Source organism: Cupressus sempervirens, chromosome 9 (genome assembly GCF_028749045.1).
Source record: "Cupressus sempervirens isolate cs-2001-9-10 chromosome 9, ASM2874904v1, whole genome shotgun sequence".
NCBI classification, from domain to species: Eukaryota; Viridiplantae; Streptophyta; class Pinopsida; order Cupressales; family Cupressaceae; genus Cupressus; species Cupressus sempervirens.
This window is the reverse complement of record NC_143126.1, coordinates 257,678,671-257,750,759: the sequence shown is the minus strand read 5'-3', so window position 1 is coordinate 257,750,759 and position 72,089 is coordinate 257,678,671. Positions and strand designations below refer to the sequence as shown.

The 72,089-nt window shown below is 33.1% G+C and overlaps 2 pseudogenes; both read right to left on the bottom strand.

Annotated features, from left to right (window-relative positions):
* Positions 1-26,263: 26,263 nt before the first annotated feature.
* On the bottom strand, positions 26,264-37,766 carry LOC149538424 (protein argonaute PNH1-like; annotated as a pseudogene).
* Positions 37,767-37,808: 42 nt separating this feature from the next.
* On the bottom strand, positions 37,809-49,001 carry LOC149538423 (heterogeneous nuclear ribonucleoprotein 1-like; annotated as a pseudogene).
* Between the last annotated feature and the right edge of the window lie 23,088 nt (positions 49,002-72,089).

Sequence of the window (72,089 nt, the reverse complement as noted above, 5' to 3'; positions counted from 1 at the left end):
GAAAGAATGATAGTCCCAAAGAATGCTCCGACAACATTATAATAAGGGACACAGCAATTGATTCTAAAATTATGTATAGAACATCATATCATTAAACCTTTGAGTAGGTCATGAAATATTATCCTTATGAGATTTATCCATCACACACCTCCAAAAGCAAAAGAGAAAATAGAGTTTTTCCATCCTACAATTATACCAAGCTCTAGTTGAAAACTTTGGACATCTCAGGAGTCATCTCATCTTATCATATAAGGGTGTTTTATATTATTTAGATTAGTAATTGGTCTCGGTTCTTTTTTTTTTCTTCTTATAAGAGGCTTATTAGGTTAAGAATGGTATATCTAGCACCACATTGTATTATAATAGGAAAAATTGGAAAGAATTAGAAGTAAAAGGGTAGGTTGTTTCCACAACTCACAAATAATTCCTATCGTTCTTGTTGTAGCCTTGTCTACCCTTTAAAAGCAAATAAAAAGGGGAAATTCATTATTCACCTCTATAAGCATCACCTATATACAATGAGTGTTAAGTGTTCTATTCATTATCATGAGAGATGAGTTCATGTGATCTACTTCTAATAAAATATGGGTCAATGAGTGTAATTGAAAATACTACATAGATGAATCTAATAGAAGTGTTATAATATGAAAATCAATTAAATATAGTTAATGGTGATTTGGCCCAAGTATGGAGGTGTGGTTGAGGAAGATGAAAGTGATGCCATTGGGGATTTTCTCTGCCAAAAAATGATAGAAAAATGTGTACAAGGTATTCCAAAGGAAAGAAAAATAACCTTTTGATGTATGCATTGGGTGTGGGCCAATGCTTTTTTTCTTGGAATTTTCATAATTATAATATTATTGAAGTTTTTCATTATTGTGTGTCAAAACTAACAATTTTAATTTTTCATAGAAGTCGACTATACATTTATATAATTTTCCTATATATAATTTTTTGGTAAATATATAGTTGGTTAGGGAAAACTCCCTTTGTATTAATTCTGTCAAAATATGTACAATGCTACAATTTTTTCATTATAATTATTCTCCTATATTATATTTATCTTATTTAATTTAATATTCTATGTACTTCACCAATATTTTTCTCTTATTATTGTGTGGTCTAAGAGAAAGTTGCTAATATTTTATTTTGTTGGCGTGCACACCACAAAAAAAGTCACCTATATTTACCTTCTGCTATTATGCACACTAAAGAAAAGTAACCAATCAAAAATAGTAATTGGTACCAAAGAGTGAAATTTCACAATTAAAATTCATGCCAATTATTTCAAATGGCTATTTCACTTTTTTGCAATATCACCAAAAATTTCACACCAATTCTGGCCAATTGTCAATGATTCACAAACGTAGTATTTTTTCTTTGCATGGGAATTGAAATATTCACTTATATGAGTACATATGATTTCTATAAGTACTAAAAAATTTACTAGAGTAATGCTACTATTCCCAAGGGGGGTAAATTTTAAAGTTATCTTTTCCTACGACCCCAACAACCATCAAGAACAATCACCTAGCATACTATGCAAATAGAAGTGTATCCACACTAATCCACTCACTCTAAAATAGGTAAGTACAAAATTAATACACAATCATGAAGACCCACAATATAGATAGTCACTAATAGGTGGACTAAGTCACACCCAATTATCCAAATTAATCATTATTGAGAAAATAAATGCCCAAGGTCTCCAAGTCACATCATGGGAGAAACAAGAAGCTTAATATACATGAACCCACATAAAAAATCATGAGTTCTATCTCAATCAATTTTGTTGTCACAAAAGCTTTCACCCTTGTCCAAATTTTTTACCTAAGGACAACCTTGTGAAACATGGAAACAACCTCCAAGCTATGGGACTTCAACTATGAGGTTGAGTCTCCAGAGAAGGATGGCTTCCTCTACTATTAGGATGCACTTAAACTATTCTTGAAGATAAAAGGGAGAAGGAATACATGAAAGTAACTTCCTAATCTATTCTAAAGAGGTGATGCACCAAAATAGGATGTTCAGACCAATCTCTTCCCATACATGCATAGTATCATTATTGAGACAATCCAAAGATATACAGATTTAGACTTGCTTTAATCTATTAGCTACATACAGATCAGATAACCATGTGAGTTACACGAGGAAAAAATGCTTCACTTCTTATCATTCATAGGCCAATAGAGATACAAAAATTTAGATTAAAGATATCCATAGTACATTGAAGAGAGGTAGACAAGGCTTGCATAGTTATTGATGGTTGAAGGAGATAAGATAGGATGTCATATAATTCAAAGGCAAAGAGGAAATTTACAGTAGCATGCTAAGGCAATACTAGAGAAATAGAGAAATTTTGACCCTAAGAATTAGTACAACCTTTACTTTTATAGTGTAAGCAAAACTTAGATAGCTTCCACCCTAAGATAGAATTCAACCACTACAATCAACTTTACAGAGAATAATTATTGCAAAATTGGAAAAGATCTGATCACAGCACAAATTCAGATGCGAGAAGATCACTTATCCACCAAACAATCTATGAAAGGACAAGAAGGAAGTCATATACCATTTGACTAAGTAGATGGATCAATTGGTGGTGATGGAGTGTTCTATTTCTTTTATCAGGCCTGGTGAACAATGAAAGTGGTTGCATGAGATCTGAAAGATCAAATCTATCATCAAAGACTTATTTCCCCTATTATCAACCTGCCAAATTAGATGGAAAGAAAAGGTCAACCATATTCAACTATCACTCTATACCATTCCTAGTACCTAATTGGTTGGGAGATCCTCTTTGTCCAACTTGGCAGGTGAAATTATTATATGTTTTGGTCAATACCAAACTCGCAATCCTACGAACGTTAGCTATGGTCAAAACCCTTTAAATCACCTTTTGTTCATAACCCTAAATTCTATGATCTTATAATTGCCAATACCTTTTAGCATTGAGCCCATCCTTCACTCTCTTTATGATTCTTCAATACCAACAAGATCATATGATCTCATGATAGAATGAGGGCCCTTAACACCCTTGGCATAAAGTTGTAGTACCATTATGATGAGGGCACAATCCAAGACCAAATCACAACAGGAAAAGGGAAATATTATTATCAGTAGTGATCTACAATTACATTCAGTACACTGAAAATAGACTCAAAGAAATGCCCTATGGGCTTACAATGTTGTTTGAATCTGGAGAAAATCCTCCTCACAGTGTCCTTTCCCAAACTCCACCAAAAATTGCCTGTACAATGCCAAAAATATCCTTAAGTACCCAAATTAGGTTTAGGGTTAGGAATAAATTCTATAATATGCCATTTAACATCCACCACCAAAATAGAAGGTTCTAGAAAACACATCAAAAATTGGTGTAAAATTAGAAGAATCTAGAAATGGTAGTCCAACTTCTAGGAGGCATAACTTTTGATCTGGAACTCTGATTGATGAACCATTTGCATTTCTAGAAAGCTCTCCAAGTTCTCTATAGCCCTATAGAAAAGATTTTTTTTTTTTCCAATTTTTAGGCCCTTATGAGACTATTTAATGCCTCAAATCTGACTTTGAAGTGCTCTTAGGAGGTCTCTAGGCAAATTAAAACTACAGTAACTTTCAAACCATAAAGCCTTTTGACCTGATTCATTTTTTGGAGTGTTTTAAATTACTTTTTCAATCATCCCTCCAGCTTACACCCTCTAACTCATTATAATAATGGCTCAATTACAAAATAACATATTTTCTGCATTGGCACATGTTCCAAGGTGCTCAAAAAATCTAACCTAGAAAACCAATAGTGGGACTATGAGAGATGGACTTTTTATTTGACCCAAATGGGTATCTAGAAATGAAAACACTTTAAACAGAAACTAATACTAAGTATATTTTTGGGTGATATAGGATTTCCCTTACACCACTGGATGCTCCTACATCAAACACCTAGGGTAGATTGAAAAGTGATCCTGTCACTTTATAGATGGTAGAAGAAAACCCAAATGGGAAACCTTCGTTGTGGATATCCAAGTTGAGTCTTCTATAAGTCATCCTTTCCACTTCATCAAGTATTGTTCATACTGCCTTTTTCTGGTACTTTGGCCCACGCAACTATCCAAAATTTATTCAATCTCTTCCTTCATAGAAGTAGGAATTGGACATGGCTCTAGCATTAAACCCTCATCTGCACCATCATCATGATATTATGTCAAGTCTGCAATATTGAAAATAGGAGAAATGTGAATCCCATCTGGAAACTCCACCTCGTATGCATTGCCTAAATCATGTTTCTTCAACATTTTGTAGGGGCCAAATTTCTTTATCTTCATCTTGTTGTAGGTACCCATTGAAAATCGTTCCTTCCTTATATATACCATAACCTAATCTCTAACTTGGAACTCCTTATGTCTTATCTTTTGATTTTTCCTAGCCTTATAATGTAGGTTCATCTTGGTAATATGTGCTCGCACCTCCTCATGTAGGTTCTTGACATGTTCAACAAATTCTTCTACCTCAACACTTGTCCTCTCTCCTTGCTCCATTTTTCTCAGCTCTGGTGTAGTCCTTGGACTACTCCCATACACAATTTGGAATGGTGATCTACCAATACTCCTATTTACAGAATTATTATAAGAAAATTCTTCTTGTGGTAGAATCAAATTCCATCCCTTGGGTTTATCTCCTACTAAACACCTGAGTAATTGTCCAGACTTCTATTTACTACCTTTGTTTGTCCATCAGTTTGCAAATGATGTGTAGAAATGAACTTCAATTATATCTTCAACTTCTTCCACAAAGTCCTCCAGACATACCCCACAAATTTAGTATCTCTGTCAGAAAAAATACTCTTTGGGAGACCATGTAGCCTCACCACCTCTATGAAAAAAATCTACAATATGTACTACATCATGAGTCTTGTGGCATGGAATGAAATGTGCCATCTTGGAGAACTTATCAACCTCCACAAATATTGAGTTATTACCCCTTTGTTTCCTTCGCAATCCAAGAACAAAATCCATACTTATGTCCTCCCAAGGCTTCAATGGAATAGGCAATGGCTAATAGAGTCTAGTATTGTGACTAAATCCTTTGGATGTCTGACATACTTGACAACTCTAAACAAACTTCTTCACATCCTATGAAAATTGAGGCCAAAAATAATGTTCTCTAATAATGGAATTGGTATTATCCCAACCAAAGTGTCCTACCATCACTCCACTATGCTTCTCCTTGATAAAGTTCTCCCTCATAGAACTCCTTGGAATACACAATTGACTTCCCTTAAACAACATACCATCCTGAATCATATAATATAGCCACCTAGTCCTATCTAGAGTAACAAGTTCTTTACAAGCCTTCCAAGCCTCTACAAAGTCAGGATCCTTAGGGTACAAATTCTTGAGTTCATTGAACCCAACCACTTCAACCTGCATTACTGTTAGCAAAAATTATCTCCTACTTAATGCATCTGTAACCCTATTAGACCTTCCACTTCTATGAATCAATACAAATGTATATAATTGCATGAACTCTACCCATTTCAAATGTCTTTGATTCAATTTACCTTGGCTATTTAGGTATTGCAATGCCTAGTGATCAGTATACAAGACAAATTCTTTTGGCAACAAATAATGCCTCCATTTCTTTAAGGCCTAAACAATTGCATAGAACTCCTGATCATAAACAAAATACTTCTTCTTTTCATCATTCAATTTTTCACTAAAATAGGCAATAGGCTTACCTTCTTGGCTTAATATAGCCCCAATGACACTACCACTAGCATTGCAATCCACCTAGAACACTTTGTTGAAATTAGGAAGTGCCAACCTAGGTTTCTTTGTCACCTTCTTCTTTAGCAATTCAAAACTCCTTGCAGCTCCTATAGTCCACTTGAACTCTTTTCTATCCCCCCCTCATTGTTATAGTTAGGGGTGCACATATACTACTGAAATTCCTAATGAACTTTTTGTAAAAACTAGCCAGACCATGGAATGACCTCACCTCAATGGCAGACCTTAGAGTAGGCCATTCCAAGATGACCTTCACCTTCTTTGGGTCTATTTTGAGACCCTCAATAGATACAACAAACCCCAAATAGACTAACTCCTTTTTTATAAAGCTACACTTCTCCAAGTTAATCAACAATTTCTCTTCCCTCAACCTTTCAAGGACACTACAAATGTGCAATAAATGCTCATCCAAAGAATTATTGAAAATCAAAATATCATCCAGATAGACAATAACAAATTTTTCCAAAATTTTATTTAGTACCTCATTCATAAGCCACATGAAGGTGCTTTGTGCATTGGTCATTTTGAAGGGCATGACTAACCACTTATATAGACCCTGCTTTGTCTTGAATGTAGTCTTCCACTCATCTCCTTCTCGTATACATATCTAATGATAGCCACTCTTGAGATCTATCTTTGTGAAGTATTGTGCTCCACTCAAATAGTCCATAAGATTATCCATTCCTGGCAAAGGAAACTAATACTTGATGATTATTCTATCTATAGCCCGAGAGTCTATACACATTCTCCACTCTCCATCCTTCTTTGATGCTAGCACTATATGTACTACACATGGACTTAGGCTCTCTTGAATCAAACCTTTCCTCAACAGCTCTTGAACTTGTAGTCTCAATAGGAGTCATCCTATGAGTAGCCTTGTTAGGAAAACTAGCTCTAGGGACTAAATATATTTGATGACTAATTTTCCTAACTGGTGGCAACCTTGCTGGAACATTATCAAAGATAAAATCTCCATACTCACTTAATAGACCTGAAACTTTAAGTGGAATCTCATTACTACCTTCCTTATCTTCTCTAGGAATTAAAGCATAACACACATGTTGATGTTTCATGCTATCCAAAAAAATCATTCCATCAACAAGACATACCCTAGCACTAATGCATACCTTTTCACCCTCCTTTATCAAGGGCATCAATTTATGGTGAACTTCATCCTTTGTTAGAGAGTATGTATTTGCATGACCATCATGTATAGAATTCCTATCAAACTACCACGACCTTCCCAACAATAAATGACAGACATCCATTGGAACGATGTCATAGAAATCCTTGTCATGGTAACTCCCAATCTTGAACTTTACCAAATATTTCTCACTAACTAGGACCTTATGGTCATCCTGCACCCAAGTAGTCTAATATGGTTGGGGGTGTTTCTCTTTCTTGAGCTTTAGCTTTGAGACCATCTCATCTGACACCAAGTTGTTAGTGCTTCCACCATCAATAATCACATCACAACATTTACCCTCACACTTGCACTATGTATGGAACAAACTCCTCCTTTGTCCAGGTTTAGTCTCAATTCTTAGTAAAATAATTTCATTAACTAAAACCTCTCCTCTTTTTGCATCTTGTAAATGCAATGACTATGCATCATCATCCACATAAGCAACCCTTGCTTGACAACTAGCTTTCCAATCCATCCTTCCTTGGCATAGATGACATTCAAAGGCACGATGAACTTTTTCATTACAATGAAAATAGTTACCAAAAAAGCCTCCTCTTCCTAAAACTTGTCCACATCCTCTACTACTTCCTCTCTAATCTCCAAAGTTTTGATTACAGAAGTAGCTGAAACCCTCATTCCTTTGGTTTCAGCTAGTACCCACATCTTCATTTTTCTTTTGGTTTTCATTTTGACCTCCAAATGACCTGCCACCACCCCCTCCTCCTTGATTGTGCCCTCTTTACCTTCCATCAATTTTTTTTTTAAATTTCTCCTCAACTCGCAAGGAAAACTGGTATGCCTCTTCAATGCTAGTCATTCTAACCAGACTTAACTCCTCCTAATGCTAGGTCTTAACCCATTAAGGTAATGGGCACCTTCTCCTTGTTTTCTTCTGCATGCCCTACCCTAATAAGGACTTATTAAAAATCCTCTGTATATTTCTGGATAGATTTTCCTACTTGCTTTAACCCTTGCATCTTCTTGAACAAATCAATCTTGTAATCAACAGGAATGAACTACTTTTTTAGTTTGTCCACCATGTTATCCCATCTTGTGATTTTCTCCTTTCCTCTTCTAATTCTTTCCAACTGAATCTTTTGCCACTAAATTTTGGCATGGCCTTTGCAAACTTAACCCTATTAGGGTCCCTAATATCCTCATACTCAAAATATTCCTCCAGTTGATCAACTCATCTGGTTTAGATTTCCTAAAAACATGTTAACGTCAATTTTAGGTCTTTTTCCAAGATTGGCAATGGCCCTAAAAATCTTCTCCTCCACCTAGTTTAGGACTTCTCTTTCTCCTTCCCCTTCTTGCCTAATATTTCCTTCTTTTTCATTTTCTTCCTCACTTTCATCGCCTATGAGAACATTCATCCCTCTGGGGATCTCCTCTTGCAATGCTTGGACTTGTCTTTGGAGGGCTTTAACCTCAGGAGTAACAACTCCAGCTCTTCCACCATGCTCCCTTCATGGAGGCATATTCTTGTATCAAAAACCCATAACCACATAGTTGGTGCAAACTGCATCACAGTTAGCACTCTGTCTACACAGTCAGTAAAACCTGCTCTGATACCACTTGATGAGGGCACAATCCAAGACCAAAATGAATGCAATAGGAAAAGGGAAATATTATTATTAGTAGTGATCTACTATTACATTTATTACATTTAAAATAGACTCAAAGGCATGCCCTATGTGCTTACAATGTTGTCTGAATCTAGAGAAAATCCTCCTCATAGTGCCCTCTCCCAAACTCCACCAAAAATTACCTTCACAATACCAGAAATGTCCTTAAGTACCAAAATTAGGTTTAGGGTTAGGAATGAATTCTATAATATATCATTTGACATCCATCACCAAAATAGAATATTCTAGAAAACACGTTGAAAATTGGTATAAAATTAGAAGAATCCAGAAATGGTAGTCCAACTTCTGGGAGGCATAACTTTATATTCAAAACTCTGATTGATGAACTGTTTACATTTCTAGAAAGATCTCCAAGTTCTTTATAGCTCTATGGATAAGTTTTTCTCATCCCCCATTTTTTGGGCCTATACAAGACCATTTAGCACCTCAAATCTGACTTTAAAGTGCTCTTAGGAGGTCTTCAAGCAACTTAAAACTGTAATAACTTCCAAACCGTAAAGCCTTTTGATCTTATTCTTTTTCTTGAGTGCTTTAAATTACAAGTATAATCATCTCTCCAACTTAAACCCTTTAAATCATTGTAATTATGTCTCAATTAAAAAATAAACTATTTTCTACATTGGCACATATCCCAAGGTGCTCAAAAACTCTAACCTAGAAAATCAATAGTGGGACAATGAGAGTTGGAATCTTTATTTGACCCAAATGGGTAACCAAATAAAAAAAATTTAAACAAAAACTAATAGTAAGCATATTTTTGGGTGATACAGGATTGCCCTTACACCATTGGATGCTCCTACATCACATTATCTTTTCCTTGTGATGTCACAGCATGGTTGATTTGATCTTTATGATTGCAGTCCATCATGATATCAACAACCGTGGTAATAACCCTTGTGATCCTATGATCATGGTTTGACTATCCTTTGTCATGACCTCGGGAGGTGTCCTCACTTGTACCTACGATTTTATGGCTTTATGATCATATGATCAACCTTCCCCTTCGTAGCGTTGACAACCTAGGAAGTCAACTTCATGATCCTATAATCATTGACCCTCATAGCATTAGAACATATCCTCATGGCACTCACAATCTTCCAATCGCTTATTATCATAACATTAGGAAAGACCCTTCTTTGGCTTATGATCTCTCGATTATATGCGGTGTTATGACAACCTGACCACTTGACCAATAGGAGCCTTTTAGCATCTTATCACTACTTGATTCACCTGATGATCTTCTAATACATGAGCTATTGTAAGATTGGGATAATACCATCTTGTCGTGGCTCTAGGATTTAAAATGTAGAATTGAATCTTATGACCATTGGGTGTGTTTAAATATGTGAAATTAATCCTTAGTGGGAAGACATTTTTGGTCAACAAATACCACATAATATAAGCAAGAACATCGACAAGAAGAATCATTTTGACAAATATTCAAACTAATGCATAAAAGAGGTTTGCATGAAATAATTATTCACTCTTTATCATATCCATTTACTTTAGACACCACAATCTCAACTAAAATGGTTAACATTTACTCATCAATTACATAATGAAATCATGAACATCCACACCAAGAAGATTTACAATCCAATAAATTTTTAAATCAATTAACACTTAACAAGCACGTGCATCATTACCAACACACTTTTCTCTTCATGTACCACACAATATTTTCTCAAAAAATAAATAAAAGACATTATCATCTACATATACAACCACTCAAAAAATACATTGTAATATGTTCTTTGTGATGTCCTCCCTTACACATACTATCAAAGGTCTATATTGAACATGATAGAGTCACAAAACACTGTATTGAGCAGTGCAATAGAAAACATTCAAAATAGTCACTACAAAACATAATGTGAAAACCAAAATAGGGGAATCATCACTTACAATAGTATATCTTAAAAATGTACACATTTCAACAATGACTCAACATGACAGCTGGCACAAAGAGAAAGATAGGGAAATTTTGGTACCTAGACGAATCAAGGAGAATACCAAAATAATGCAATCCCAAGAATCACATGGAAAGATACACTAAGATAATAAAATAAAACACCAATCCAAATTATGTTTTTACTTTGTACTTAAGAAAAACCACACAAGAGGGATTAATTTCCACATAGTGCTGAGGAGTTCCTCATCCCAATAATGTTAGAGAGCATACCCACACACATAAAACATTGATCTCAATCATATGCATGTAACTATAAGATTTTTATGAATGCATGTGTTGTATTATTTTAATTAAATTTGTTTTATTCCTTTCCATGCAACACAACAATAATATTCAATGCAAGGTCACAAAGCACAATATTCTAGGTTCCTATGATACTATAGAACAGACAATTCTAACTAATGTCTCATAATCACATAGATTTTCTAAAAGGGTTAAGAAGTGGGCAATTTGGAGGCATGAGTCACTAACCCAAATTTTCTATTGAAACAAATAATTTCATGCATCATTTCTCAATTTACTATTTCATTTCAACAATTATCATAACACATAGTCATTTCTCTATAGAAGAAAACCTTTCCATGCTAAAATGAGATTCATTAAATAATAAATATTATCCATTTCTCTTATTTTCAATTGGGAGAAGACATAAGAATGAAGTGGACCACCACCAAAGGAGAAACACAATAATCACTCAAGGCCAAACATGGATACCAATAAATGACTCCTACTAAGGGGTTACACATGCAAACAAACCACACTAAGGAACATTGATTCCAACCACTCTTTGAGGGTTGACTAATATGCATCAAATATCATTCCATATCAAAAGACAACATAGTCATTTTTCTAAGGCATACACACACATGGATAACACAAGGGTCACTAAACACTCAAAATACAATAATAACACACCAACCACATGATCTAAGGTGCTCTAATGAGGTTCTCAGCCAGGGGTATCATCTGTCCTTGAGAGGTGCAAAAAACTAGGATATTTACTTCCTTCTCCTCGTGTTACTCATGTCAATTCCACCATATAAGAAATTTCATCATACGTGGGTCCCTAAGTAAGATGTTACAAGCTCAAAAAACTAAGAACACACACTCACACAACCACAACATCTATTATGCAGACAACATATATGTACGAAGATCTCAATGTTTGAACATGGGCTCTGATACTAGATGTAATGCCCCACCTAAGAATCCTCATAAGTAAGGATAAAATATATACTAACTTTTTTTTTGTTAATTAAATCACAAATACAAGAATACATCAATCATGATGATTGCAAGCAAAAGAGTTAATCAACTATCCAACAATGCCCAAGTTTCTCATTACTTACAAAATGCATACATTTACATCCACGTGATTAAGCATGAAAGGTTCATTCCATTAGCCATATTAACATTAGATGTTATATTCATTTTAATTTCCAATTAAAGATTACTAAACAATTAGACATACAAGTTCATTTCTAACTAAAACATAAAGATAATGTGATAACTTTTCTCACCATTTAAAAGTGTACAATAGTCAATATGTTTTGACTTGGGAAGATACAAATTATAATTTGGTATCCGAATAACCAAAGCACATACTTCAAAAAAGTATATAAATTCTCAATGGACAAGGTACGATGAAGTATAAGTAGTATCATATGATGAAACTCCTTGAGAGGTGCAATGAAATAGATTATTGTATGATACAATGCTAAAAAAGGTGTGAAACTTCATCAGAATATCATACCATGAAAGATTCAATTACATGTGATAAAAGACATTTGTGTGATGAAATATTATACTGGATGCCAAAAACCATTGTAATGGGAATGATGAAAGACTCAATTGGGCATGTAAAACACTGATAATGTGTGATATAAATGACCTTCACTCTAGAATCCATCAATTTTACATCAAGACTCTGATTAACTCCATTCAAAAAATAATGAAATGATCTTGATCATAATTACAACATGGAAAACCTAAACTAATCTAAGGAAAAACAATTTTTGTCACCATACCAAGGAATCAAACATATCCTAAAATAGGTTACTATAGTTGATAGAAGATGTAACTAGTAAGATGCCTTGAACAACAAAAAAAGGAACATGTTGAAACCAATATGTGATATAAAATGAAAGACAACTCCACACCAAGAAGTACCAAATAAATTAATATCAAGGAATCATCCACTCAAAAAAGAAAATACATAAATGTAAAACATGTCGGTTATCCATAAAGATGTAAGAATAATTTAAACCAAGAAGAGTTTGCACCAAAGTGAAAAGTACAAAAGTGAAGTCAAGAGGATAGGAGAAAAAGGGACAAGTCAACAAAATATTGTATTTGGGAGATATCCATCCCTATTCTCTAATTTCTAATAGTGATATAGGTAAAAATACCTCCTAACCATGTGGACCTATAGTCCTACCCTATTGTCCTCATGGAGATAATGGCTCGACCATAATCAAAAAAGACAAGGACATCCAAGACTAACACACACACACACACACACACACACACACCAATAAGTTCATGACAAAATAACTAAATGATCATGAATGTAATAAAAATCATCATGTCACTAGGCAGATGCAGTATAGGATAACTATGTAGGGACTTTAGTGGAGTGTTAATACTTGTCCCATGTAGCCCAAGTAGCATCAAGCCTTCATTTTGACTCCCTCGGGAGGCCAAAATAATAATTTATCTTCATTCCAATTCCCTTAACAAGTCATATACCATGTCTTTATTCCAAATACCTCAAGAGGCCAAACACCATACCTTTGTTCACCATGTTACCTTGTTAGCTACTTCTAGGTTGGCATGTGTAGGGGTAAAATGGAATCAATCACCCTAACACATTTAGAATGAGGAAGATCGAGACCCACCCCTCAGATTAGGTTTCATGGGTACAAAAGGAAGTGCTAATTCAAAACTTTTAAGCAAAAGGAATGAATAACTTGGATTTATTTCCCTCTCACCTCCACCTTAATGGTGTAGGAGCACCTAGGCTAACTCCTAGTCCTAGTCCTAGTTCCACACTTTGGTTTTTGGCTTGTACTAACCTTAGCCAAGTCATTTGGGTTTGTTTGGACCTTATGAGTTCATGTGTGTTTTTTCCTACATGGATTTGACCTGGCTCAATCCATTCTATTTGTTTTTCTTGCTTTATGTTTTAGGTTTTTAGGTAGCAAGATTAGGGTTATGGATCTTATGCCCTAGAATTTTAAGGAAAGGTTGGTGTTAAGTTTAATTTGTCTTCTATGGTATTTTTAATATTCTTGAATAGGTTGGAGGTCATACATTGTCACTTGATGCAAAGTTGCAAAAGATGTCAAAAAGATCTCAATCGTTAAAAAGTTGTAAATTGGAAAAAATTGGTCCAAATCATGTGAACTAGTGATCTAAAGGATAAATCATGCCTAGACATCCTAAAGAGATAATAATAGGCCTATTTGGGAGTTTCCAAGGGTCAGATGTGAAGGTTTCGCGAAGATGCAAAAGTTGTCAGCAACTTTGAAAAGTTGCATAACAAGATTTTGGTAAAAAGTTTCATATCATGAAAATGGAGGTGATAGTTGTGATAAATGTCTAAAACCTCCAAGAAAAAAAATAAAACCATGAAGGGGACCCATTCCAAGGGTTGGATGTTGTAGTAAGTCAATTTTGAAACTGAAAGCCACAAAAATATTATTATTGAATTGACAGTTTTGGTGTTTTCCATTGCATGAGTGTTTTAATAGATTGAATGACCTCTATATTCATTTGATCCTATTATTTTATGTAATTAAAGTGTAATTTTTTTTTAATTACAAGTTTGTAGGAGTTCATTTTCTTATAGTTTGAAAATTACTTGTAAATAGATAAACTAATGGTCTTGTTTTGGCATTTTTTGTGAAAATGGCTCCCCCATTAACCCTCACACTGGAATCATCATGGTCTTGAGGAATATGGAGGTGAAGTCTATGTACATTATATATAGAAAAGGAGATGTATGGACAAACTAGTTTTCCATTTTCCAAGTGCATGGTTAGGTGATCACAATGCTTTTAAGTTGGATTTCATGGATTAAATGTGTTGGATAGTTCAATCTGAGAGTTGCAAGAGGAGGAGGGATGTATGAGGAATCCATGTCTGAAAGAAGTAGTTCCCAAGGGAATATTTTCTATGCATTTCAATAGACCCTAGTCAATGTTGATTTGAAATGCTTAAAACCCTTGTATTTAGGCATAAAATTAGAAAGGGAGTATATGAACAAGTTGAGAAATTGAGACCCAAAAAATCTTAAGTACTTCCAAATTGGTATTCATATTGGTAGTTATTTTTCAACCTTGTTAAGGAAAATTTGGAGTTCAAGCCCAAAAACCAATTTTGGAGTCCTAATTCTACTAGGCCTAACATGACAGTTTTGCCAAGTTTGAAGGAATCGATAAGGCAACCTATAGATTTTGAGCCCAAGAGGGTAGGGGTAGACTAAAAACCCTCAAATTAAATCTATCACTCCATGTTGAAAGTAGAATGACTAAGTTTGATGAAATTAAGAGTCTGAAGGACAAGGGAAGATGTCCCTAGGAAGGGAGCAAGTTGTAAAAACATTAGTGTAACTAGATAGGCAATATGGGAGGATAGGATAGCAATCCTCTTGAGGTGAGGGTGACAAAAGTGAAAACCCTAGTAGGCTAGAAGAGAAGCCTAGGTGAGCCCTTAGTGAAGAAAAGGCTAGAGCAATCCACTTACATCACTTAAGAGGGTTTAAGAAAGAAGATATGCAATATAGAGCTGAGATATAAAGATGTGAAAAAATGATAAAGTATATAGAAATGAAAGATAGGAAGATTAAATACCTTGTGAGATAAAAACCTAAAAATTGGGCTGTCAAATGACTACTAAAAGGATTGATTCTCGACTCCTAGACTGAAAATTACACTACAAATTAAACCTAGAAATCACCTAGTAATCTGTTAGGGGTGAATTGGTGCTTTAGAGGTGCAGTTCACCCATAATGACAACGTTTGGCACTAATTTTGATTTTTCAATTTTGAAGAAAGCCAAAAAGGGTACTCCAATCTGTTAAATGTTCATCAATTAGGGATCAAAAATATACAAAACAAAGGGGTTTTTTGTTTGGTCTTGGGGAGTTTGCCTCAATAAAACACCAGTTTAGGATTTAACTTTGAATTGAAATAATTGAAACAGAATGTTAGCAAGTAGTAGTGATATATATATAACATGAAAGCAATGTAAATCTATAAATATGTGCTTGAATTTGGAACATAATCAAATATTTTGATGCAATAGATTTGACTCAACTTAAAAAACCCTAGAAAGGAAATTAAATTAACACCCAAACCCTCTTGAATGTACGTGCTCAAAATGTATATTTTTAGATCATGTAGAAGATGTAGCAAAGGAACTTGAATGTACAAAGAGAGATCTTGAATTTTGAAAGTGCAATATATTATCTAGCATAAACACCTTCAATGTCTTGAATGCATAAATCCTTGATCTTCAATGGAGGAAGCTTGAATTCCTTGAATGATTGAACAATAGTTGAGAACTTGAGTTCTAGAATGATTGGAGACCCAAATCATGGATGAGATATGGAGCCAATGGAAGGGTTTATATAGAGCTCAAAATAACTAACTCTTGCAGGATGACTAACCTAGAAGTTAACACCCAAACATCCCAGAACACAGGACCTAAAGAGGGGAGCCAGGGCTTCATCAGGGGAAAAATACACCCCTAATTGGCTCATTAGGGATTATTTTCACCCCTGATGATCAGGTGCACTAACCCCCAAGGTTGTCTCTGGTCTCCAAAATAGGTCTCAAAATCTCAAAATTAGGTCCAAATTCTGAGGAAATCATATTTTACTGTGAGGAGAAGATTCTAGGTGGATAGATGAATGAATGGAAGGATCTAGGGAAAATATATCCTACCTCAAGATTAGCACTATGAATTAGGAGCTTTTAAAGAGGATATATTAGGTTTTACCCCAATTCCACTTAAGGGGAAGGACAAAAAAGAGAAGAAGAGATGAAAGAGAGAAGGAGATTAATGATCTTGCATTAAATAGGTGTTAAACCTTAATTAAATTGGAGTGTTTCCAATTTAAGATGGTATATGGGGTAACTATGAAATCCACTCCAAACCTCTACCATACATACCCATGCTTGTCACACGATGAGTTCCTATAGGCAATGTAAGTCCATGTCAATCCCTAAATGAACAAACACTCAAGCATCCTGAATGCAAGAGTCTCATAAGATACCACCATACACATGTGCATACACTCATAGGTGGATACAACTATCTCCACATTATATCAAGACAAAACCTATGTAAGGGTTGGGTTCAGGAAATGAAATAAATGATACACGCATAAACATATTTGGGGAAAGCATCTAAATGGAAACCATAATGCATCTCAAAAATACATATCTTAATCAACCAATTTTCCAAGAGCATGGATTCCCATGGACCCTCTAATCATCTTGTTAGAACACAAGGATGATATACAATGCCCAAAATACACTAATACACCAAAATTCCATCAAAATTAGACAACAATCAAAATCCACAATTATAATAAAAGTTATTTTTTGGATAAGGATATAGTATACCTCAAAATTTCCTCCAATAATTATGAATTCATGATCCTACCCTTTGTAGAAAAAGCTACTAGTACATAAGCTAAGTCAAGCCAAACAAGGTGATAGACAAATACTAGGTGGCATGCAAAACAAGGTGACACCAAAATACCCAAAATTTAAATATCCTAGAATTTGATAAAATTGAAAACCTACTTATAAGATATTTTTTAAGTCCCCAAAATCCAATAAATTTCCCATTTTGGACATATACACAAAATTCAACAACATAACATTACCAAAACTTTTATTTTCAAAAACATGAAATAATGAATTGCCTATTCTCATTCAATCAAGTAATAGAATTACATGAAAATAGAGGGAACACTAGTTCTCAAGACCCTAACATTTAGAAATTGAAATATTTAATTGACATGAAGCAAAATTAGTTAAATGAGAAGGCCCCACCTCACACAAATAGTTAAAAAGAAGAATGGGAAGAAATAAATAAAGACTTCATTAAATCAGGTGAGACTTTCGGTGAAGTGGAGAAATCTTGACATGAATCCAACAAGCCACTCCAAGCATAAATTTGACAACCAAATTAAACTCAATGATCAACTAAGGATTTTATCCAAGAGGGTTTGGAGGAAAAAACCTCAATTCTCAAAACAAGAAAATAAGAATTGAGGATAAAACTCACATTTTGGCATAATATAAGTACTTTACAAAGAGACTTATAAAATAGATTAGTAACCTACTTAATAATCTATTTGAACCTTTCCTAATTAAATAGATTAATTCTAGATATTTTGAATTCAAGCACAACAAATTAGTAAGTAATTAAGATAAATTAAATCAAATAAAAAAATTCCCCCCAATGAAATAAGTCATCATTTAATTAATATATTATGTGACAACTATAGAACCCTAAATACACACACACACACTCATGGGTCTAAGCACATAATTCATTATGAATATGGATTTACAAATTACCAAAGGGTTAGTAATACTAGATATATAGATATACTGCCTGTACAAGGACAACATTTTCTTAACATGAGTAGGCAAGGTCATTATCTCTTGGTGCCTCTATTGGGGGTAGAGGTACACACTCATATCCTTAACTCAAGGTGAATCTACTTGGTACCTATTTAATAAACAAAAAAAAATCAACTACAAATGCTCAATCTATAATAGTCAAAGCACAAACATACACATACTTGTGTGAAAGAGAACAAGACACCATATAGATCTCGCAAGCAAGTGACTATGACATTGTTCCCACTTTGTGCTACAACCAATAGACAATCCATGAATAGAAATGGTGTAGTATAATATACAAACATATAATTATATGATATTTCATTTAAATTACAACATTTAAATACCCATTTCTAGCCCTCTAAACATATATAAAAACTAAAATTAAAGGACATATATCCACAACATAGGGACACAGTAATGATGAATCCAAATGAACATCTACCATATGTAAATATAATCGATATTCCTAAACTTGATTATAGATAAATAATTTCTCCATAATTCTAATATTATTAAAATGTAAATAATAACTAAATCAATCAACAAAATATATGTCCTAATACTTTACCAATCCCAGATAATCATCTTGAAGCAACATTAATAATCTCAAATGTAAAATACACTAGATGATATATGAGTTTCCTAGGGAAGTCAAAAATCCTATATGTAGGGGCTTTGTGCTTAATTTTGTGGATTTATGGTTTGAGAGGTCAGGGATGTGTTTGAGATGTGTTTTTGAACCTTTTCCTATGAGCACTTAAGGATCGGATGGATCATGTTGAAGTTAGAGTTATTTTACCTTGTTGTTGGAGCTATAATTTCTATTTTTCACATGCTATTTGTGTGTCATGTAGCTATTGATCCTTAATTAGTTATAATTTATGGTATTATGGGCTTAAAGAGGACCTAAAATAATACCTCCATCTAAGATCTCAGGTCTCAATTTATCCAAAGTTGGGAGATATTGTTGTTTTCCTCAGGTATCAATTTTCAGTCTGTTTTGTGTAAAACATGGAGTTTTTCATCTTGCACAATTTCATATGATGAAATGGGATCTTGATAAGTTAGCTAATGATCTTTGATTATTTTTGGATCTAAATTTCACTTATCATCTATTTTTGTTCATATTTTTGTATAGTTTTGGTTTACTCTTCCAAGGTTGGACCTATAATGTAATTAATTGCTTGACTAGTCGACTTGTGGATTGGTTGGCTATATAAGGAGCTTAATTTGATGTAGAAATAATTATTGAAGGATTCCACATCATCAGTAGAGGATTATCTTAGATATATATAAGTTTGAGAAGAGCTCGCAGCTACGGTTCAGAAACATGGAGGTTGCTTGGTGGCTTGCAAGCACAAGTGTAGATCTCGTTGGAGGTTTCTACCAAATTGTTATTATGTTATAGATCTAGGCTAGAAATGATTTGAGTTGGATCTTGAAAAATTACTATTGTAATTGCTTATGTATTTGGCCACAAATCGGAAGGCCTTACAACTGGGCATGTTGGATGTAAATATTATGATTTTATTATGAGATTAGTTTGCATTATTTTGGATCTAAATATCTGTGTTATTGTTTATTTTTTTGTTAGGTGGTTATTTTTTGGGGGATACAACATCTCCTTTGGGGATTCTTGTTCCTTTGACTACATCAAGTGGTATCAGAAATATTTTTTCCTAAGTGTCTAAACAAATTGCTGAAGTTGAGGTAGTTTGAATTAGGACATGGGGTGAAGATTATCAGAGCAAAGGTTTTCCTGACCATGTAGATAGATCATCAAAGTTAAGATAGTTTGCACCAGGACCTGGATTGAATATTATCAGAGTGAAGGTTGGATTCAATTGGAGATTTGTTGTAGAAGGTTTGCAAATATCTTGGAAGATGCTTCCAAGAAGATTGGACCTTAGAGTGATTGAAGATCTCTATGATTTTGTGGAAGTGAGGATCTCAAAGAAGGTTAAAACATATTTTTAATATGAGATGGAGCTAATGAAGAGTGATATGATCACTAAGATTATAAGTGCTATAGATGGTTTACCTCAGCATATGGGTACTAAATATGGTTATGAGGAATCTATTGAAGACTTTGAGGTTGTTGGATCAAGTGGTGAAGAAATAATTGATCATGTGGAGAGACCTATAGGAAATAGGGCTAGTTAGTTTGATAGATTTGGATCTCAGTTCAACATGTAGCATAAGATGGAGGTTTCTAATTTTTTAGGTACTTTTAATCCTAAAGACCTAATTGATTGGATTGGTGAATTGGAAGACTACTTTGAGTTAGAGGATATTGAAGATTCACTTAGAGTGAGGTTGGCATAGACTAAGTTGAAAGAACATGTTTTCCTTTGGTGGAATGAATTGTAGTGAGATCGAGAAGAAGAAGGTGAATTGAAATCACTAGATAGAGATTGATGGTGACTAAGTTGAAGGCTAAGTTCATTCTTACTAATTATTAACTTGAGTTGTTTAAGAAATTTTAGAATTTGAAGAAGAAGGATATGACTGTGAAAGATTATATAGAGGAGTTTTACAAGTTGACTATTTGGTCTTGCTACAGAGAATTGTCTAAGGAGAAGGTGGATAGATATATTAATGGTTTGAGATTTAATATTTAGGATCAACATAGAAAGAAAACCTATTGCACACAGAAGACAAATGTGAAGATGATAGTTGTAGAAAAGAAGTTGTACAAGAAGAATAAAGGCAAGAGTGTACAAGTTGATGTGGTGGAAGACATGTATGTGAAGAACCAGTTCAGGGTTTATGTGTTGAACCCTGAAATATGTTCTTCTAGCTATTAAGAACATATTTCCTTCTCAACTAGGGTGTCTTCTGCAATAGCATCCTAGGGAAGTTAGTAATCTTGTATGTAGGGGATTCATGCTTAAGTTTGTTGAGTTATGGTTTGCAAGGTTAGGGATGTGTTTGAGACATGTTTTTGAACCTTTTCCTATGAGCACTTAAAGATTGGATGGATCATATTGAAGTTAGAGTTGTTTTACTTTGTTGTTGGAGCTATATTTTTTATTTTTTGTGTGCTATTTGCACATCATGTAGTAATTTATCCTTAATGAATTAGCCTTTTTAGCCTTATGTGATTAAATAAGACCTAAAATAATACCTACATATAAGAGTGCAAGTCTTAATTCATATAGAGTTGGGAGATATCATCATTTTCCTCGTGTATCGATTTTCAGCCAATTTTGCATAAAACATGGAGATTATCATCTTGCATAATTCTATGTGATGAAATGGGATCTTGATGTAGGAGCATCTTGGGTTTCCTTACAAACCTAAACTTTTGTTCTTTTTGTCTATTGGTGCCGAGTGATCCTGGGTGTTGAGTTCCTGTTGGTGCCAAGTGATCCTTTGGGTGTCGGTTCCTATTGGTGTTGAGTGATCCTTTGGGTGTCAAGTTCCTATTGGTGCCAAGCAACCCTTTGGGTGCTGAGCTCATGTAAATGTCGAGTGCCAATTTTTTGCGTAGTCTTCATTTGTCGAGCTATCTGTGTCTAGTTCCACTTTGGGCCGACTTTGCTTGCATTTAATTTTGGTATAGGTATTTAATATCTATTATGGGCTGACTTGTGGCTTTCTTTTTTCTAGAATCTTCTATAAGCCATTTTGGAATGTATTTAAGGAGATCTTGGAAAAAAATTTAGGGAGATTTTAGAAGGAGATTGGTAGAACTTAGAGGATCAAGTAGAAGATGTGAACTTAAAGTTGGATCATGGATCTAGATGTGAATGTATTTGTAATTGGTCATAACCCAGAAGGCCTTATAGCTAGGCATCTATGAAGAAATTTTGATGAATCAATAAGAGTATTTGTTCCTCTTCCTCCTTTGGTGGTTGTCCTATGTGTTTTGTTCTATTGTGTTAACTCTTGTAGGGTGGTTTGGATAGTTGGGTGAGTCTTAGGCCCTAGTTGTTCTTTTTCTCCCTACATCAGGTGGTATCAGAGCTTGAGGTTCATCCTTGTGAAGATTGGATCATGTAGAAACCTGATTTGGATTCGGTTATAGGGTGGCAGATCTATGGATTTGACCTATAACTTGCAGAGGGTTATGATCTTGCATGAACCTAGTTTGTGAAGATGGTTCAAGGTAGAGGAAATGTTGATAATGCAATATTGGATACATTGAGACAAATTGTAGCTAGATTAGATATTGTGGAGATAGCCCAGAGGAGAGGAGCACATCTTGATGATGTAAGTGATGATGAAGCAGTAGCACCAAACCCTAATCAAGAACCTAAAGAAGACCAAGATGAAGCTAGATTCCTTGAGAGTATTGTCTAGGGAAAATTCAAAGCCTATTCTAGAAGTTTTTCTCTATGATAGGAGATTGGACACCAATGTTGTGTTGGATTGGATCTTTGATATGGAGAAGTTCTTTGAGTATGAAAACACTCCTGATAATAGAAAGGTTAATATTGCAGTCACTAGATTGAAAGGTCATGCCTCACTATGGTGGGAGCATTTGCAAACTTATAAACAAAGGAGAGGAAAGGAAAAGATCAAAACTTGGGTGAAAACGGTAAGCAAGGTAAAGAAAAAATTCCTCCCTATTGATTACCAAGTTAGCTTGTTGAGAAAGATGCAAAATCTGAGGTAAAAGGACATGACTATGAAAGAATATACCAAGGAATTCTATAGATTGGACATCAAATCTGGACATGTGGATGATGATGTTGAGAAAATTGCAAGGTACATTAATGGATTGAGATCTAGAATAAAATATGAGATAAGTTTTGTGAACTTGGAAAGTGTAGAAGAAGCATATCAATATGCCTTGAAAGTTGAGGAGATCTCACTAGTACATTTGAGGTCATTTTTTGACCAATATTGGTCAAAATGTTGACCCAGTTATTTGACCAAAGTTTGACCATATTCGACGAACCCATTGGTCAAAATTTTGACCAATAAGTTGGTCAAAAACTTTCAAATATGTTGGCCCAAGTTCTGCCAAGCATTAGTCAAAAATTTGACCAATGCTAATAGAAAACTACACAAAATTGGTCAAAATTTGCCAAACATTGGTCAAAATTTTCCAAGCATTGGTCAAAATTTTGACCAATGCTTGGTCAAAATTTTTTTGAGTCTCACACTTGTTGTGGTCCACTTCAGCAATGGCCCTTCCTATGAAATTGTTGTCTGAAACTTTTCTAATGAGATAATGTGTTATGAGCTCTTCATCAATGGGATGGAATGTGAATCTAGGAGGCAGTTGTGCATCACCCATATCATGATTGTAACTAAAGTTAAGAGCCTCTATTATTGAATTCTCTTCCCTATCACCCATATTCATTTCCTTTGCTATGGGAAATAAGGAAGACAATTCATACAGTCATGATATGGGTGATGCACAACTACCTCTTGGATTCACATTCCATCTTACTAATGAAGAGGTCATAACACATTATCTCATTAGAATGGTTTTAGACAACAATTTCATAGGAAGGGCCATTGCTGAAGTGGACCTCAACAAGTGTGAGCCTCAGGGAGGGTTCAATTCCCTCCTTTATTATTCACTATGCATATAATCCCACACACCCATTTGATCTCGAATGATGATATGTACTGAATGTTGAGTGTTTATGTTGAGTGTTCCAAAACCATCCATTTCATGCCTTCATCTATACACAATGTCTTTATAGTTTCTTTCTACTCACATGACCATTTCATTTCTTATGATCATCTGAAAATTGCGTCACTCTAAGATCTCAACTATTTCCTCTTGATTGATCATCTCATAACTATTGAATGAGAGCTTTGGATAAGCTATAGGCATCCATCAAAGCATAAAGTATTTTTTCAAACAGTGTAGATGAAGTAGTAGCATTTTCCTTGGGAGACATGCTTGCAAAATGGAAGCATAGATAAGTCATGTGAACTATTTGACAGGATGCATGAATGTAATGCGGTCATCAAAAGCCATGGTTGCTAGATATGCAAAAAATAGATATGTTGAGAGAATATATTTGTTTAAGTTGCAACTAACTTCGTAGACATGCATGAAAAATGTGGAATCCTAGATGAATAGTTTAATTGAATCCTCCTCTTGGAGGAAGGCTATAACAAACACATAGTTCAATTGAATTGTCTATAGATACCATCTAGATCAGCATTTTGAGCAATCCATTAGGATCTTGAATTTCCACTCGTAGATTAATGAGGCTTGGCTCAAGCACTTATTTTGGTGTTTGAACATAACCAATGCAGGTAATAAGCAGCAAATTCTCTATCAGAGTTCAGCTCTGGCAATTCAAATATTGTTTACTTCATGAAGAATTATCAAGACTTGTCCTTGAAAAGTTGATATCAATTTTAATTAAATGCAATGATCAATTCCATCAAAGCTAAGCCACAATGTCAAAAACCTCATGCCAAATAGATATTTAATGCCATTCATCATTGCATTGAAAGTGAGAAATGAAAATCTACTATTCCCTCAAAACATTTAGGTACTAAAACAACTCATCTAGTGATATCCAATTGATTAAATGGTTTCTAGCCAACAAAACATTTTTGAATCTGCATCACATAGTTCAAGTGAAAGAAAAATGGCTCTTTTACATTAAAGAATTTAATAGTTGAATTTCCATCAATGGACACAAATAGTGAAAGAATGAAATCTGATTTTTTCAATCCACAATATCTAAATTGTAAAATTAACTTGCTAACTAAAAAAATACCAAAGAGAATGTGGGACATCCATCATCATGTATCTTCAAGGCTCCCTAAATGAAGGATTTGGCTTCATAAACTTTAAAACATTTGAACTCAAGGATTGTAAGGTTCCAACACAATTTCAATACCCCAATACAACACTCTCTCAAATTGTTCCAACAATCCAATTCTTTTCCCTTTAGGCCTGCTGCATACTTGAAATGGGGATGACTTTGGATTTTCCCAAGACATGTGATAACGTAATGATGCTCACTAATGCCCTATTTGGTGTATTACAACATATCATGGATTTCTTTATGTTTGTTTTGGATTAGCACAACTACCCTTGACTGATACCCTATTTTTATGCATAAAAATGACTACTTTTTCAAAGGAAGTATCATCAAATGACATCCAATCAACCCCAACTCCTGGACAGTGACTTATTACCTCTTCAATTGCTTAATCCCAAAAGGAATTTCTCTCCAATACCTTGCAACATCAAAAACCCCAAACTAGCACTCTCAAACCCTTGAATAGTGGCTTGCCACCCACTCTTTGTTGGTTTTAATTTGTATTTTGTTTATCTTTGTATTATGGCTATTATATGTTATCAACCAATTCTCAATCTATATATAGGAATATTGGTATTGATCAAATAGCTAGAAAGAAAGAGAAAAGGCAACATCATGCCTTGTCAGGATGCCACTATTACTTTTCATTGATGATCTCAGAGGATCTATCAACAAAAAATGAACTCAACTTGCCTCTATTCAAAATGCTTTCAAGTTTAACAGCACAGAATTTGGGCACATGTAGACAAGGAGATGGAAGATATGGAGTGGTTGGGAACACAGGTTAAGTAGATGACTACAGCAAAACTAGCACGAAATGATAATCTCCACAAAGGCACTCTAAAGAACTAGGGAACATTTATCACATGAATAATCAATCCATCTTGACAAGTGGTTTCTAAACCACCTATCATTGGATCAAAGTCTATTTTTAGTTTTTGTTCTCCTTGTATTAGGGGTACTACTATTACATTTTTTTATCCAATTCTCAATTTGTGTGTATGACTGTAGATAGTTGGCATATTCTTTACAGGGCCTGTGGGAATATTGATAGGAAACCATTACCATTAAATAGATTACCAAACAATCTTTGATTTTATTTGTACTCAAAGTTTAACAATTTCACATCTATCCATTACTTAAAATGACAAAATAGTACTTTTAAGCCCAAGAGTAAAATCTATGAGAATGGAATGGTTTGAGTTATACCTGAGCATTGACCATGTACTACTTCTAGAGATGCCTAATATTGAATTTTGGGCATCCCCTGATCCTTTAGTCATGTTCCCAGTCTGGCAATTTGTTCTTATCCCAAAGCACATGATAATGTGTTGGTCTACTGGCTCCCTGTAAATGATAAAAACCAGATCAATTTTTGTTACAATACATAGAAAAGAAAGCATGACAAGTTGATCTAAGAAATAATTATTATACCTATATCTCAGCATGACTACAGAGATAAAAGTCAAATTTTGTGGGATGGAAAATTTTGGAATCAACCACAGTGCCTGACAAAATATAGGAAACACACATCAGCGTTACAAATTGACACCTTTGAATAGAGAAGAATAGTACTATATAGCCTTATAGGACCTTCCTACCTAGCAAGATGTTCCCACTTCTATCTATAGAATGCCTATCTGCATGGTTGTTTGCAAATAGTCTAGTATGGTGCCACTTTTGAACAACAACAAATGTCACTGGGGACTGGTAACTTGGCTCAAGAGATGCACAAGCCTATTCACACCATAGAACTCTTAGTTCATATAGCATTCAACTATCTTCTTTAACAAAATCCAAAGAGAATACAAACAAACTAATGAGCCGTGTCAATCTCAATTGAATAACAAGTACTATAGTGAGTATTAAGAAATTGACCCTGCGAATAGCATCTAGTTCATAAAGTAGAACTTGGTAAAATTGTCCTTCACTTACACCATCTCTGAATCAATACCAAAGCTATCACTAAGGAGACATAAGAAATGCAGAACTAAATCTCACCACAAAAACCAATCAAAATAAAATAAATTACCTATAAAATATGATTTGCAGAGGCTTTTGTCCTACTGCTTTGTAAAAAGAAATCAGTAGCTCCCTACAAAGAATCAAAGTGAAATAATCATTCAAATTTCCTAATATCATACTTTAAATTTTGAGTAGCAAGTGAATTTCCAAAAAACATATTTTTAATTTTGAGGAACTGTAACTTGTCTAAGAATTTTCAATTTCATTGGTTGGTTCAGTGTTAATAAAATGCATAATGATCAAGGCAGAAATTGTGCTCTAGAGGGTTTTCTCCTCTTTGTCATTTAGTAATTCAGAACACATCCCTAATCCATGGTGTGTGAAGTTGTAAAAGTTTTCCTCAAGTTAATTCTTTGTAAATTAAATCTCTTACATTCTAGATTTGCAAATTTTATTGGCTATGCATTGTCACTACATAATACAGGTAATCATCCTAGTCTAACACTGAATATAAATTGAGTACTATATGTTGGTGTAAAACGTGGCCACTTTTTCAAGTAGAACACATCCAAATCAAACATAAACTGAATCAACATCCTGACATTTACATCTCAAATAAAATTTACAAGGACATAACAACGCAGGCAGACATATGATATATACCAAAAGACTACTTTTAAAATGCAAAGTTACAGTCAAGCAAATCCCTAGCTTAAATACACACCCCTGAAATATATAACTTTTGAACCAAACATGTAACAATATTTTGCTAAGAAACATGATAACCCCATAGACTAAAAAAATGCCACATATGATGCCTACTTTATCATTCCTCTAGTACTAGTGCCTCGTACTGGATCTTGCCAGACTTTATACAAATCTTGAATGAGCTCTTACCAGTGTGCCTGAGCACAATTAGGCCTACATACATTGTGACTTCAGGCTAGTCTTGAGATACAACCACCTAACATTTGCACCAAACCCAAAATATTAACATAAGCATTTTTCATATGAATTGTGTGAACCAGAACTATAGCAAACAATGATCTATATTGAAAACCTACTACCGCTATTGATGGACTGGAATCTTCTCCAGGGTGTGGATGTGTAACATCTACCCCATAGGAGTCTAAAAGACATTGTGAATTTTTTAATCAAGTAATGTTTCTTATAGTGTTGATGTAGCTTCAGAAAGATCGTCTGAAGGACATGATATGCTTGGGCTAAAGGAGCTTTGAGATTCATTACTACACTCGAGAATGGGCTCATCTTCAATCTTCTGAAATATCACACACTTGATTTTTTTCCACATCTTGTTCAAACCATATAATGCAGTCTCATCTATGAAGCGTATTAAAAGCTAACAGAGAATCTTCACTAGCTGATCTCCCTTGCAAGCTCAACTAAAAGAGAATTCCTAAAGAAACTCAGTCTGCAAATCTATTCTTGCTGAAAGGAATTGAAGAGGAAAAAAATCCTTGTGCTAAATGAATAGACCAAAAACTCAAATGTAAAATTAAAGGCGAGTGCAACCTTTGTTGCCATCTTCCCTCCCATGCCAAAATGGGAGCTCTAGAGCAGATCATAGATATCCATCAAAGTATGATGAAAAGACTATTATCATCAAATAATTTTTATTGTTGGAAATGTAATGATAGATACATATGCAAAATATAGAAGAATAGACAAGGCACATTATTCTTCAAAGTGATGTCATCTCATGGAAATCCATGAGTGTGGGATATGTAGTAAATGGATACATTAAATATACATTGCTCAAACTTGAAAAATAATAGGATTGGTAATGGTAGCTATTAGATACATATGCAAAATACAGAAGAATAGACAAGGCACATTATTCTTGCTTTAAAGTGATGTCATTTCATGGAAATCCATGAATGTGGGATATGCAGTAAATGGATATATTAAATATCCATTGTTCAAACTTTTTTAAAAATGGAATTTGTAATGGTAGCTATAAGGAAACATTTCACTACTTCTTTAGCCTACTTCTAAGTTGTGGTAAAATGGCACCTTGGGAACACGATATGGACATCAAGAAAAGCATAGAGGTTAATGGTGGAAGTCTCCCTCTCCAATCAGTAGAATCCTATCAAATCTACAATTGTGCATCAAGATGGTCTAGAATGGGAAAATCTCTATAGAAATTTGGTACATAAATAACCTATAGTCAGCTCATATTTAAACCAATATCAAGATTCTAGAATGTCCCCACACAGGACAAAGCAATTCTCCACATATCAACAAAATTAACATCTAGAATAAATTTTAGGTTCAACATTCTCAAAACCTCCAAATATTTTGCAAAAAATTAAAGCTATTGATAGAAAAGATGACTTATTGGGATGAGAAGATGAGAGGTATATGGATTTGGGTTTTGTGATTCCTTTTTATGTTAGTTTGAGCTTCACTTGCTTTCAAGAATACTATAATATTCTCTATTTGACAATGCCAACCATGTGAAAATGGAAACTCATCTAGCCTCACCCCCCTCCCCCTAACATCAATCTAAATTCCCCATTAACATCTAATTGCATACTTCATTCATTTCATTCATCCATTTATGAACTATAACATTCAATCAATATAATCACATAACATTCATTAATATGATATAAATTCATTAATAGGAAATAGTAATCAAGACTTTATATTATATTATCAAAATATTTTACAAAAAAATTTCCTATTCAACTACAGGCACTAGGGGAAAAAGAATAGGGCAAAGAAAACCCTCGATATAGCCCAGGATCGGAGTCCTGTATACATTAGAGATGCCCTTTATAAGGGTCTTTAAGAAGGCATACCTCCTTTTATACAAGGGGAGGATTTCTGATAGAAGAACCTCCAAAAACAAATACAATGTTGGATCAAAATCTGTCTCAGCCAGATTCCCTTCCCAACATAGTGGGGATTACAAATAATAATAGCTGAGAGGGTTACAAATATTAATGTTGGAGGAAATTGGAGTGACAAAATTTTGAGGAGATCTATGGTTTGGTTAAATAAATAGTGGAGACTAGAGGTAAATGTTCCAATCCCTGAATAACCTGCAATTAAAAAACAATATTCCACAAGAGCCATAGGAGAATGCCAAAGATAGTCACGATGCTAATAGGAACATCATGACTATCTTTGACATTCTCCTATGGCTCTTGGGGTTCTAATATTATAACATGAGGCTTCTTCTTCTTCTTTTGAGCATAAGGCTAATGCGGCCCTGTAATAAGAAATAATTGAGTTTAATTCTAAACATTTTTTTTAATGTTATAAGTATTTCATTAATCTAGAGAACATAACAGGGATTTTTCTTTACTTGATAAAGCAGCTACAAGAGGCATCAAATATTTGGTAGAACACGTAAAAGTGGCCACTTTATAGAGTACAACATTAGAATAGTTAGCTGTGAAGTCAATGCCTGAGAGTATGTAGTGTTTGGGCACAAGATTAAGGAATGGTCCAAAAATCATAAACTTCATAAGTAAACAGATGGGAAAAATCAAAATCCTAACATATCAATGTGTTATTTAATAATGTGCTTGCAATATCTATGGTGGTGACTTCAACAATTGAGAATGTTGAATATCATCAGCAACTTGTCTTCCATCCCCATTCTTATAGATCATAATCAAATCATAGATATTTTATATAAAAGAAGCCCAAAAAAGAACATACAAAAAGGGCCATAGCATAGATAATCACTATCATCAAATGCAATTGGAATGGTTGGTACAGTAGAAAAGGAGAAACCCCTTACCAATCTAGACGATGCAAAGTGGCATAAGGGAGAGATAAGTTTAAAAAATTTAAAGCACTATCGTAGATGAATAAGTGAAGTTCAAGACAACATGGCTAATTTGGATTTTGTACAACACAAAGAAAACCAAAATGTAATAGCAATTTTTAATAGAAAAATGAACTATATAAACTTATAAAGCTCATAATAATAATAGGCCATAAACAAGACCTAAATTCTGAGTAGACAATGTCTCGACACATGAAGCGTACCTGATTGATCAAAACCAAATCACTACCAAGCCTTTTAACCACTCCTTAATAGCACTTTCTCTATCACCAAGTTTGCAGCAGGATTTCTATTTATTTTTGGATCTAACATTAATATGGCATCTCCATCCAAAAATTTCTTTAGAGCCTAAAAGATTTATACATGAAGTGATCAAAAACTCAAAATCTATCATGAGAAATAGAGCTCCAACACTGATAATTTATACATATGTATTTATAGGCAAGATAAATTCAACTAAATATTCAAGATCAAACAAGTTCATCAAAATATGAAATTTGAAATAAAACTATAATTTGAAAAATCTTCAACAATAAATTTAATGCAGCAAATATCTTCATTTCATGGTTTATATCTATGCAAGTTAAAGATTGTGCATTTAATATCTCTATTTCATAGTTTATAACCTTAATGCAAGTTGAATGGTGTTCAGTAATTTCTTTCTAGTTAATAATTTGCATGTTTGATCTTTGTGAGCTCCCAAATCTGCCTCTGAATGCACAAGATTTTTTTGCAAAATTTAGCTACTCTAGTTATTAACAAAAAGCTAGAACCACCAAAGATGTAAATCATAACTGATTGATTATTCTCACCAATACCTACCATATTACACATTGAAATCCTAATTATTCTGTTGCCACATTGCAATACTCTCTTAATTCCTTCACTAAAAATTCGTAGTGGAAAGTTAACAATGTATAAAATGATTAGAGCATATAACAAACCGTTCTTGATGCAATGGAAAGTAAAGATCATGGTAACTTACCCTTTTCCCCTCTCCATATCTCCTCATCGCTCCCTCATCCCCACTTCCCTACTCTTCCTCTCCCCCTCTCATCTCTCACCCTCCCCACTTCCTTCCTTCCCCTCCCATACCCTTCCTCCCTCTCTCACCATCCCTCCCTTATCCCTTGCTCCATGTCTTGTCTTCACTCTCTCTCCTCATCTCCCTCATCCCCACTTTCCCTCCCTTCCATCTCCCTCTCTCCTACTTCCCAAATATAAACAACAATAATAGATCAACAATAAAATCAAACATTACAAATATATTTTCCTCAACTAAAAGTTCCCCATGGTTTCCTTATTAATAAAAATTCCATTTCATTTTTGCTACCAACCTCATGATTAGGCTACCATTCCTAAGACTAGAGATACCTATAAAAAAAAATGAGAAAGAATAATACGCACTCATAGTCAAATAAAAGTATATTTTATTTTAGCTCCCAATAGAGTTTGCACTAAGTTGGTCTCTTTTCACTTTATTGACTCAAGAAATGTTGGGTGATTTTAGTATAAGAGATTATTAATTCACTCAAGTCATTTTCTTATCTTCCATAATTTATGGTTCCAAGAAACAACAATGAAATTTCCATTGCATTGTTGCAAAAAAATGTGCTATTAATTGTTCGTGAAGAATCAGTTAACAAATGAAGTTTTCTTGGAAGATGAACTTGATTCTAATTTCTTAGAGCATAAGGAAAGCTATGAAAAACTTAAATAATATATTCTTGGAGGTGCTTCTTTAGATTAAGCAGAAGGGGGAATGACTAAGAATACAGGATGATACAGAGACTAACTTGGTCAGTTTACTTGACAATCATGCCAACTGCTGATTTTGAGGAAGCTAGACATAAGTTGGTTGAGAGATGGAGGTATGCATCATGCTTATTAGCATGTTACAGTCAAGAGAGAACATACCATCATTATTTTGGCCTCTAGGGCAATAAAACACAAAGTGCTAGGAAAACATAAAGTGCAATAAAACACAAACAAGTACACAAAACATAGAGTCATGATCCTCAATTGTGTTGACATAAATTTTTTTGATCATCATATAGTGTTTTCTAACCAAGCTAGTACAAATAGCTAAACAAAATGTACAGCCATGTGAGAAGAGACAAGAAAGCTTGTATGAATCGATGGGCATTATTGAAGAGATCTCAAGCCTGATAGTTTTGCTACACCATCCCATAGAGAGTCAAGAGAATTGAGAATCTGAAATATGGATGCACCTTTTTATTATCATCATGATAATAAAAAATATGAGAGTCGAGAGACTTCAGAATTTGAAATATGGATGCAAGTGAGGGCTAAAGAAGACTATGAGATTGTTGATTGTAAACTTAACAAGGAAAGAATAGATGCATGTCAGTCATAAAATATGCATTTAAAGTGATGAAGCACAAGTTTTTTGAGATATTGTTTTAGAAAACTCTCTAGAATGTAGTGTGGGTCATTGTGGAAGTACAATGTGGCTAAGGTACCTAAGTGACTATCAAAATTGATCCACTATTAGTCCAAAACATGTTTAGTTCATGTGAATTGAAATAACATTAATAGAGTTGTGAATTATTTACCTACAAGAATGGTTGAATACATGCTAATAGAATGGTGAAGGCCAAAAAAATGGATGACTTGGCTAGGGAAACTTCATAGAAAAGATAAATAATTGGATAAAAATAAGGTTAGCATGGCTCCCAACTCATTAGCGAACAAACAAGGAATCACATAGGCATAGTATGGATAAAGCATTACGTATTCTATTGTTTCTTAGCTATATCTATTTATTGTTCATAAGAATCTTATTTGATCATGACAATTTCAAAAGCACATAAACTTTGCAAAAATAAATTATGTTAAAACTGACCTCTACCACTACTGTTGTGCTCTCTTTCATAGTGGGCTGCTTGGAAGCATCTACTATTATCATATAAATAAGTAAGACCAGTCAATAAAGAAGATGCAAATGGTGCGAGGATGGACCAAACTTTTCTTAAATTTAAGCATGTAAATATTGAGCCAATAATTAAATCCTTGTCAATCTTCTTGTTACAGACATCAAGAACATATAAAACATAAAGGAAGAAGATAACTATGAGAACAAAGCATAATTTAGATGCTTAACCGAAAAATTAATTAAAAATAATTGATTCAGCAGAATAATGATTACATTTCCAAACAAAGGAAAAGTGGAGAGGAGATATACTAGCAAAGATGAGCCCTCCTTACTCATACAACAAAATAAAATTTGGAACTTAAATAATAGATCCCAAACAATTCACAGGAGGTAGCATAGAAAGAGAAAATACAAACAACTTGTGGAAATAGCTTCAAACACTCAGAAAAACATAGCTTATTTGTGGGAGTAACAAAAAATATAGCTTATTTGTGTTTAAAGGATCAACTTTATACCTAGAGGTTTATTTTACTCCAGCAATGAGAATCCTCATCAACTAAACCTACTAACCAAAATTGATTCTTCTACATGGCAATTGGATTTACTGGAAAGAGAGTAATTTGATAGAATGGCCAGTGGTTGATATGGCACTCTTGTCAGTATTGTGTGTAATTTAATACCCAGAAATCGCTTATTTTAACTCACTTTAAATCATAATTTATATTCTAAATTAGCAATGTTAATTGGGAATGCCTGGAAAGCTACTAATTAGATATCAATAAGTATTAATCAATATGAAAATAATTATCAGAAAAATGGGATTGGTGTAGTATAATTGCATCTATAAATTGATAATGCACCATCATTTTTTGGTGATAGAATCTAGTACCTTATTGTCTTTGTAGATGATTAATTATTTGAATTTGAAATTTCATGGCATGTGTGCATTCTTATGCAATCTGCTATGCATTCGCAACAAGAGAAAAGGCTCAAGTGTAAAATGCACATGATTAACTCATTTTTAGAAATATTTTTTATAGATGGAATGTTCTGCCTACAGGTCCTTGAAGAAAAAACTTTGTGTGCAGTGTGTGTCCAATAGTGTACCATGTGACCATGTCTTTCTTCCCCTCTGAATGTGGATCCTAGATGCTTTGATGTGATTAACTATTTTGATGAATAGGCGAAATTTATTTTTAATAACATTTTATAAACACATAAAAGCCTATGCACCTAATTCCACCCTTCAGTGATAAAATTGTGAAGATGGCAAGCATCATGAAGGCTTGTGTGGCTCCAGAAGTCTTAATATGGACTCTATGGTAGGGCATCTATCCCTCAACCCTGTCTTGCATCATGAACCCCCCCGCACAGAATCCACTAGGGAACTGCCCCTCAACCCCATTAAGGTCTCTAGTACTAGACCCCCATTACTTTCAAGATCTCCTATCATGTATGAAACTTCATTATAATGAAGAGGTGACAAGGAATTGGGATCTAATATTTAAGTGTATTGACATAGATGTTATTGTTGCACAATTTTCTAGAGATCTCTTTACATGAGACAGCTTGTACAGCACATGGCTAGTGGAAGTGGAATTTTCACTCATTGTGGTTCAAGTAAAGTTGAACCAGATGTTGACTTGATGCTTTTGATGCAAAGCAATATGAAGATTATTAATTTTAAATATTGATTGCAATTTTTCATCATTTATTGGCATTTAAAAAATCCCTAGATTATGTTTTTCTTAGTATTGACATTTTTTTTCATATTAAGAGGTACTTAAATGTTTTTTTTATTGGCAATTATGAGTATCACTAGTTTATATTATATATTGTTATATTTTTTAAAATATATTATACATGTACATTGAAGTGTCTATTAATGTTGCTTCATTTTTTATTGGCTCTAAAAATAACAATGAAGCAGAGACTTTCATGGCTTTGAAGGGTTTAAGAGAAGTTGTAGCTTTTTGATGCAAGAAGTACAAACCAAGGGTGACTCCCTTGTTATTGTTACAGCCTTATGAGAAATTAGATTTAAGATTGGTGTTTAAGCAATGTGCCAACCCAAGATGTGCCAAGCCTTGCATTTTGTTAAAGCCATTATAGGTATGGATGTGTGGATACAATTCCAAATGTGACTTTTCAAATTGATGACCGTAATCATGTTCAAGAACATCTCCTCTATTATTATTTTATATAATCATGGATCTGACCCAAGATGGTAAATAGAAGAATACAAGGCTTGGGACTACTTTGAAGAAAGTGTAAATAAAGATAGGAAAAGGCAAAGTTTAGGTACTGCTCCCACTTTTAGGAGAAAATGTGTCATTTGCATGCTCATCATACATATTAAATAACATAATTAAAGTGAGTTAAGAAATAATGAGAAACCATGGTAAAGAATGTTGTATTTTAATCTCAAATTGAATTTAAAAAGTTATGGATATTTATATTGTTATATATGCCTAATAAACAACAATACATTATATATATGGCAAGAGCCTACAACACAACGATAAATTGTGAGCATCTTATATGAGAATTGATCACAACACATAATAATAATGATCTTGACTTCAGCCTTTTATTGATAAAATATGTATAATTAGTAAGAAATAAGACAATGGGGATTGTGAAAAAAAAGAGGTGAGCTGCAAAAGCCTCAAGGCTCATACTTAAGTAGTTTCTCTTTTATACTGTAAAGTATTAACAAAACCAAAAGGCATTACAAGGGAGAATTGAGCATGCACATCCTATTAGTACTGACCTCACTAAAACTTGGTAGATAGTGACCATTGTTCCCTTCATAGTGATCTCAACAACACTTCCTTACCGTGAAAAATAATAACCCAAATAATGCATTTTACAGATTTTGCTAGTGTGCCATACTGAAAATTGTAAAAAGGTACCAACATTAAATGTAGATATATTGTTAAAAGGAAAGGTAAAATTTAACAAACATCATTATACAAATTGTAATTTGATTTATTCAAAACCAGAATTCCTATGTTTCATTCAGCATCACATTCAAATTCTTAGTGGACATCCTTAAAAAAAGATATAATCCTTGCAACATTATCTCTATGATTAATGTCCATCCTACGTGTTGTTCTACATAATATGATAGAAGAATAATTGAAAAAAATATCAATTTCTTGATCATCTCAGGCATAAGAGATTCAATAAGATTCTATTATTCCCATGAGTCTATCATGGACACTTCAAAATAAAACTGAAAGAGGAATCACAAAAATACAACTAGAAGCTTGTTTGGACCAATATTTAATACAACTACCATTACAAAAGTTGTAGACACCCATTCAAAACTAGAGAATATACCTAATTGAATTAGATATACAGTTCAGGTCACATGTTGAGACACAGACCAAGTCACTCATAATGTGACTAAATATCTAAAGCCTAACCTGATCATTAAATCTGACTGTAACGTCAGCTAGAACTAAGATCCAAAACATGACCCAAACCAAAATACTTGTAATTAATTTCATACAGAAATTTCCATTCCTTGGTCAGTTTATGCATTGGATCATACTATCTAAAGTGCTAAAATACACAAACCATAAATATTACATTAGTGATATATTTAGTGTATCTCAACTACAGAAAAACTCCAAATAATTGTAGTATCAACCAGATCACCTCAACTTCAAAAGATTAGAGAGACCGTACTGTCCTCTCAACTACAAAAATAGATAGGCAAGCATAAATGTAATCTTACTCTAGTTAGCATTTAATATAGTATATGTATAGGCATGTCATATTATAATGGGATGCGGCTATTTTCCATATAAAAATGGGATGTGGCTATTCTCTATACTAAATATATTGTTGATCAAATTTTTAAAAATGAAAAATATAATAGATTTTCACAAAAAATTTAACATTTGTTCCTCGAGAAAACAACAAAACATTTGAAAAAAAGTATGAATAAGCATGAAGCTGAGACTAATCCTAATTGGTCCATGAAAAAGACCTAAAAGAAAAATTGCCTCTAAAAAATAACACTACAAAAGAAAATAGAAAATATTTCTGAATCGTATTGATTTTCTCACCTCTATATCCATCGACAGGCTTATCTCAATAGCCTAAATGTATGTTGTCAAGGTTTATTTATGCAACCCATCTCTAACTGTGCTTAGCCCATAGCCTACTGAATGTGCTCCAATAAGATTAGATGGTTTTGATCTCCAAGCTAAGTCTCCATAAGTAGAGTTGTTGTAACTATCAGTGTATGTACCTCCATAGGCCCTTGTTGTTGAGCTATATGTTTCCACTTCAGTTCCATACTCACTATTTTGTGTTGGATAATCACTGACACTTGAGCCATAGATATTTTAAGAGCTTCCATAGCCACTTGCATACCCAACAACACTTCCATTTTCTTGGTTATTACTACCTTGACCTAAGCCCCATGCTGCACCTCCACCATAACCACTTATGCTCCCATTTCCTCCAAAATATGGTATAGTTCCATTACCCCACATATTTCTCACTGGAGCTAGATTGTTGTTATAAGCTCTAGTTGCCAGATTGTTGTAGCCAATGGGAGCTCCTCCATAAGTTCCAACTATGCTAGTAGAATAGGTTGGGTTGGTTCGAAAAGAAGAACTATCATAGTTGCCTCCATTCATTGTAGCTCCATATCCTACACCATTTCCATGGCTAGCCCTAGGTGCATTATATCCACTTCTAGTAGGTCCATATGAAGTGAACCCACCTCTACCTCCTGGAGCAACAAAATGCTTAGTATTCATTCTAGGCCCATAGGGTCTTACCACACTCAAATTGAAGCCATGTCCAAAATTCCCTCCTCGACCTCCTCCTATAGTATACCTAGCATTCCCAGTAGATTGTTCCTTGGGGATCGATCGCTTGACCTCTACCATCTTTCCATTGAACTCATGAAAGGGCTTTTGCACAAAAACCTCCACATCTTTTGAGTCATAAGTGATGAAGCCAAGTCATTGAGGTCTCTGAGTATTGTGATCATACATTACAACCACATGAAATGCCTATGTAGCTCCCGCACTCCAAATGAAATGCCTATGTAACTCTCACGCGCGCTCATCACAATAAACCCTAACTTGCCCCTTTTTTATTTTAACATGTTATGCTCGTGTTGGTCAAAATTTTGACCAACATGGGCATGGATTTTTTATTAAAAAAAGACACTTTTCCTTGCCTAATCTGACCAATTTGACCCCATTTTAATAGATGGTCAAATGTACTAGTGTCTTGACAAAGAAGCATGAACAAAGGCAAAGAGGTAGAGGTGGTAGATTCTAGAGAGGTAGAGGTAGATCTTATGGAGGAAGCAACAAATCTAATAGTTCTATGTAGGATAAAGGAAAATTTGAATGGAAGAATGATGAAAAAGGCAAGACCGAATGAAAAAGTGGTAATTCTCATCGAGGAGGCACTAATTCTTACTGAGGAAGAGGTAATTCTTATTCTAGAGGTGGATTTCATGGTAATTATTTTAGATGTGATAAAGAGGGACATAGATCTTTAGAATGTAGATCTTTTGAAAGTGGGCAAAATAATAGAAATGTTGTGATTCAAGAAGACATTGAGAGTTCACCAAGTGGACCTGAGGCTGGAGATAATCTACTGGTAAGAAGAACCTTATGTGATAAAAGAAGTGATGAGGAATCTGTTATAAGGAGAAGTCTTTTCAAGACAAGATGTAAGATGGCTAGAAAATGCTGCAAAGTGATCATTGACAGTGGAAGTTCTACAAATTTGGCATCAAAGGAGCTGGTTTCAAAGTTGCATTTGCAGAGGTTGAAGCATCCTAAACCCTACCATGTTTCATGGATCAAATATGAGCATAAAATATTGGTAAGTGAGCAATGCCTTGTGAAATTCAAGATTGGACATTACTTTGATGAATTTTTGTGTGATATTATGCCTATGGATTGTTGTCATATTCTATTAGGTAGACCTTGGCAATATGATATATATGTTGTACATGATGGAAGATTGAATCAATACCCTTTGGGTAAACGAAAAGAAAAAAATATTGTTGCCTTTAATTGAAAGTCTAGATGAGGTGAATTGTACTACTATAAAAATTTGCATGGCTAATGAAAAGCAATTTGAAAAGGAAATGAAAAAGAATTGAGTTTGTTTTGCTATAATTCCAACGAGACTGGGTTGTGTCGATAATAGCTGAGTGATAGAAAATAGTGTTAGCTAAGTACCAGTCAGTGGTGATTGAGTGACAATAGAAACTAATGGAAATTGAGTACCAAAAGAAATTGTTGAATTGTTGAATGAGTATAAAGAAATTGTTGTAGAGGATATTCCTAATGGTTTACCTCCAATGAGAAGTATAAGTCATTGTATGGGCCTGATTCCTGGAGCTAGTTTACCAAACAAAGCACCATATAGATTGACACCTATAGAGAATGAAGAACTTAATAGACAAGTGCATGAATTATTGGAGAAAGGTTTTATTAGAGAAATTTTGAGTCCATGTGCATGTGTTGTACCTATTGTATTAGCACCTAAAAAGAATGGGGAATTGAGAATGCATACTGATTCTAGAGTGATTAACAAGATAACAGTGAAATATAGGTTTCTTATGTCGAGGATGGATGACATAATGAATTTTTTGAGTGGAGTAAAGTATTTTAACAAGATTGATTTGAAGAGTGGCTATCATCAAATAAAAATTAGAGAAGGTGATGAATGGAAGACTTCTTTCAAGACAAAAGATGGTTTGTATGAATGGTTGGTTATACCTTTTGGTTTGACTAATGCACCTAGTACTTTCATGAGGTTGATGAATGAAGTTCTAAAAAGATTTTTGGGTAAGTTTTTGATTGTTTATTTGGATGATATTCTAATATTTAGTAAGACTATGGAAGAACATCTTGAGCATATTAGACAAGTATTGTAGAGGTTGAAAGAGGAAAAGTTGTTGATTAATCTGAAAAAGTGTTCTTTTATGCAAGAGAAGATTGTGTATTTGGGATTTGTGATTTTAGCTAATGGATTGAAGATGGATACTGAGAAGGTCAAAGAAATTTTGGAATGGCCTACACCTAAGAACGTGGGTGAGGTAAGATCATTTCATGGTTTGGCTAGTTTTTACAAAAAAATCATAAAGAATTCCAGTGTTGTTTGTAATGCTCTGAGTGAGACAATGAGAGGAGACAAAAAGGAATTCAAGTGGACACATGGAGCTAATAATAGTTTTGATACTTTCAAACAAAAGGTTGTTGAGTTGCTTGTATTGGCCTTACTTGATCTCAATAGGAGTTGTATTAAGTCAAGAAGTTAAGCCTATTCCTTTCTTTAATGAAAAGTGGAATGATGCTAAAAGGAAGTATTTTGTGTATGATCAAGAGATTTATGCTATTTTTCAAGTATTGAAGAAGTGGAGACACTATTTTATTCCTAAGGAGTTTGTGTTGTATACTGATCATTAAGCTTTACAATACTCGGGAAGTCAACATAAATTGAATCAAAGACATATGAAGTGGGTTGAGTACTTATAGAGTTTCACATTTTTTATTAAGCATAAGAGTGGAGTTACTAATAGAGTTTCTGATGCATTGAGTAGAAGACATTCTTTGTTGACTGAAATGAAGGTTGAAGTTCTTGGTTTTGATGAAATGAAAGAGTTGTATGATGCTAATCCTGATTTTTCTGAGGCATGGAGAGAGTACAGAGCACCAAATTTGACAAATCACATAAGTAAGTATGATGAATATTTCATTCAAAAAGGTATGTTGTTCAAAGGTATTCAGTTGTGTATTCCTAAAAGTTCTATGAGGTTGAATCTAATTAAGGAAAAGCATAGTGGTGGATTGGCTAGACATTTTGGAAGTGATAAGACAATGAGTTTACTGGAAAAAAAGTATTGTTGGCCACAAATGTATAAGGATGTTCAAAAATTTGTGAAGAGTTGTGGAATTTTTCAAGTTGCAAAAGGAGTAAGCCAGAATATTGGTTTGTATACACCTATTGTTGTTCTTGAGAAACCTTGGAATGACATCAGTATGGATTTTGTTCTTGGATTTCCTAAGACAGTCAAGGGGTATGATTCTATATTTGTTGTGGTGGACAGATTTTCTAAAATGGCTCATTTCATACCATGTAAGAAGACATTAGATGTTGAGCATGTTGCTTAACTTTTCTTTAAAGAGATTGTGAGATTGCATAGATTACCAAGAAGCATTATTTCTGATAGAGATAGTAAGTTTGTTGGTTATTTCTGGAAGACTTTGTGGAAGAAGATGGGTACTGAATTGAAGTTTAGTTCTACATTCCATCCATAGACTTATGGATAGACAAAATTTGTGAATAGAAGCTTGGGTAATTTTCTGAGATGTTTAGTTGCAGACAAGCCTAGTAATTGGGAGATGGTATTGGCACAAGCTGAGTTTGCATATAATAATTCTATGAATAGGAGTATAGGGAAGACACCTTTTGAGATTGTTATTGGAATGCATCCTAGAGGTATATCAGATTTGAGAGATGTTGTGGGTGAAGAAAAGAGAAGCATTGCAGGAGAAGCATTTGCTGATTTTATTGAGTCTTTGAATAAGGAAGTGAAGTTGAGGTTGGAACAAAGTAATCAAAAGTATAAGGAGAATGTTGATAAATCTAGAAGACATCATGTTTTTGAAGTTGGTGATGAGGTAATGGTTCATTTGAAGAAAGGAAGATTTTTTGTTGGAACATACAATAAGCTAAGGATGAAGAAGTTTGGACCTTGTAAGATCTTGAAAATTTTTGACAATGGTAATGCTTATGAAATTGAGTTACCTGATGACATGGATATATCTCCTATATTCAATGTTTCTGATTTATATAAGTATCATGAGTCAGATGATGAAGTGGTTGTACCTGATGATTATCCTAAGAAGTAGATTGAAGAAGTTGAATAGATTTTGGATCAGAGAATTGGCAAGAGTACAAGAGGAAAAGATTGCTCTGAGTATTTGGTGAAATGGAAGAATAGACCAATTGAAGATGCTACATGGATTTCTCAATCTAAGTTGGATTCAACTCAGGTTGTGACACTTGCATGATTCAAGAGAATCATTTCTCCAACCCTGGTTGTCTAATGCAGGAGCATCCTAGGTTTCCTTGCAAACCTGCACTTTTTTTCTTTCTACCTATTAGTACCAAGTGATCCTTTGGGTGTCGAGTTCCTATTGGTGCTGAGTGATCCTATTGGTGTTGAGTGATCCTTTGGGTGTCGAGTTCCTATTGGTATTGAGTGATCCTTTGGGTGCCAAGATCTTGTTGGTGCTGAGTGACCCTTTGGGTGCCAAGCTCATGTAGATGTCGAGTGCTAGTTTTTGTGTAGTCTTCATTCACTGAGTTATCTATGTCTAGTTCCAATTTGGATTGACTTTGCTTGCATTTAATTTTGGTATAGGTATTTAATATCTATTATGGACTAACTTGTGGCTTTCTTTGTTCTACAATCTTTTGTAAGCCATTTTGGCAAGTATTTAAGGAGGTCGTGGACCAATCTTTAGGGAGATTTTAGGAGGAGATTGGTAGAACTTAGAGGATCAAGTAGAAGATGCACACTTAAAATTGGATTGTGGATCTAGATTTGAATGTATTTGTAATTGGTCATAACCTAGAAGGCCTTACAGTTGGGCATGTATGAAGATATTTTGATGAATCTGTTAGGAATAAGGTGTCTCAACCTTGTATAATTCCTATTCTTATTATTATTTGTTTTGTAAAATGTATTTTTGCAAATAATATGTAATGTGAGTGTTCATGTCTAGCTGGCATGTTGATCACTTACATGTGTCGGCATCTTGAAGTGTGTGAAGGAGATCATGGCTGAAATGGTTATGACGGATTCCTATGACGCGTAAGAGCTATTTAAGGAATATGCTATGACAGGTGTAAGAGCATCTTATGACATGAGGCCTATTTGGGCACCCAAGAAAGAGTGGTTGGTGTGTGTAAGAGAATATGCCAAAAATAGGTTGGTATGAGGGATTCCCTTACACTTCTCTTGTGACTGCTATTTTTGGCGGATTCTATGACAAGCTGTCATTGCCTATTCAAGGGATGGACGCCCTTTTCTTGGTATGGGATGTACATGTGGCAGTGTGCATGTTTCTTGGTGGTTGAGCCATGAAAAATGCCCAATTTCTTTGTGGGTAATTTATTGGGTCTTAAGATGTTCATTGCATGTTGTAATGCAATAGAGTGATAGATGAAAGTTTGCAGGTACTGAGGTGCTGCTGGAATTTTCTATCATTGATGTTGAACTTGCATTGCAAGTGTATTGTAATCTTGTGTTGAAGATAATACATTGTGCAGGTTCTTGAGGGGTGGGGTTGTTTTACCGAAAGGTTTTTCCCCACCGGCAAATCTTTATGTTATGTGTTTCTTTCTCTATCTATTTTCTGTATGCATGGCTGGTTGCTATAATGTTGTTTACATGATATTGAATCTGTAAGTGTAGAAGAATTTAAAAAGGATTTGCACCATACTTTCCTTATGAGATTAGTGTAGGAAGTTGTTTTCGCACCTGAGTTTCCTTACAGAATCAATAAGAGTATTTGTTCCTCTTCCTCCTTTGGTGGTTGTCCTATGTGTTTGCTTTTGTCGTGTTAACTCTTGCAGGGTGGTTTGGATAGCTGGGTGAGCCTTAGGCCCTGGTTGTTCTTTTTCTCCCTACGTCATATCTTTATAAGTTAGGTACATGTTCTTGGGTCATGTGTGGACCTAAATTTAACTTAGCATCTATTTTTGTTTATATTTGTTATAGTTTTGGTTTACTCTTCTAAGGTCGGACCTATAATGTAATTAATTGCATGACTAGCTGACTTGTGGCTTAGCTGGCTATATAAGGAGCTTGGGTTGATGTAGAAATAATTATTGGAAGAATCCACATCATCGGTAGAGGAGTAGCTAAGATAGTGAAGTTTGAGAAGAGCTAGTGGTTGTAGTTTAGAAACAAGGAGGTTTCTTGGTTGCTTATGAGCATAAGTTTAGATCTTGTTGGAGGTTTCTACTAGATTATTGTTATGTTACAAATCTAGGCTAGCTAGGATTTGAGTTGGATCTTGAGGGATCTCATAGAATTACTATTGTAATTTCTTATATATTTGGCAGCAACTCAAAAGGCCTTACAATCGAGCATGTTGGATGTAAATATAATGAGTTTATTATGAGTTGGCATTATTTTGGATCTAAATATCTATATTATTGTTTTTTTTTTTTGTGGTTATTTTCTAGGGGCTAGGATATCTCCTTTCGAGATTCTCCTTCCTTTTACTACATCGCTAGATAACATTACAAGGAAACATCATATAGATATGGTCAAAACATCACTAATAACTTAATCAAACATATAAGTCAACACTATTGCAAGAACCCAAATCATGTGCAGTACTCTAATGTGTCACATAGTGCAACCATTATTCATATCTCAAGGGTACTCATGGAGTAACATCATGATACCATACCAATCTAGGTAACCACTAGATCATACCTCAATGAAACCATCAAATAGATCATGAGTCTCATAAGTCTAACATAAAGAATAATCATTCTATTAACATAAACACATAAATCAAATCACCCCAAGGGTGTAGACCACTCATCAATCCCAACATGATCACTCATAAAACATGAACATCATGGTCACATTCATCATGGAATAAAAAATACAAATGGGAGAGGCACTACAAGATGGCTTCATAAATACATAGATCTATGCACTACAACATTTGAGGTCAAATTGCGACGACAATCTAATTAGTGGTGATTTTCATTTTTTTTGCAATTTCTCTCGACGTTGTCGCAATACTGATGTAAGCTTCATAATTGTGATGCCTATGTAAGTATAAACAAATAATAAAATAAAAAACATGACATAAATCATTCCTCATTTTTTTTTATTGTGGAGAGTTGCATGAGAAAGAAGGTGGAGAGCTCTAAACAAGGGTGGAGAGCTCTTAACATCTTTGTGCCCTTGTGCTTGGTGCATTTTGTTCCTATGATATATCTATGCATTTTTTTGAAATTCCCTTACTCTATGATTTCGTTGTTGTGATCTCTGCATTTTGTTGTCATGTCTTTGCTTTGCAATTTGGTTTTTGTGCTCTTGTGATCTTTGTATTTCATCATCGTACCCTTGCTCTGTGATTTGGTTGTCATACCCTTGTCATCTCTTTATTTCATTTCCATGCCCTTGTTTTATGATTTCAGTGTTGTGCCCTTGCTCTATAATTTTGTTGCCATGTCGTGTCCTTGCTCTGCAATTTCATTGTCGTATTGTGCCCTTGCTCTACGATTTCATTGCCATGCCCTAGCTCTATGATTTTCTTCAAGGGTATGTAAATGTTAGTTTCTTTTACTTCTAAATAGGTATATCTTATATTTCCTTATGAACATGTATATTTAGGAAAAAAAATTAAGGTGCATATTACATCTTAGCTACACAATAGAAAAAATGATCCATCTACATACATATTCTAGAATCCAAATAATAAATAAATAAAACTCACTCAATCCATGCTAAGTGGCTTACCTCAAGATCCTCCAAAAAAATAATGTACACTAGGAAAAATGGGTAGAGTTTGCAAGAAATTTTACAAAAACATATCATAGTAGATATTTTTAGAAAGAAACTAGCCATAACTAGTTAAATGGATCTAGTTGTTGATTAGTTGGGTTGATTATAAATTCTTGTAGAACTTTCATCAGATTAGGTACAATAAAATGAACAATCAACTTTTCCCAACTAGCAAGATCAAATATAGTTTTCCAAGGTGATAAAACTACATATGCAAGGAATTGAAGAATAACTTCAGCAAAGAGTTGAGTGTAAGGAGTTGAAGAAGCAAGTTCTTCTTTTTTATAAATGCCATAATCATGAGGCTCATTCCCTTGTATAAGCCTTTGCCACAATGATATTACCTCTAAACCATCCAAAGGATGTTGAAGTGGCTCCCAACCTTGAAACACTCTTATAAGCATTTGATACTTGGGATCATTACAGGGAGACTATGCCAATACTTGAAACACTCTTACAAGCATTTGATATTTGGACTGTAAATTCTCAAAGACACTTGCAAGTGATTCTAATGTCATAGTACCTACCGCAACACTTCCTAGATTCTAACCAGTGACTCCCATAATATCCTCTCCTTTTTTTGTCATGCACTCTCTTTCTAAAGTTGATCCTTCTCCTTCTCTTTCTAAAGTTCTTTCTCCTTCGCTCTTGTTCCTTAAATTTTGATTATCAAACTTCTAAATATCTACCTCTACCTTATCTAAAATCAACTTCACATTTTGTTGTAACCTTGGCATAGGTTTTTGATCATTGATAGCTTTCATTTTAGCATTCCAATTTTTAAGATTGGTCAACACCCTCACTTGCGGACCTCTCATGTCAAGTACTTTTTGTACTATTTCTACACCATTTTCTTTCCTCTAAGCTAATAGTTCTTTAGGTGCATTTTCTTGTAAAACATTAATTATGTTGAACAACTATAAACTCTTAGAAAGTGCATTGTTGTTTTCATGTATGTATGTATATATAATAATGAAAAATAATAATGTTTTCATGTATGTCAAAATAAAAAGTAACATTACCATTGGATCATATAATAATGAAGTAATCAACCCAATTAATCAGCAACTACACCAATTTAACTGTTGTTTCCAATGTCATAGTACCTACCACAACACTTTCCTAGATTCTAACCAGTGGCTCCCATAACCTCCTTTATGTTGTCTAGTTACTATTTTTGTCATGCAGTCTCTTTCTAAAGCCACTCTGTCTCCTTCTCTTTCTAAAGCCGCTCCTTCTCCTTCGCTCTCGTGCCTTAAATTTTGATTATCAAAATTTTGAATATCTACCTCTACCTTATCTAAAATCAACTTTATAGTGTGTTGTAACTCTGGCATAGGCATTGGATCATCGATTCCTTTCATTTTAGCATTCAAGTTTTCAAGATAGGTCAACACCCTCACTTTTGGACCTCTCATGTCTAACACTTTTTGTACTATTTCAACACCATGTTCTTGCTTCTAAGCTAACAGTTCTTTAGATGCATTTTCTTGTAAAACAATTGTAAACTCTTAGAAAGTGCATTGTTGTTTTCATGTATGTATGTACATATGTATTTATGTATTTATATATGTATGTATATGTATGTATGTTTGTATGTATATATACAGAGAGATCTTGTGGATTGTGGATTATGGATTATAAACAAAAAAGAAAAGAAAACATGATATTAATCATTCCTCATTTGTCTTAGTTGATTGTGGAGAGTTGCACGCGAAAGAGATGGAAAGCTCCAAATGAGGGTGGAGAGCTCTGAACGTTGGTTGAGATCAGTGGAGATCTAGAATTATGTTGTCATTCTCTTGTGATCTCCATGCCCTTGCTCTACAATTTTCTTGAAGGGGAGAAGAGGTATCTATGTAAGTGTTATTTTATTTTCCTTCTAAACATCTATCTCTTGTTCATATATAATAGCTTTGGTCAGATTCAAGGATAATTGATTATGATGATTGTATGCATATGTGCATGTATGTGTGTAAATTAGTTCACTATGTGAACTGCTTTACATGCATACATACACACTTGCATAGTAGTTGTGCTAAATTAAATTAATCATTCATGTCTTGAATTAATACAAGTAATTATCCTTGTATTGAATCAAATTTATTCATACCAAACTAAGTATGTAGAAATTTGTACTTACATATTATATTGTCTCTTGGTGATTGAGTAAAGATCTCCTGCATAATATTGTCCAAGTAATGATCAAATGCATTTACATTAAGTCATAATAGGATCAAGCCAATGATCCATTTATGTTACTTCATACTTATTTTATTAAACATTTTTTTTAACATAATCAATAACACTAGAATTATACAGCTACAACTAGTACTCTTATTTATTTCATTTAATCATATACATTTAAGACTATTATTTTTCTTAAAATTAGACTGTAGATTTTTCATCACTAAAATAAAAATATAGATCTCTGATAGTTATCATTTTTAATTTAATAATCTTCATATTTAACATTAAGAGTTTTCACGACTGGATAGTGGAATGTTCTTTTGAATATTATAGGTGAATGTTCTTTTGATTTTCCATATATTTCATAATTTGCCGCTTGTCGTTTGAGGTAATTTTCTATTGTGAGATAAAGACATCTATCATAAGGACAGACATGTCAATTTTGATTATCTCACTTTCAAATTTGATTCCCTTATCAAATTAATGAAACTACTTGCAGTTGACACACTAATTTTTTGCAACTTACCCAATTAGCCATTCACACAACCATCTTCCTCCTACCCCACCATAGCACGCAACCCTTGTTTGAGGTTTATATCTTAGTACTACAATTTTAGAACACAAAGTCCAATTATTTATATCTAGCAATTTGATTGTATAGAAATTCAATATGGAGGAGGATATATTGCCATCACAAATGAATCATCCCATATCCATAAACAACATCTAATCTTTTGTAAGTCTCTCTCCTCTAAAGACCCAATACATGGAGCTAGTATCATCATGAGTAGACTCACTCTCCTTAGACAAATTCAATAGAAACTATTCATACCAAACTAAGTATGCATAAATTTGTACTTACAAATTATATTTCTCTTGGTGATTGAGTAAAGATCAAATACAGTTTTTCAAGGTAATAAAATTGCATATGCAGATGTATGTATGTACATATGTGTATATGTATGTATGTATTTATGTATATATATGTATGTATATATGTGTCTCCACATCTTTTTTTCATGCCTTTGGGATCTCTATGTATGTATGTCTATATGTATGTACATACATATATATACATGTGTATGTATGTATATTTGTGTGTGTCTATGTATGTATATAAACATAGATATCTTTGTATATAAACATACACACATGCATAGACACACATGTGTGTGTATGTATGTATATATAGACATACATATACATAAAGAGAAACTTCTCTATATATATACATACATACATACAGAGACACACATGTGTGTGTATGTATGTATGTATGTATATACATATACATAAAGAGAAGCTTCTCTAATCACCTACTAGGGGAAATATAAAGAGATACATATTTAGAAGGAAAAGAAAAAAATATTTACATAGGTACCTCTTCTCCCCTTGAAGCAAACTGTAGAGAAAGCACTACTACATTTGGGCCCAAACACCACAAATTACACTGCTATCGTAAATTGTCATCACAAATTGACCCCAATTGTTGTAATGTTGCAAAGGGCATAAAGATCGCAAGGGAAAAACATGGAAAAAAAATTATAGATCAAGGGCACAGAGATCACAAGGGCATGACATTGAAATGTAGAGATCACAAGTGCATGACAACAAAATCCTAGATCTTCAATGATCTCCACCAAGGGCATGACAATGAAATGTAGAGATCATAAGGGCACAAAAATGAAATGCAGAAATCACAAGGGCACAAAAATGATATCTCCACCAACATTTAGAGCTCTCCACCCTCATTCGGATCTCTCCACCCTCTTTCACACGCAACTCTCCACAATCAAAACAAATACGAAATGATTTATGTCATTTTTTTATTTTTTTTAATATCTAAAATCAACTTCACATTGTGTTGTAAATTTTCCATAGGTGTTTGATCCTTGATAACTTTCATTTCAACATTCAACTTTTCAAGTTTCATCTTCATTATATTCTCCTTTCCACCCTAAAAACCACTTTGTTACTTCATTAAAATTAGGACTTGAATAAAGCCAATGATAAAACAAAGCCCGTATTCTAGAATCCAAATAATAAAACAATAAAACTCACTCAACCCATGCTAAGTGACTTAGCTTAAGATCCTACATAAAAATGATGCAGATGAGGAAAATGGGCAAGAAATTTTAGAAAAACATATCATAGCAGATTTTTTAGAAAGAAACAAGCCATAACCTAGTTAAATTGGTCTAGTTTCTCATTAGCTGGGTGGATTATGAATTCCTATGGAATTGTCATCAGATTAGGTACAATAAAATGAACAATCAATTGTTCCCAGCTAGCAAGATCAAATAAAGTTTTCCAAGGTGATAAAATTACATGTATAGATGTATATATGTGTGTGTATATATATGTATGTATGTATATATATATATATATATATATATATATATATATATATATATATATGTATGTATATATATATATATATATGTATGTATATATATATATATATATATGTATGTATATATATATATATATATGTATGTATATATAGAGAGAGATCTTGTGGATTGTGGAGATCAGTGGAGATCTAGGATTTCATTATCTTGCACTTGTGATTGTTACATTTTTTTGTCATGCCCTTGTGATCTCTATATATGTATGTACATAAATAGAGAGATCTTGGAATAACATAACAATAATAAAACTCACTCAATATTTAGCATAGCCATAGGTATTATCACAATTAGATTTTAAACATAACTATATAAGGAGTGAATTAGGACATATACATTAATTGTAAACTACAACACAAAGGTTGCACTAGGGTATTATAGTATTGTAATTATAGAAAATTGCCTGATTCACCCAAGTGGGTGTATGATGGTGAAGAGTTGTATTAGGTGAGTAAAATCTCACCAATGGTTATAGGAATACAACTATATCAAAACAATTATAAACCAAAACTACATATTCATTAGAGTGAGCAGTTCAACGGTCTTGATCTCATGGATACGGGTATGTAGGAAGCCTGGTAGGTAGAGTATGCCTCTAGTGTGTAGACATCTTGGACACAGTTAGGGAGCACTTAACTATTTTAAGACATTATATGCTAACTCACGAGGATTATATTTTAAGATATTATATGTACCTATTGTAATTGACTTTTGAAAATAGAAGGGTAAACTTTGCATTTCAACATTAATGTGACGGGTATATTTAGACCCACTGATAATTGTCACAAGCTTTTAAAAATAGCTATAAGGAGTGAGTTAGGACATATATAGGTTAACCTTACATTAACTGTAAACTACAACACAAAAGTTGCACCAGGGTATTACAGAATTGTAATTATAGAAAACTACTTGATTCGCCCAAGTGGGTGTATAATGGGGAAGAGCTATATTAGGTGAGTAAAGCTCATCAGTGGTTATAGGAATACAACTACATTAAAACAATTAGAAACTAGAACTACATATTTGTTAGAGTGAGTAGTTCAAGGGTCTTGATCCTATGGATATAGGTACATAGGCATCCTGGTATGCAAAGTATGCCTCTAGTGTGCAGACGCCTTGGACATAGTTCGGTAGCACTTAACCATATATGTATGTATGTGTGGATGTAACTATTCTCTACTTAGCAATGCCATCCACACGGATGTTCATAATTTTTTTTTACTTCATGTGATAATGACTGAATGATATATTTTATTAATGAATGAATGTGAGATCCATCTCTTCTTAGGTACTCTTTCTAGGTTGTTGTACCTGTTCTTAAGCCCAAAATAGATAAATCGTGATTTAAAATACAAACTTGGGTGCTTAACTTAATGAATGAGCACACCAAGTGAAAGACCTTGTGTGATAGGGATTATATGATTTTCTACATACTTCACCACATAGCAGTGCATTGCAAGTTCCAATACATTCTTAAGTAGACATTTGTGAGCATTAGGTGTGTGAAGGCTCCATATCCATAAACAACATCTAATCTTTTGTAAGTCTCTCTCCTCTAAAGACCCAATACATGGAGCTAGTATCATCATGAGTAGACTCACTCTCCTTAGACAAATTCAATCAAAACTATTCATACCAAACTAAGTATGCATAAATTTGTACTTATAAATTATATTATCTCTTGGTGATTGAGTAAAGATCAAATATACTTCTCCAAGGTGATAAAATTGCATATGCAGATGTATGTATGTATGTGTATGTATAAATGTGTCTTTGCATCTCATTGTCATGCCCTTGTCATCTCTGTATATGTATGTTTGTATGTATGTATATACATATGTATGTGTGTATATATGTGTGTGTGTGTGTCTATGTATGTATATAAATATAGAGATCTCTGTATATATACATACATACATACATACATACATAGACACACATATGTGTGTGTATGTATGTATATATAGACATACATATACATAAAGAGAAGCTTCTCTATATATACATACATACATACATACATAGACACACACACATATGTGTGTGTGTGTATAAACATACATATACATAAAGAGAAGCTTCTCTAATTACCTACTGGGGAGAATATAAAGAGATACATATTTAGAAGGAAAAGAAAAGAACATTTACATAGGTACCTCTTCTCCCCTTGAAGAAAATCATAGAAAAAGCACTACTACATTTAGGCCCAAACACCACAAATTACTCTGCCATCGCAAATTATTGTCACAAATTGACTCCAAATGTTGTAGTGTTGCAAAGGGCATAGATATCACAAGGGCACAATATGGAAACAAAATTGTAGAGCAAGGGCACAGAGATCACAAGGCATGATAATGAAATGCAAAGATTACAAGGGTACGACAATGAAATCTTAGATCTCCACCGATCTCCACTAAGGGCACGACAATGAAATGCAGAGGTCATAAGGGCACGACAATGAAATGTAGCAATCACAAGAGAACAAAAATGATATCTCCACCAAAATTCAGATCTCTCCACCCTAATTTGGATCTCTTCACCCTCTTTTGCATGCAGCTCTCCACAATCAAAACAAATAAGGAATGATTTATGTCATGTTTTCTTCTTTTTTTGTTTATATCTAAAATCAACTTCACATTGTGTTGTAACTCTGCCATAGGTGTTTGGTCTTCGATAACTTTCATTTCAAGATTCAACTTTTCAAGTTTTCTCTTCATTATATTGTCCTTTCCACCCTAAAAACCACTTTGTTACTTCATTAAAATCAAGACTTCAATAAAGCCAATGATAAAACAAAGACCATATTCCAAAATCCAAATAATAAAACAATAAAACTCACTCAACCTGTGCTAAGTGACTTAGCTCAAGATCTTGCACAAAGGAAAAATGGGCAAGAAATTTTATAAAAGCATATCATAGCAGATATTTTTAGAAAGAAACAAGCCATAACCTAGTTAAATTGGTCTAGTTTCTAATTAGTTGGGTTGATTACAAGTTCCTATGGAATTGTCATCAAATTAGGTACAATAAAATGAACAATTAGTTGTTCCCAGCTAGCAGGATCAAATAAAGTTTTCCAAGGTGATAAAATTGCAGATGTAGATGTACGTACGTATGTATGTATGTATGTGTATATATATGTATGTATGTATATATATGTATGTATATATGTATGTATGTATGTATATATGTATGTATGTATATATATGCATATATATATATATATAGAGAGAGAGAGAGAGAGAGATCTTGTAGATTGTGGAGATTAGTGGAGATCTAGGATTTCATTGTCATGCCCTTGTGATCTCTATATATGTATGTATGTATATACATATGTATATGTATGTATGTATGTATGTATATAAATAGAGAGATCTTGGCACAAAAAAAAAAAAAAAAAAACTCACTCAATAGGTAGCATGGTCATAGGTATTGTCACAATTAGATTTTAAACATAAATATATAAGAAGTGAGTTAGGATGTATACATTAATTGTAAACTAAAACACAAAGGTTGCACTAGGGTATTACAATATTGTAATTATAGAACACTTCCTAATTCGCCCAAGTGGTGTATGATGGTGAAGAGTTTTATTAGGTGAGTAAAAGTTCACCAGTGGTTATAGGAATACAGCTACATCAAAACAATTAGAAACCAAAACTACATATTCATTAGAGTGAGTAGTTCAAGGGTCTTGATCTCATAGATACGGGTATGTAGGAATCCTAGTAGGTGGAGTATGCCTCTAGTGTGTAGACACCTTGGACATAGTTAGGGAGCACTTAACTATTTTAAGACATTATATGTTAACTTGTGAGGCTTATATTTTAAGACATTATATGTACCTAGTGTACTTGGCTTTTGAAAATAGAAGGCTAAACTTTGTGTTTCAACATTAACTTGACTGGTCTATTTAGACCCATTGATAATTGTCACAAGCTTTTAAAAATAACTATATAAGGAGTGAGTTAGGACATATATAGGTTAACCTTACATTAACTATAAACCACAACACAAAGGTTGCACTGGGGTATTACAGTATTGTAATTATAGAAAATTGCCTAATTCACCCAAGTGCATGTATGATGGCAAAGAGCTATATTAGGTGAGTAAAGCTCACCAATGGTTATAGAAATAAAACTACATTAAAACAATTAGAAACCAGAACTACATATTTGTTAGAGTGAGTAGTTCAAGGGTCTTGATCCCGTGGATATAGGTATGTAGGCAGCCTAGTAGGCATAGTATGCCTCTAGTGTGCAAACAACTTGGACATAGTTAGGTAGAGCTTAACCATGTATATATGTATGTATGGATGTAACTATTCTCTACTTAACAATGCCATCCACATGGGTGCTCATAATTATTTTTTTACCTCATGTGATAATGAATGAATGATATTTTATTAATGAATGAATGTGAGATCCATCTCTTCTTAGGTACTCTATCTAGGTTGTTGTACCAATTCTTAAGCCCAAAAAAGATAAATCATGATTTTAAATTCAAACTTGGGTGCTTAACTTAATGAATGAGCATACCAAGTGAAAGACCTTGTGTGATAAGGGATTATATGATTTTCTACATATTTCACCACATAACAATGCATTGCAAGTTCACATACATTCTTAAGTAGACGTTTGTGAGCACTAGGTGTGTGAAGGCTCCATGAAAAAACTTGTAGCAGAAAAAAAGGTCATGATGAACATTTTCAATGACATATTTGCCAAGAGCATACAAAATTTCCTCAAGGTGACTTCACATTATTAAATCTTCATGATTGCCAACACCACTGCTCTTCCTCTATATCTTGCACAAATAAAAAATGTTTCCTCCAACATTGCAACCATATGATAAATGGGAATAGCACATGCCTGAGCCATGACTTAGTTAAATTGGTCTAGTTGCTAATTAGCTGGATTGATTAAAGAATCTTGTAGAACTGTCATCATATTAGGTACAATAAAATGAAAAATCAGTTGTTCCTAGCTAGTAGGATCAAATACAAATATCCAAGGTGATAAAATTGCATATGCAGATGCATCATTTGAATGTCAGGCATGAAGCACATTGCCCAATTTATAATGAATGGTTTGATATAAAAGCTCCATACATTGGCCCAACAATGGAAGCCAAGAATGTAATCATGCATGTATTTGCACATTCTCCCTGTGAGGATCCCAAGTATCTACTATCATTGTTAATTTGGGCATCACTATATGATCCAAAATGTAATGAAGTATAGAAGCTGGTAGTAACTTCTCCCATGTCTCCATAAAATGTAGCATAGGTTCAGGGTCCTTTGGCTCCTAGGAATTTGTAGTAGCTCTTCTCATTATTAGAAGAATAACTTCAGTTAAGAATTGAGTGTAAGGAGTTGAAGAAACAAGTTTTGCTTCTATGTAAATGCCATAATCACGAGGCTCATTCCCTTGCAGAAGCCATAACCCAATTAAATGGGTCTAGTTGCTAATTAGCTGGGTTGATTACAAATTCCTATAGAATTGTCATCAGATTAGGTACAATAAAAGGAATATTCAACTATTCCCAGCTAGCAAGATCAAATATAGTTTTCCAAGGTCATAAAATTGCATATGAAAATGCATCACTTGAATGTCAAGCATGAAGTGCATTCCCCAATTTATAATGAATGGTTGGATATAAAGGCTCCATACACTGGCCAACAATGGAAGCCAAGGATGTAACCATGCATGTATTGGCACGCTCTCCCTGTGAGGATCCCAAATATCTACTTCCATTGTTAATTTGAGCATCACTTTATGATCTAGAATGTAATAAAGTACTAAAGTCGATAGTAACTTTTCCCATATCTCCAGAAAACATAGCATAGGTTCTGGGTCCCTTGGCTCCTAGGAATTTTTACAGCTATTCGCACTACTAGAAGAATAACTTCAATTAAGAGTTCAGTATAAGGAGTTAAAGAAGCAAGTTATGCTTCTGTGTAAATGCTATAATCATGTGGCTCATTCCCTTGCAAAAGCCATAACCCAATTAAATGGGTCTAGTTTTTTATTAGTTGGGTTGATTACAAATTCCTATAGAACTATCATCATATTAGGCACAATAAAAGGAACAATCAGTTGTTCCCAGCTAGTAGGATCAAATATAGTTTTCCAAGGTGATAAAATTGCATATGTAGATGCATCACTTGAATGCAAGGCATGAAGCACATTACCCTATTTATAATGAATGGTTTGATATAAAGGCTTCATACACAAGCCCAATAATGGAAGCCAAGGATGTAACCATGCATGTATTGACACACTCTTCCTGCAAGGATCCCAAGTATCTACTGTTGCTGCTACAATGGAAAAGAAAATGCAGATGCAATACATATTTTACTATAGGCCATATGGAAGAACACGTAAAATAAACAAAAAAGAAAAGAAAACACAACATTAATCATTCCCCATTTATTTTGTGTAAATTCCATAATCACAAGGATCATTCCCTTGCAAAAGCCTCTACAACAATGACATTACCCCAAAACCATACAAAGGATGCAGATGTATGTATGCATGCATGCATGTAGGTATATACATATACACCTACATAGATGCATAGTAGAGTTAATGTCATTTTTAATGGGCACTATATTTCCCCTACATACATTATATATATATATATATATATATATATATATATATATAGCCCATTAACTCTAAATTATTTTTGTATCGGATCTTGAGCTAAGTCACTTAGCACGGGTTGAGTGAGTTTTATTGTTTAATTATTTGAATTCTTGAATATGTAGAGAATATTAAACTATTCTCAAAACCAAGTGAAGCTCAATATTAACCTATGATTGCATGATAATATAAACATATGATTGTATCATAGCTATTCAATGTTTGCCACCAATTTTTTTGGTATTAATACAACACACTGTCGATCCTGCAACATTCTTGCCACATGCTTGTCTCAATTGTGACAGACATTTTCAATGGCTTTCCATGGGGCCCATAGAATTTATGTCACATAGACATCGCAATTGTGACAATGTCTTTGATAGATTTCCATCACAATTGTGACAACAAAAATGAATGGTTTACCAATACATTAGCTCAATTTATGAAACATGTGATCATTGCAATTATGCCATCTAGCCATCAATCCCACCACATTCCTACCACATGCCCATCTCAATTGTGATAGACATTTATGATGGCTTTCCATGGGGCCCATAGCATTTATGTTGTACAAATGTCACAATTGCGACAGTGTCTTCAATATATTTCCATTGCAATTATGATAGTGAAAATGAACAATTTGCTAGTATGTTAGCTCAATTTATGACACCTATGGTAGTCACAATTGCAATGGTTTCCCTTGTCATTGCAACTTGTGATAGAAAAAGTTTTACACCCTTATGATGAGAGACAATTCCTCTTGATGTCGGTTGGGCGACGGGTTATCGTCGTGATTGTGATGGCCTACTATCACAATTTGGGCCCAAATATAGCAATGATGATTGTTACTCCTAGATCTAGAATGTAGATATACTTGATAAAAAAATGGAGACAAAGGTGGATGTATGGATCTTCTTTCTTGATTGAAAATTCCTCTACTTGGCCATCAAGGGAGAGAAACTTGCATCAATTGGAGAAGATTTCCTTTGCTTAGATGGAACTTAAATAAATGGAGACTTGGAGATCTTGAATTGGACGACCTCCAAATCTTGAATCCAAATTTTTAATTGCACAACTTGAATGCTTGATGATAGCTAGCATATGAACAACTTGCATTTTTTGTGATTTCTTTATTGATTTATTATCTTATCAAATGAGGGGAAAGGATGCCATTTTATACTAATATCTCTCCATTTTGAGGTTTAATTTCATCATGGCCAACCATAAATTTAAATCACCTGTAAACTATGCCATAATGCTTAGGGAAAAATTTAGGCCCAAAACCAGAGGGACAAGTTAGCTGGGCAATGTGTCCTAGGCAAAATAAGCTCAAATTTCATAGGGTGTTAGAGAAGGTGAAAACAAGCAAGGGAGAAAGTCAAAGTTGTAGTGATCAATCATAATAGCATTCAAACCTTGAATTCACCAAAATGGAGTCTAATATGTCCTAGAACATCTAATTATGGGTTCTTATAACCTTTTAGGATGATACACTTATAAGGACACTTTAGCTCTCACTTATATAAGAAGGACAAGGTCACTATATTTAAAAATACATATTTTATTGTAAAGAGACAATTTCTTCATGGGTACCAAAGAAAAAAGTTGTTCTCCAATGAATAAAAATTCGTTTATAAACCCACATTCAAAGTACTAAGAAAAATAAGTGATGAAAGATTTGGTTGTGTTTATCTATTTTTTTAAAAAAAATTAAGTACCTAGTAAACTTTTTAATGTGCTTGGTGACACAGGTATGGAATGCCCTCCAACTCCACGTAAACAACTTTTGACCTAGAGCTCTGAACTAATGATCAAGCAACAAATTGGGAGACCTCATACCCTTATTACAAAGTTAAGGCTTGTACCTAATAGCACATTGGATAAGTGAAGGCATAAGCCTATGATCACAATGAAGCAACAAAGGTTTGAACTTGAATGGGGACAACAATAATACCACCACTTAATTAACATGCTAAGTTGTGAACCCTCATTACTATTGTTGTGCTTTTTTTTCACATGGAGGCCTCTTCAAATATTTCTTTTATTCCTATTTTTCCTTTCCTTGTGTATATGTTTAGCTCTTATGATTTCTTATGTTTCTTGATTAGTTTATATGTTGATATACTCTATGTTTTACCACTTTGGCCTCTGCATGCTCATTTTTTATGGACATGTGATTTATGATTTTATTATTTTATTATGTTCTCTATCTATCTATTTGTGATGAAATGTACATACGATGCTTACCTTTTTCATGATTTCAATGTTTCATATACTTAAAACTAATGATTTCATGTTTACCATCTATATTATGCTTATGATTCCAAACTTATGATCCTTACCATCTTAGATCCTATATTTTGCATTTCATACCACATATTATGTTACTCTCTTATCATTTGTCTATATTCTGGGTAAACACTTAAGGGGTACCTTGCCTTTGAAGGACTTGAGCAATACAAATCCACAAAGCCTGATGAATACTTGCATGTAAAAACCTATTAGAGAGAAGAAAAAGACAAGAGGAGGCAAGGGTTTGCTCTAAAAATTATGCAAATGTATTCTCAAAAAAAGGAAAGATGTAAGATAATTACAAAAATATTTCCTTATAGTAGGAGATCGAAACCAAAAAATGGTAACCTAAAAGGTAAATGTTATTTAATAATTACTAATAAATTATTAAATGAGAATGCATAAGTGCATAAGGTGAAATCTTAAGAAGGGAGAAAAGGTAATTTAATTAACAAAATTAAATTAACCTGTTTTCTCTAACACCCCCCCTAAGATGAGCAACAATGCAACTACAAACAATGCATAAAGAGCAAGGAAACTAGAATGTAATAAAGAAAGAAAACTTGGGTCCAGACAAAAAGGCCTAATGAGGTACCCAATCATAATCAAATCTCTATGAAACAAAGAAATAGAGAAAACCCAGTGGAAAAAACTCTACTCCAAAAAGAGATAGAAAGAATGCACAAATGAAACATCTCAAGACAATCTCTCAAGACAATAAGTACAATGAAAGCCTCCATGGTAGAAGCTCGAGACTCCATAGTCCCCCCAAAATGGCAGAACTCTTGTGTCGATAAACATACCAATGTGGCTCCAATCTGAAGGAAATAAAGGTAGTGGACAATGATGATAAAACTCATGTGTGTAAGGTATAGCTGGAAGTCATTGCTAATGCTCAAAGAAGAAAGAATGAGAATCCTAAAATGGAATCTCCAATGGAGGTGGGATAACAGGTGTGTTGAATCTATCATTTGAGAGGAGATGTGTGTCCTCTAATATATCCTCAACAATTGTAGTAGGTCACTCGATGACTAGAGCTGCAATAGTAGGCAATGATGAAGAGTAATCATGTGCAAGAGATGGAATCTAAATAGGAGGTGGAGGTGTAGAAGTTGCAATACTGGTATCAGGAACAACACATAAGTTCAAGTGACTTGAATTCACCTTATTAGACTCTCATGCAAAAGAGATTGATTCTTTGATAGTGGAGATGGTGGACCAAAATGTTAGAAGTAATATAGGTGGGAAGCATGAACAACAATCCTTAATAATATTACCTATCTCACTGTCTCTGATGTGCACTGAGTCTTGTGCAAACTCAACTGTCCTACCTATTCCACTGTATGTAATTTGATAAATAGAGAGAAGGTTAGAGGACAAAGATGGAACATAAATTACATCATGAAATGTACCATCATCAATGTCAATAGAACCTTTCCCACATACAATCATAACAATTTTATTCCCCATCAAAATGTGTGGAGTAGGAGAAGCCTTAAAAGAAGAGAACAAATCCTAAGAAGATGTCATATGGTGTGAAGTACCTGAATCCAAGAACCAACCAAAAGAATGAGGGACAATAGTTGTACATAGTGCATGACCCTTTCCCATATCTTTACCATCTAACTAAAATGATGATGATGAAGAAGGTCTGTGAGAAATAGAAGGAATATCAATGTTGATCTTCTGAAGGAGATCTATCAAATATGAAACCTGTTTGGCATAGCCATCTAACTTCTTCTCATAGCAATGTGACTCATCATGATTAGGCTTATTACAATAAGCACATTTCAATCTTTCTGGCTTTGATTTACCCCTTTAGGTGGAGGTGGCCTAGATGAACTATGAGTGCTAGAATCAATTTGAGACTTTGTAGAATGAGATTTATGAGTCTTCTCCTTCATCCCTAAAGATGGTCAAGCTACAAATGCATGGCTCTATGAGCCTATGAGAAAATCCAACTGAGAGAGCTTAGCTTGCTCTCGGGTCAACCAATCACAAAAAACCTCAAATGATGGCATCATAAATCTATTACCCAGAGCATCTTTGGTGAAATAGAAGGTAGAAGAAAAAATTTGAAAGTTTCCACAAAGCTTAGAAAGAATCAAGTAGATACACTTAGTGTTAGTCTTCATTTTCCCACAAACCTGCAATAAAGATCTTAGTTGCTTGAATTGCATCAAGAAGTCCTCAATGGAGGGAAAATAATTTGGTATAAATAAGGTAAGTTTTGCCTCAATTGAAAGTGCCCTAAACTCATTCACTCTACCAAACAAGCCTTCAAGTTTAGTCCACATAGCTAGAGGGATATTGAACCCATCAAGATGAAACTGTAGACTGTCAAAGACCTGTAAAGTAATCAATCCTATTGCCTCATCCATCTTGTTCCTATGTTGCATGAACTCAAAAGGCCTTTGTAAAATTGGTTGTACTGCATCTAAATAAGACCACTATCCTTTTGACTAGAGAAGCCGTGTCATCAAGGTTTTCCATGTGTGATAATTATGAGGGGTCAGAAGTTCTAGACAAGAAGAGGTCTCGGCCATTATTTTAGAAGGTGTTGAATTATTTTTTAATGTAGCTCTAGTTTACATAAGTAAATAATAGAAAGAATATGACAAAACACTCCCACAATGTAAAACATTGAACCTCAACTGCTAGAAGGAGTGCATAAATGAGAGAAGATAAAAAAAGATTCATATATGAATCACAAATACCTTGTTTTTGTAAGCCAAAAAATGACCAAATGCTGAAAGTACTATGCCCACTCAATATTTTTCCAAACTAATACTAGATTTGGAAAGTAGACAATAAATCATGCACTTTTAAAAAAATAGCACCTAAATATGTGTCCATATGAGCTCGAACGAAGCTTTTGAAGTTGTAAAAAAATGGGATTTGAATTTTTTGAAAACTTCAGAAACAAAGATCACAAACAACCTACACCAATGTGTAGATCATGAAATTCTACCCCAAAACTTTAAAAAATTGCTTGGAAAAAGGAGTTCATATGAGTGAGATATCGTTGTTTGAAAATCACCTCTGTAATTATATTTTCTAAATCACCACCATCACACCTCCAAATATCAAAGAAAAATGCTCGAAAAGTGTCAGATATGTTCTATCAATCCATCTTTCTCATTTTTCTCCAAATACTGAATAAGCTAAAACAGATCTGGCTCTGATACCATGAAGGATTTGAGCAATACAAATCCACAAAGCTTGACAAATACCTACATGTAAAAATATGTCACCAAGAAGAAAAAGGCAAGAGGAGGCAAGGGTTTTCCCTAAAAATTATGCATATGTATTCTTAGAAAAAGAAAAGATGCAAGATAATTACAAACAATCTATCCTTATAGTAGGAGATCGAAACCTGAAAAGGGTAACCTAAAAGGTAAATGCTATTTAATAATTACTAATTAATTATTAAATGAGAATGCATAAGTGCATAAAGTGAAATATTAAGAAGGAAGAAAAGGTAATTTAATTAACAAAATTAAATTAACCTTTTTCTGTAACAACCTTTCCCTTTTTATATGTGTCTACATTATCATCACCCAACACATGCTTAAAAATGATTTATTATATGATGATATATTTTATCACAATTACATGTTGAGATGGTTATAAATAGGGATCACTAGACTAAATAAAATAACTAGGGATCAAACCAACTCCCATCAACAATTTTATTGTTGAATAATTCAATTAGTCTAACTTCAAAGCATTTGAGGTAGGTAAGATCTAGGCATAGATTATTAATATAATAGACTTATCCCCTTTATGTATTGATAAATGTGGTTGGATAAGGTGCAACAAGACATAGATGAAAATATGTAGAAGTGCATAATAATCAACATAAAATGATAAGATACATGTTCAATATGCTAATTTTGAATACATATATGGAAAGAGGAATTGAAGGAGGACGTTCTAGAGAATTTTGAGCTCAAAATGGGAACACACTATCAATAGGTGAAACATTCCCAATGTTGTTTGAAGCTAATATTATGATTGAATTCAAACTTAGGATATCACTAATCCATCCTTTGAATTTTTGTAGATATGCCATATTATTTTACTAACCGTGACTGTCAATAATTGATAGCATCCATACTACTTTTTTAGGACTTGATTCTTCTTGTCCCAATCCACACATTCTAGATCTATAAATTCTTTCTCTTAAAACTAGAAACTTTCAAATAATAAGATGAAATATGGTGTTTGTGTTTTACAAAGGCTTGCCTTAATAATTCTTTAGGGGAATTCAACCTTCCCTAGAACAAAATATCTAAAATAAACCTTAAATATGAAATAAAGAATATGTTACTAGTAGCAACTTTCATTGTACCAAAGGATCAACCTATCAATTCCCAATACAACCACTAGACTTATAAAAGACACATGAGGCTATTAAACCATGTCATGAATCCTCATGAGAGATATTGGCCCATTGCCAAAAATCCCCATTCTAACATTACTCACTATGACCTTTGTGAATTCAAACATTTGACTAAGATCTGATACCACTTTTTATAGCTAGCAGTTATTGTTGCACCAAAAGAATGATTTGCCAATTCCCAATATGACCACTAGATTTGTAGAAAACATGGGAGGCTATTAAACCATGTAAAAAATGTTCGTGAGAGAGACACACTAATAATATCATATTAAATCAAAATGTTATATGATATTCCAATAAAATCTCCTTGTCTTAAAGACTTTATGAAAGGTTGATGGTGTAGGAAGGGAGCTCATGCATGGCTTCACCCAAAGAGGAAACATATGAACTTGATCATGGACTTTGTCTCCAAGGCTAGATATAGTCCTTCATCATGTTCAAAATGATTGAAGTGATTTTTCAATGAGAGAGTGAATTGTAAATGTGTGTTATTCAAATGAGGAGGGAGAGCCTCCTTTATAATGAACCTTGTAAACCATGTTGATAATTTTGAAGTAGCTAAAATGGATAGTATTTTTTGATTCACTAAATTGAGACTGTTAGCATATTCAGCCTTAGGCCCTTTTTAGTTAGACTATGATACCTAGAACCATAGTCTACTTGGACTAGCATGTGAGGTACTGTAGTCCAATCTTGAAGGATTTCAAATAGGTTGGATAAGCTAGAAAGGTACTCTACTAGAGAAATCAAGCCTTGGATATAGAAAAGATAAGTCATATTTTGGGGCATGGAATAGAAGTATCAACATGATGCCTAGGTGAGCATGGATTTGTATGAGAATATTATTGACAACAATGCACATGTATAATTTTCCCCTTTTCAATTCCTTGCATATATTAGATGAACAAATTGGGGGACACATTATTAGCAAGATTCCCATGCGAGCTATGTTACATAGTGCACAAGTCATTCTCATTCCCCTTTTTAGGAAGTTCTACAATTTGATTTCTTGGTTGGACTCATTTTATTTTTTGCATAGTTATTTATCATTATTTTATAATAGGAAACATCTATGTCCCTTTGTTTCATTTATTTTACTACTTTTGTAGATAGTTCCTTTTCAACCATATTGCATTGGGTGCTTATTTAAATGTGTGGAGAATATTACCCATTACATTTTTTTTTGTTCTTTTTGTGTAAGTTTTTGATGACGTGCTTATACTTTATATGAATTCAAATATATTGAGTTAAAACACATTAGCTACTTATTTTAGATTGGCATGCATTTACCTAGTTTGTCATCAAAATGGTGATAAAATATAATTGTAAAAATTATAACCGATGCATTTTTTCCTTACACTTTGATTAGACTAGCCTAATGCAATAATTAATTAATTAATTATAATAAAAATAAATAACATATTCTTGCATGGATTTTGATAATGAAATCATTATACCTTGATGTTCTTTTTAGTGACCCTTAAAGTTTCACTCTTATCCTTACATTCATTTATTGCCACCTAGGTGCAAATCTACTTTATCCAAGTCACTTTCATATTCATATAATTAAAAGTTGACTTTCACAATTCAAAATTCAAAAATTCACCTATTGATGACCACTTCACTTAAGGCTATGGTGAGGCAATCTAGTGTGTACTTGTGTTGATTGAGACACTATTTTAGTACATTGAAGGACATTTGTTCACTCATCCACAAGCATCAATGACTATCATCTAAAATTTATCAAGGAGCGTGTTAGGTTTATTGATAAAATATATATTAGAATATGCTAACAAGAATTATCAAATCATTTAGCATGCCATCCTATATTTATTGCTTTCTACATTTTCTTGATCTTGAATCACTTCCACTAGAAGTCTTATTAAACAAATTATGAGTTTAATGACTTAAAAAACTTCCTAAAAGTATTCATAAATATAACTTATCCTTACAAATCATAAATTATAACTAGTATAGATATCTTAAATAAATCTATCAAAAGAAATATCGATAGATATCCACTACAAAATAATTATAATTTAATTCACTACATCTAAAATTATTTATATTTCATCTATCTCCATTTATTTAGTTTTTACTAATTTAAGCTTTTTATTTTAATTTCTTAAAAAATGGATGATTTATATCTACAAATATTATTTTAAATGGATATTTTATATTCTATTTATTAAATTATTTTTAAAAGTATATTCTATTTATAATTAGATTTAAGCTTTTGACATGTAGATGGTTATCATGTAGTGCCCACCTATAGTTTGTTTTTCCATTATATTTACTAAAGTCTTTTATGCCTATTTCATGGATGCATTGGTTTCAAGGATATTATTTCATAACTTGGACTAGAGATATATCAACAATGGTTACTTAGGTGACTATATTTCATGTATTGTTTAGTGATTAAGGCTTTTTTTTTTAATAAATAAAATGAACGAAGCCACTATATATAATATTAAAATAAAAACAGGTTCAACGGTTCATTCGGGAAAGAACCTAAAAGAAAACCCAAAATCATCACCCAATACAAGAATGCCAAGAGATTCCATACAAAATTTCAAGAAGGTCATTGTCTCAGAAAACTACACAACAATGTTTTAAAAATCTCCACACTAGATTAGATCTTTATCAAAAAATTGCATATGGCACTTTAGTCAAACTCATCATAAGACCTTAGACTCCTGGATCATTCAACCAGCCAAAAACCCATATTAGTCACCTCGCCATTTTAAGCATTTTCTTCTACCTTTCTAATTGGAACTCTTCGATTATGGTTATTGGTGCATTAATGATGCTTTAATGGTTTGTAGTTAATGAATGTGATTTATTTCATAGCAATGTCAGATGATGCTTTTGATTATTTCATATTCATAACGGTGCATTATTTTATTTGACCATTTGATGTTCAACTTATAATTATTATGGTACTTACCTCATACTTGCATGTGTATAGTACGTGTGTTTGTTTTATCTTTCTGTTTATAATGTCTGATGTGGATAAGGGAGGGAGTCGTAATCACCTGCTAGTCAAGATATATATGATGTACCAATCCTCGCCATTGTCTGTTTAGTTTAGATATATTTATATACATGTACATGTTTGTCTTTTATGCAGAATGTAGGTACTAGACATTGACTTCCCTAAATTGCTAGGATGAGCGAGCTCTATCACAATAACTCAATGGTAAGAATGAGGAGATAATGTTCAGGTCCAATCCTAGCCATAGTCTAAATACTTGTCTTGCAAGGAGGACTCACAACTAACTTTTCACCCTTTTTAAAACCCGTGAGTTTATCTTTGTCTGTGTTGTCTGATTTTGAGCTTTAGTTTGTTTTGATAATGTCATTTTTATGTAGATTTTGCTATGTGATTTATTTGGCAAATGATTTAATTATAATATTTTAGTTAATCATATAATATTAAGAATTATTAAATATTATTTGATTAAAAAGAAAATATTAAAGTATGAGAATATTTAATTGATTAAAAAACTAATCAAATATGTGCTTTAATTTAAAAGTATTAATCTAAATTTAGAAGTCTAAATTTAGAAAATTGGTTAAAGACAAATTAGAATATGATGATATTTAATCAATTATAAATTAATTAAATATGTACTTCAGTTTAAAAGATTTAATTTAAAAGTCTAATTTAAGAAGTTGGACAAAAAGAGAATTAAAATATTGAAAATTTAATATTGCTTTATTATAATTATTTATTTAATAATAATTAAATTAAAGTTGCATTTAAACAATAAGCTTTGATTATTATTATTAATTTAAATAATAAAATATGCTTTAATTAGTGCTTGCTGGAGGAAAATAAAATATAAAAGAATGAAATTTAAAGATAAAGTTATAGTTCTAATTGTGGTGTAGTTATATTTATTTAATTTAACGATAATAATTTAGGAGTTTAATTTTAATAATAAACTCTAAGTAATATTATTAATTAAATTAATAATTATGTTACTAAAAATGCTTCGAAAATTAATTAAAGATAGAAAACTAATTATTTAAATTAAGATATTTTGTAATTAAATATCTAAGAGTTGTGCATGAAAAGGTAAAAGGTAATAAAGTAATAAACAGCAATTGATCAACGAGTTCCCTCTCGTGATTGCACAATCAGAGCCTAAATTTAAGGGAGAACTCTTTATCAGAGATCAAGAGCTCATTTTGCAATTACATAGGTTTTAGGGAGTAAATTTCATATTTGAATCAAAAGAATTATTGAGAGTTTTAGAGGGTTTTGGATTTGCATGCATTCACAGATTGTCTCAAATTTTAGCTGTGGTTTTGAGGTTTTGGGAGCGAACTCAAAATTTGATCAAAAAAATTGTTAAAAGTTTTAAAGAGTTTGGATTTGCATACATTCATAGATTGTCTCAGATTTTAACTGTGATTTTGAGGTAGGGTTTGAAAACTCATTGTCAAATTTTATTGAAAGATCTGTCTACTTCATGTTTTCCTCAATGTTTGCATATTGCTTATTAATTTACTCTATTTATTGTTGAATAAGAAATTATGTTGTAGATTTTGGAAAGGAAAACTTATTAATCAAGAAAACTTGACTAAGAAAAACTATAGAAAAATTATAGAAAATTATCATGAATATATTCTTTTAAACCCCTTTAGATAATATAGGGAATATTTGATTATAAAAATTGGAAGAAACAATAAATTGAACAGTTAGGGTTTCAACTATAAATTTTTCATTAGAACCATGAGATTATCATGAATTTTCTAAATATAGATAAATATTATTCTTATATCTAAAATAATTTAATTGCAATTTTTTTTGGAAAACAAAAGATTAATTGAGAGGAAAGCATGTTATAACTAAATGTATGCATGCATATGAAAACAAATATACTAAAAATATAAGGTAAGTATAGTATGGTTACATGCATGTGAAAACAAATATGCTAAAAATATAAAGTTAAATATAGTATGGTTACATGAATGTGAAAATAAATATGTTAAAAATAGAAAACTAAGTATAGTATGGTTGCATGATTTGAGAGATCAACGACATGCGAAAATATTAATTGCATGCGCATTTTTATTTTATATAGTTTAATTTTTAAATTTATTTATTTAAATAATAATAATTTGTTAATTTCTAAAATTAAATAAATATTATCTATTTAGTTATAAAGTGAATGTTAGTATTAGTGTTTATTTAAGTATAATTAAACACTTTTTAAAAAAAAATTATATTATTATTTTTTAAGATCAGTAAGAGGCCAAAGCCAAGATTAATTATTATCATTTACAAAGCGTGCTCGCGAATAGATTGGAACCCAAGACCTCTTCAATAAGAGGCTCACAATTTACCATTGTGTTATAGGCTCTTGCTTTATAATTAAACAATTAGTTGCATATAAATGATTTTATATTTATTAATGCAAGAGGGAAGTTAATAAATAAATATTTAGAACTTTATTATATTTTAAGAGAAGTTGTGGTAGAGTTCACTATGTAATCATTTAGTTAATAACTATTTGACTTTGTGAGAGAAATTATAAAAAATTAAATTAAATTTATAATTTTATCTTTATTTGCATTATGAATTAAAGGAGAATTAAATGTTAATATTGGACTTAAATAAATGTCAAATTAATATTTTAGAAATGAAATTAGTATTAATATTTAATCTAATAATATAAATTTATGTTATTTATTAAATCATTTATGATTTAAGATTATTTAAATTATAACATGATAATATTGCATGATATTTTATATGCAAAAAAATATTAGATATTTAAATACTTATTGTTTTAAATAAGTACATTAGCATAACAATTTATATTAACATGTATATTCTTATTTTATTTCTAAACACATCGTTATGACCCAAACTAAACAAAGAAATTGGTGGAATTAAATCATGTGGCTGAAAACTATGTGTTTTTTAATACTCTATTTATAGTCTTGTAATGTTTATTTTCTTGATAGTTTTCTTTGTGGGTTGTTTAGTTGGCCAAGTTAGGATGTGCACTAGAGACGTTTTTGAGATTTCTTTTATGTTTATTTGACTAGATGTCATGATGAACTTTATGATTTGAATTGAGATTTATGTTTTATGAGTTTTATGCTATTGAATATTTATGAGAACTTGGGTTTTGAGAACCAATGTTATTTTTGAGTTGCCTATTAAGAAATCAAATTCGATCAATATTACTTTTGTGTTATGAGACAATATTATGATTTGTGATTTTTGGGAAGGTAGTTTAGGTGTATGTCTATGAGAGTGGCTTGCAATAGGCACCGGGGCCCAAAGTGGCTACCAAGGTAACTCATTGTAAGTTGTGTAATAAGTGATAACATAGTAATTAAAATATCTTGCCTAGCCCTTTTTCTTTGAGATACATTAAAAAGATAAGTTAGAAATTTTTCCTCGTCCATGCCTTGAGTGCTTGTATAGACTAAGGATGAGATGGAAATGATACCTTGAGAGGTATGACTAGTTTCCTCATCGTCATTAGAGAGTATTATTGTTTCGCATAGAGTCACTAGGGGGTCGGGGTCTTGAGAGACTGTCAGGGTAACCTTAGAGTTGACTCATGTGACGACACTCCATAATATGTAGCTTGAGTCTCCTTCATGATTTTTTTTATATGCCTTTAGTGGTGTACTTGTTGGATATTACTTTTGATGGTGTATTTATTATGAGTTGTTACTCATTGATTGGATGTCATTTATTGTTGACATTTGACTTTTATTAATGAATGATCAATTATTCATTGGTGGTGTTTTTATTGTTGGAGTTAGTGATTGGTAGTTTACTTTTATTGATGACAGTTATTATCTATTGGTCATTGCTCTAGTGACACTTGACATTGATTTCGAGGTGGTTGTATATTTTTAGTCTTGAATTTTGTATGTTGACTTGGTATGAGATGTTAATATTGAAATGAGTGTCCTTTTGATTTTGATTATCTCTTCGTCTTGAGTAGTTTGTGTTACTCTTGAGGTAGTTTTGGCTATTAGGATTCCTTGCCTAGGATTATTTTATGATTTGATTATCTATGTGTGAATTATACATTACCTCTCCTGCACGGTCGGAGTGAAAGCCTGATTAGGTGACCATGCGGTCAGGAGGTAGTGTATTCTTACCATTTGGGTCCCCCCAGATTGACACTTGTTGGATGTTTCTTGATACAGTGGTACCATTATAATTCTTCCTCTTATCTTGAAGATTTCTCTTCATTTGATGTGTGATATCCCCATTTCAGTATATAAATTAATCATACATAAAGAGTATATAATATTAATAATCGATAATATTATAATTATATTAAGATATAATTTATAATATTATAATAATCATATATTATATTATATAATTATAAGTATTAAATATACATATAAATCTATCTATGAGTTAGATATTTATATGCCATAGATAATGAGTACATATATGTATGACAATAATATATGATATTATATCTTTATTATATATTAAAGTAATATTTCATTATGATTCATATATAACATATAATCATATATAATATATATAATATATAGTCATATATTATTATGGTAATAGATAATCATATATTATTAATATTAATATATTTTATTAATATATAATTATATATAACTATTATAATAATATAATAACTACCTTATTAAATATATTAATGAAAAGACACAACCCTATGAAGTGTTGATATATATATGTGAGAATTTCAATCGTTAAAGGGGGATCATATATGAATTATCATGAAAGCTTTTGGGAATAAAGAAGCAAATTAGATGAAAATCTAATGGAATCTATACAAAATGGAGAAAAATTGAAAATGTCCAAAAGCGGACATTACAAGTGGTATCAGAGAAATGATCTTGCC